The 69,063-nt window shown below is 42.9% G+C and overlaps 4 protein-coding genes, 1 long non-coding RNA gene and 1 pseudogene across 6 annotated transcripts; 3 read left to right on the forward strand and 3 right to left on the reverse strand.

Annotated features, from left to right (window-relative positions):
* The first annotated feature begins 6,624 nt into the window (after positions 1 to 6,624).
* LOC122568302 lies at positions 6,625 to 7,071 on the forward strand. The gene has a single exon (XM_043727905.1). The coding sequence runs from the start codon at positions 6,625 to 6,627 to the stop codon at positions 7,069 to 7,071; it is 447 nt and encodes a 148-aa protein (XP_043583840.1).
* Positions 7,072 to 20,238: 13,167 nt separating this feature from the next.
* Positions 20,239 to 21,431, forward strand: LOC122568407. The gene is made up of 2 exons (XM_043728108.1): positions 20,239 to 20,580; positions 20,985 to 21,431. Exons 1-2 carry the CDS (start codon positions 20,239 to 20,241, stop codon positions 21,429 to 21,431), a joined length of 789 nt encoding a protein of 262 aa, XP_043584043.1.
* Positions 21,432 to 23,612: 2,181 nt separating this feature from the next.
* Positions 23,613 to 25,358, reverse strand: LOC122568408 (annotated as a pseudogene).
* A 643-nt stretch (positions 25,359 to 26,001) lies between these two features.
* LOC122568409 lies at positions 26,002 to 26,625 on the reverse strand. Its single transcript, XM_043728109.1, has one exon. The coding sequence runs from the start codon at positions 26,623 to 26,625 to the stop codon at positions 26,002 to 26,004; it is 624 nt and encodes a 207-aa protein (XP_043584044.1).
* A 15,896-nt stretch (positions 26,626 to 42,521) lies between these two features.
* On the reverse strand, positions 42,522 to 47,943 carry LOC122568126. Of its 2 annotated transcripts, XR_006316986.1 has the most exons (5): positions 47,059 to 47,943; positions 46,558 to 46,724; positions 46,399 to 46,447; positions 45,891 to 46,008; positions 42,522 to 43,584 (listed from the first exon to the last, which is right to left on the reverse strand). It is a non-coding gene; the product is annotated as an uncharacterized LOC122568126 (long non-coding RNA). The 2 variants fall into 2 exon arrangements; XR_006316985.1 differs by having other exon boundaries at positions 46,558 to 47,943.
* A 4,233-nt stretch (positions 47,944 to 52,176) lies between these two features.
* Positions 52,177 to 52,686, forward strand: LOC122568410. The gene has a single exon (XM_043728110.1). It carries the CDS (start codon positions 52,177 to 52,179, stop codon positions 52,684 to 52,686), a length of 510 nt encoding a protein of 169 aa, XP_043584045.1.
* Positions 52,687 to 69,063: the final 16,377 nt, after the last annotated feature.

A 69,063-nucleotide genomic window follows, 5' to 3' on the forward strand; every position in this document is an offset into this window, starting at 1 on the left:
ACAGCATGTGGATGGTTACCCTCAGCGGGGTACCATCTTCGTGTTTGTTAGGTTATATCCTTTGTGAGATCTGCTGGGTGTTTCCTTTTCAGTCTTCTTTCTAAGCTTGTGTTAATCGTTTCCGCAGCCAGCCGGTTCGGGTGTGTTGCTATTCTTTCTCTGTACTTTTCCGCGCATCTGCTAATCTCCTCTTTGACCGTTGGTATTCCCAGGTCCTTCCGAATGTCCTCGTTTCTAACGTACTATGGGGAGTTTACTATTGTTCTAAGAATTTCAACTTGTAATGTCTCTATTTTGTTTATATAGCTCATTGCTGCTGTCCCCCATAGTGGTATTCCGTATGTCCAGACTGATTTTATGATTGTTTTGTATATTTTTAATTTATTTTCTATGCTTAATTAGGATTTTCGACTTGTTAGCCAATGCATTTGTCTCCTTCTTGTCTGTATTTTGTCTATTATTGATTTAAAATGCTGTTTTCATGTGAGTTGTGTATCTATGTGGAGTCCTAGGTATTTGACTTGTCTTGTTTGTGTTATGTGCGTGCCGTTCAGTAAGATGATTGGTGGCATCTGTTTTCGCAATGTGAATGTAATATGGTTGCACTTGTTGGGGTTTGCTTTTATTTGTTTAACTTGCAGCCACTTTTCTATTCTTGTGATGTGTTCTTCTAGTGCTGTGACTGCTGTTTCTGGGTTAGTGTGCCTGACTAGTACAGCTGTGTCGTGCGCGAATGTCAGTATTTTGCTATTGGTAATTGTTGGTATGTTGGCCGGGTATAGTGCGCATAATATTGGTACTAGAACGCTTCCTTGCGGAACCCCTGCCTTGATGTCTTTAACTTCAGAGTATGTGTCATTGATTTTTATTACGAAGGTTCTGCTACTAAAGTAGGATTTTATTAATTGGTATATTTGCTCCGGGAATTGTTTTCTGATTGTTTGTAGCAGGCTTTCGCGGTTTATTTTGTCAAATGCTTTCTCGATGTCCATAAAGAGGGCTGTACAGTCTTGTTTGTTTTCTAATGCTAGTATTATTTCATTAATGAGCCTGTGCATTTGCACCATCGTGGAGTGTTTGTTTCTGAATCCAAATTGGTGATCTGGTATTAATTTTTCCTTCTCTGTTATTGGTTTTAGGCGGACGTACATTATTTCTTCTAATATTTTGGAAAACACAGGAAGTAGCGATATTGATCTGTAAGATGCTATTTGGTGTGGGTCTTTGCCTGGTTTAGGTAGCATTATGATCTGTGCTAGTTTCCATAGTTTAGGATAGCGTTGGATTCTTAGTATTGCATTGTATATTATTGTCATTAGTCGTATCGCTTTTGGAGGAAGGCTTTCAAGATTTTACCATTGATTAGGTCGATTCCTGGTGCTTTATTGTTCTTTGTTTTTTCGATTATGTTTCTAATTTCTTGTGCTGTTGATTTAGGTATCGTGTATTGCTTGCCAGTTATGGTACTGGTGGTTAGCGCATCCTCGTCCGTATGACATTTGAGGTTTCTGTTGTTGATTTATATGGTGTAAATGTGTTGCAAAGGTGGTTGGAAAATTCTTCAGCTTGCTCTTCGTTGCTTCTTGCCCATGTGTTATCTGCCTTTCTGATTGCTGAGACTAGTTTTATTGGCTTCTTTATTTTTTTCGTAGCTTTCCATAGGGAGTAGTTGGAGTTCTCGTGTGCAGAGAGTGTCTCTATGAACTTTGTGAATTCGTTATTTTTGTGCTCTTTTATTTTGTTCTTTATTTCCTTTGCAAATTTGTTTAGGTGTTTTTTGTTTTCTCGTGTTCTATGTTATTGACATTTTGCTTCCGCTTTCCATTTTTAACTGATTTTGTCAAGGATGTTTGTTGGAATTATTTTTGTTTGTCTGTTGTTTGGTTCATGAGTAGTAGTTTCCCATACTGCTTCTTGTATAATTCCTGTCAATGTTGTTACAATTGATTTGTGTCAATTGATTTTACTCTCGATTACTCCTTTAAATATTTGCCATTTGGTGGTTTTATTGCATAGTGTCTCTGGATTGTTATAAAGTATTGGTTTGTTTCTGTATGTAATTATTATGGGTGTATGATCGGAACTAAGCTCTAGACTTGGTGCTATTTTTAGCTTATTTGCGTTTAGTCCCTTTCTAACTGCAAAATCGAGTAGGTCAGGTATTTTCCTCAGGTCTGTCAGGTCAGGATAATATATTGAGGTTATAGTTTCTAACGTATTTTTCCAGGGTTCTACCTCGAGGTGAGGTAATTATTGATCCCCATAGTGTGTGCTTTGAGTTGTAGTCTCCCGCTGCGATATATGTGTCACCTAAGTGTTGAAAGTACTCTTCCCACATTTGTGTTGTAATTTTGTGTCGCGGCGGTACATATACTGTTGACAACTAAAAATGATTGCTGCTAGTTTGTACTGTGACGGTGGTTGCTTGGATATATTCCTTACTAACATGGCTGTGTATGTGGTGTTTCATGTCGTTTCTTATTATCACTGCGGTCCCTCGATGTGCTTTTCCTGAGGGGTGTTTGGTATCATATATAGTGTAGTACGGTATTTTCATGTAGCTTTTTGTAGTGAAGAGTGTTTCTGAAACAAGTAGTATGTCGATATTGTTGTTATACAGGAATGTTTTAGTTTCTAGGGCCCTTTGTTGTAGGCCGTTTGAGTTCCAGGCTGCTATTTTTAGCGTGTCCGTTTTTATTTTTTGCTTAGCATGTCTGTAAGTAGTTGTAGCATGACTGTGATCTGTTGTGTTTGCTCTCTGAGAACTGCATTTTGCTCGCTCATCATTTTTGTTAGCATTTCGGTGTTTTTGATGGATTGCTTGAGCAGTTCCTTGATTTCTGTAGCGTCGTTGTTGCTATTGCTTTGATTTTGGTTGTCTATGGGTTACTGATGGGTTACTTGCGCGTAGCTTCGTCTACCAAAGGTGTTGGTGTTATTGTGGTTAATGTTCGTTACGTGCTGTACATTCGGTGTTGTCACAGTTTCTGTGCTGTCCTGTTGTGTGTGATTGTTATTGTATGTCCTGTTTCGAAGCGAACAGTTTACGTTGCAGTTGTTTTCTGACTATGCTGTCTTTGTAGCTAGCTGGGTGGTTTCGATTGCAATTGTAGCATTTTACATCATTTATTTTTCCCATGTATGGACAGTTCGTTGTTAGGTGCTTTTCTGCGCACTTGACACACGCCGGGTTTCTGTTGCAGTAATTTCTTGTGTGTCCATATTGCTGACACCGTATGCATTGCGGTATGTCTTTTTTATGTCTAAGTGGCTCCGCTTTTACTATTGTGTTTTGAACTTATTTAATTTCAAAAATTTCTTTGTTATTATTTTTAGGTTCAAGTTCTATTGGAAATAGAGGTAATACTTGTTTAGTATCTGGTTATGTTGCTCATTGTTCTCCCCTGGTGTCCGATTTTAGCTAGTTCCTCGCATATGTTGCTTGTATTTGTTTTTGGGTGTAATCCTCTGACTACTGCTTTGTAGCTTTTGTCCGTTTTGAGTTGGTAAGTGTGATACCCGGCGTTTTTCTCTTTTAGTGCTTTTGTCACTTTTCTAAAAGTTTCTGGGGTGTTGGTTTGTACTTTTACCTGGTCCAGTTTTATTTGTTTAATACCGTAGTTTTCTTTTCCTGCCGTGTCGTTCAGTAGTTTAATGGGAGGGTCTACTATATGAGCATCTATGTAGATTGGTGGTGGTTTGGCGATGTGGGTTATTGGTTTTTCGGCTGGATCTGTTTCTTTTTCTTTTGGCAGTGCGCTGAAGGAGTTTCGGAGAGAAATTTCTTGTAGCCATTGTTGCCTTCCTGCTTCTGTAGCTTTCCTAACGTTTGTGCTTGTTGTTATTTTACGTTTTTTATTGGAAGTTACCACCTTCCAGCTTTCATCATGGTGTGATAGTTCATTGTTGATATTATTCTTCTCGTCATTCTTTTGTATTGTTTCCATTTCTATTTCATTTGTAGCTGAGCAATCCTTATCTTCGTTTATTGTTTGATTTAGATTTATTAAATCCGTAGTTTTGTTTATGAAGTATGTTTCTCCTTTGTTTGTTATTTTTATTGGTGGCATTTGCTGTTGCATTTTGTATTTTCGATCGTTTGGCGATGGGCGCTGTCGTTAGTCCTTTGTCTTCCCCACTTGTCTCTGTAGCACTATTTCACACGTCCGTTTAGCTCGGCTGCTCGGGCAGAACTAAATGATTAGATAGTAGACAGAAAGTTTCATGCTATCCTTTCGGTATATTTGCCTTGCGCGACTCTGGTTATCCAGAAAGTTTTTATCACGTTAGACTGTGTCATTGTTGGCCGAAAATTAACAGATGCTCCGTCAAAAATACACAGAGCTCTCTAGGCACTCTTGATTTCATAAAGAACCCGAATGTTTCCTAGAAACAGCATGTTGCTCAAAGTTTAAAGAATGCTTCGCTTTAATTTGAACGAAATTCGACGAAAAGTCTTGCGTTACATCTAGAAAAATTCGATTAAACTTGATTTTAAAAGTCAATTGTTCCTCAAAATGAGGTCAACAAATTTAGGATGAATTGCGAAAATATAATAGATAATGTGTGTTCGGTCAAACAGTAAGTTGGGATTCCTGATTTTTTATTGATCATTCTATGAGACTAAAATTAATATTTCAATTATTAATTTTATATATTTTGCTGGGCCATTCGCCATTTTAGCGAAATGAATAATTTCATAGCTTCGTAAAACAAGAAATTTATCCTAAATATTCTCTGTTCGTCGCTTAACCTTCGGTTGGTATCGTCTGGTCATAGATGATCTACGATAGTTCGAGTTACATTGTTTACTTATTCTATTCTTATATGGATATAAAGATACATCACAATAGGATGATCTTGTCAGAGTAGTTAAATATTTAACAAATGATAGATAACGATCATGTTGCTGAAGGTTAAGTTGCGCAGCTACAATCTTCAATGAATTACTCGAACGATATTTGTTTTACAGTTAACAGGCACAAATTTTGTATCGCGAATATAACTTGATAATTAAGACATGCTTCATTCGAAGCAAATGACAATTCCACTACGTGACAAATTCGTAGAATTATTTTGGGGTCACCAGGCCAAGAGCTGCCCTGCATCCGTGCCCAGGTGCCCGCTATGTGAGTCGCTTGGTGCGTCCGCCACTCACAGAATGGGAGGGGCGGCATGCGTTCTGCCGAAAACTAAAGGGACGAGCCGGATTCGGGAGCCTACTATGGACAGGAGACAGGGTGACAATGCGAGAAATCTATCGCAAGAAGAGGAAAGGATCACGAGTGGAGCAGATGGCCGGGGGGAAGCCATGGATTTGGACTTAGTAAAGTAGATTCATGCGGCTTCTCCAGACCAACTTGGAGCGATCGGAACGAGCACGAGACCTGCTCTTCCGGACGATAAGGGAGAGCGGGGTTGCCCTGGCAGTAATAGCCGAGCCCTATCGCATACTAGACACCCCTAATTGGGTCGCAGACTTGACGGCTTAGTCGCTATGACGTGGACGTCAGCACCGCACACATCCGTCATAGGGATCCTGCTCGAACAGGACAAAGGGTATGCCGCGATCGAGTGGGCTGAGATTGTGCTGGAATATGTCTCCCCGAACAGTGGCTTAGTCGCGTTTGAGGAGCTCCTGGACGGGGTTGGCGATTGCGTGAGACGATACCTTTCATGTAAGGTCCTCGTCCTGGGAGACTTTAATGCTCACTCCTCACAATGGGGGAACACAAGGACAGCTGCTCGTGGCCGGATGCTGTCAGATTGGGCAGCGGGCCTCGGGTTCCTCTTACTTAACAGAGGCTCGACCAGCACATGCGTGGCATGGAGAGGATGTTCCGTCGTCGATATTACATGGGGTACACCCAATAACTTCCGACAGGTCACAGGCTGGAGAGTAGCTGAAGGGGTGGAGACTCTCTCAGACCACCTGTATATATTCATGGAGGTCGGCCCGGAGACAATGCTCGCGAGAGAGGCCCGCGGCATTCGGGGAACGGAACGCACTCGCCCGCCACCAAGATGGCGCCTCAAGGATAGAGACAACGAGATGCTCCAGGCAGCACCATTGCCGCGGCCTGGAACTGAACCGCGCCCGTACAAAGGAGACAAGCGTGGACGAGAAGGCGGATAACCTCCGCCGAGACATGAAAGCGGCATGTGATGCGTCAATGCTGCGCTCCGTGCCTGAGACTAGACAGAACGGGAATGTGTATTGGTGGACCCCGAAGATTGCAGAGCGACTGGCTAGATGCATTCGGGCCCGCAGGCGGTTCCAGAGAGCCCGCCGTCGGCGGCTTTATGACGAGAAAGAGATCTCCCTCTGCTTCGAGGCATATAGAGAGTCGCGACACAGCTTACAGGATCAAGAGTGCTAACGCCCGACCCTGGATGGATCTCGTCCAGTCAGTCGAATCCGACCCGTGGGGGCGGCCGTACAGGATGGTGTTGAATAAACTGCGTCCAAAGACCCCACAACTGACGGCGGATATGGATCCGGCATTGTTGGAAGAGGTCATTTGCACATTGTTCCAGCCACAAGGGGACAGCCCGGGGCAGCCGCGCACTATCTCGACTTGGACAGTGGAGTGGAGAGAGGAACTAGGCGTTGCAGAGGAGGAGATGTTGGATACGACGAAGGAAATGGCCTCCCGCGACGTGGCGCCGGGCCCGGACGAAGTCCCGGGACGGATATGGGCGGAGACAATGGCAGTCATGGCCCCCAGACTACGTCACCTATTTACAAGGTGTCGGAGGGAGGGAGTATACCCTCGGATATGGTGCATGACGAGGCTGGTCCTGCTACGGAAGGAGGGACGACCGACAGACTGGCCGACTGCATATCTTCCGGTGTGCCTACTGAATGAAGTGGGCAAGCTTCTTCGAAACAGTCAGTGCCGCCTGTCTGGAGGCCCACATGTCAAGGCTAGTGCCCGGTTGGCACGAAAGCCAGTACGGCTTCCGGCGGAGCCGCTCGACGGTGGATGCGGTGAACTGGGTACGAGAGATGTCACGGGCCATGGTTTCCTGGGGTGGAGTAGCGCTGGCAGCCTCTTTAAACATAGTTAATGCATTCAACACCATATCCTGTGACAGGATATTGGAGGCCCTTGAATTTTTCGAGGTGCCTCCCTACATCATTCGTGTCATACGAGCCTACCTGAGCGATAGATGGGTCAGCTACACCGGCAAGTATGGAGAAAGGCGGTGGCCCGTTGAGCGAGGGGTTCCGCAGGGTTCGGTTTTGGGTCCGATTCTGTGGATCATCGGATACGACGCAGTGCTTCATTGTCCCATGCCCCCAGACTCAGGCATGGTGTGTTACGCGGTCGATACATTGGTCTTGGCCGGAGGACGCTGGTGGCACGAGACGCTGCGCCACGGAGAGCTTGCCGCCCCTAACGTGATACAGGCTATACGAAGGCTGGGCCTGAAGATGTCCCCAGCCAAGTAGAAGGCCATATGGTTTTATGACTACCGACGTAGGGGGACTCCTCCGCCCGACCTGTGCTTGGACATAAGCGGAGAGGAGGTTGAGATAGGACCCCAGATGAAAACCTGGGCCTCACCATCACCAGTCAATGGACGTTCGGGCCGCACTTTAAGGTTCTCAAAGTGACGACGACAGCCAACAACTCTATGCGAACTGCAGCCGAATATCGGTAGGGCAGAAGTCGGATTGCGCCGACCGTATGAGAGAGTTATCCGTTCTCGGGTACTGCACGGGGCTCCGGTGTGGGCAGAGGATGTGATGAAAAGTCGACGCAATCTACTCTTGCTGAAGAGGCTTCATAGGACGACCGCCATCAGGATCGTAAGGGGATACCGGACGATATCATATGCGTCGACCCTGGCGGCGTCTCCTCCATTCGAGCTTCAGGCTGTAGCGCTCCGACGGAGGTACGATCAACTGCGAGGCCCGTGGTCTGGTGGGGATACGCCCTCTGCCGACCGGTTGGTCCACGACGTCCGGGGGAGGCAAGGCTCGAGACCTGGAATCAGGATGACGTAGGTACTCACCAGGCACGGAGCGTTCGGTAAGTTCCTGTTTAGGATTCGGCGGGAGGTGACTAACACGTGCCAGCACTGCGAGGAAGAGGAAGACACGGTGCAGCACACGCTGGAGTTCTGCCCGGCGTGGGAGGAACCGTGGGAGGCGAAAGTCATGCTCGCAGTAGGAGCGCGCCGCGAGAAACAGGGTGAGAAGGCAACACCCATCGAGAGTGCCGTCGCGCCGAAGAGGGTCTAGTCTCCCCTTCGGACTTGCACGACGGCCCAAGCAGCTTGGCGTTAGGAGGAGTGGTCCCTCCTAACGGCCCAATCAACCAAGGCTTCCGATTATACCAGGGAGAAAAAGAAGGAATATTAATTAATAATGATATAATAATATTAAGAAATATTATATCAGGGAGAAGAAGAAGGAGTGCCCCAGCAGCAATACGAAATAGATGGTCCCGGGGCTCTCCTACCAATCGTCAGGACGATTACCGTGGAGGTTTTAGCCGGTACGAATTTGGCACTACCTCTACCCGGAGGGCACGGGCGTCTATGAAGGTTTTCTCCACGAAAAGAAAGAATTATTTTGGTATTTTCCTGTTTCTTTCTTCTTTTTCTTTTTTGTTGATATTTTGCTATGAAATTGGCAAACCTAGTTTGAGGAAACTTGTCATAATTAGCAGTGTCACTCTAACATTAAAGCGGAACATGTTTTTAAATTTGACGGTTTCGCCAATTATCATGATCAATTCGGTCCGCAAAATCGACATAGAGAATGCCGTTATATAAAAATACCTATCGTCTAGGAGAAGTTGTTGGACAAATTCGCCAAGCTCAATCAACTCGATTCCCGGAAATAGGAAATAGAACTCATTCTGAAATAATAAGAGAAACATCACGCATGAAAATTCCTTGCTTTGGTCAACAAAATGCCCACGTAATATGCAAAAAACTGTTTTCGTTCTATCAGTCAATTTGTATTAATTCAGTTTTGATGTTACGGAAAAAATTAAGCAATGGTTAAATTACATGTTATTACAAATTATGAATGACGAGACGTGACTTTTTATTATGCAACACAGGATAAATTTTGCAATTCTCTTGGCGATTGAAATTTTAGTCGCAACGTACAGACGAAATTATTTCGAAATTACATTCACAATTAACGATGATTACTCGATTAAAAATAATTGGAATGAAATTATCACGATATGACTAAGTTAGGTGAAAAAGATGGAAAGGAAGAGAATAAAAGCAAGAAGGAGAAAAAAAGGACGGGTGCATAGACATAGGAAAAAAGATAACTAGAAGCAGGCATACGCGATTCGTAGAATTAGCGATAGATACGGAGACGAAACTCCGTTTGCTCTTCATTTTCCGGGGTTGAGTGGGTGATATACACAAGCCCGGATGAGTACGTCGGATTTCAGTTATTACCGCCAGAAGAATGTGCATATCGTCGAAATGCATTAAAGGACATTGATCCCCGTAAAGTTTCTTTGTTGTTGAAAAGTTGCACCAACCCTTTTACAGCTGTTAAAAACTCCCTTGAAATTTAGTAATTATAGTAATTATTACGTGATAAAATGCTCGGCCAGACAGTTGCGACGAATTAAGCGCATCTCGGAATTTTCTTTAATGTTGCACGCGCAAACCATGACAGAACTTTAGTCATAATTAGAAACGCTTGCGCGATTTGCTAACGACAATCACCGGTTGTATAATAAGAAATTCTTAATAATACTAAATATTTTATAACTATTACTTCCACATTTATGCTGTTAACTTTCGTCGAGTTACCAATTAATTTTTCATCGATAAAGTAATTTTCATTGCCCGCCTTTTTCCCTATTTTCAAGATTATATACAATATACTGCTTATTATATTGTTATATTATATTACTATTACAATACTATTTCAAAGGCACTATTCGAAATTTTCTCCTCATATTAAAATTGAGTATTTCAATTCGATTAACTCTTTAGTCCGCCGCGTTTCTTGGCTTAACGTACGAACAGTTTTAGTCCTTGGGCGGCTCTTATGCGAAATACACAAAGACGCTACGAGTTAAACTGATTTTCTGGCCTTTTGTAAAGTATTTTGATGTTGCAAATGTCCATCTATTCGAACGCATTTATACGGGTGTTCATGTGCAAGGTATTACCGTGAAAATTCTGTGGCAGCGAACGCAACTAGCAAAGATGAAATATTTGAAGAAATCGTCGTTGCGTTGAAAAGCGTTCTCTTGCTCTGAACCCAGAAAACGAGTGATAATTAAAACTGGAAATTGCGATCACCCGCTCGCGGATTATTAATTAAATAAGCTTTTGCCGGTTTACCAAGCAAACCGATAGGTCTAAAAAGAGGATACTTAGGCGGCTGATATTAATTGGACGTAATTTCTAGTGGTCAATCCCTGCCCAATGGTTAACAATTATTCTAATCATTTCCAAAAATTTCTGAAAACTTGTCCTGTCAACTTTATGTATAGTGTTAAGCAATAGTATGCAATGATACTCAGACTACTAATTATCTATGTAAAACGAAATAGCGCATGCATCTACGTAAGAACAAGCGAAAGGAAAGCCGGGATATCATGAGGCATCTACATCGTCCCCTTTTAGCCGGGTTTTAGCCTCTGGTGTCTGCGAGTAAACTTTAAATATATCGTAGCCCGTTAAAAACGGATGAAATTGTCTCACGCGGCAGCACGTGACTGGATCTACCTCCTTACGATGGCAAATATTATCTATTTAATTTCCTTTCCCAAGCCTTTTAACGCCTTTCCCCAATTCACCAACTTTTACTCTCCTTTTCCTGACTGGAATAAGAGTGAACATTCTCCCAAGTTATTCGAGAGACTCAAAGTTTGTGGCAGGTAATCTTTGAATATTTTACCAAATTATAGGGGAACTGATAAATAAGTTTAAACAATTGTTCTTTGTTATTACCATATTAATTTAATTTCATTATCTCTTAGCTTTCTTTGTTTTTCTTTGTTTTAATAAAATAATTTTCTCTGTGTAATCGATTATTCTTCTTCTTCTACGATATAATAGGTATGAGATCTTCTAGTTCATCTTTTTCATAATCTAAATCTGTGTTACAAATGTCTTATATCGAAAGACGCAACTGTGGTTATTTGCACAAAATTAATATTGCTAATGTCATTTGGGATCGTCCTGCTTGATACACTGTTGATCTCAACAAAAGATTTATACGAACTATATTACGCGAAAGTCGCATTGGAACTAAGAATTATCTGGGTAAACTTTTCATTTATCCATCTACTCGGAAGACTATTTCAAACATACTGGAAAAATCAATAGAATATAGAAGAAAATAAAATGTTTTCCTCCATTATTTTCAATTATGTGCCTATTGATTTTCTCACATGGAATTGCATAGCTTAAAATAAAATCAGGCAGCGTATCATTTTAATAACCGACTAATGAGTCGGTTGAAAAATCTTGCGATATATTTGCATATTTCAGAGCCATGCGAGATTCTTTTTCTTATATAGACTTATATTCTTACCATATAACATAGAAAAGAGTATCTTTCTATCGTAATAGGCAAATTACTATCGTTCGACAATAAATGTTTATTGTAAAGCACGGAATTCGCCTGGTAAATTTTCTAGAAACATCATGAAACGGTTCAGGTGAGTTAATAAAGAGTACGAGCGTTTTTAAACGTTACTAGTTAGTTATAAACAAATTCTCCGAATATTGAAGTGAATGGAATAACTTTCCTCTCGAGAAAATAATAACGACGACCTAGTATCTGCGTGTCTGCTCAAATTTTCTTACCGGTTTACCAACAAAAATCCCAGATGCACCGGAAAAATAAAAAGAAAGCACACGATTCCCATGCTCTTTGCCCGTGTTATATTCCGTTTCATGTGGGGTAAATCCCGGTGGCGCATTTGAATTTTTGTATAAAATACGCAGTCAGACTTGTTATGTTTCTGTCATTGGGTAGGGCCTTAGAAGTTTGCCTAGAACTTTTCATGAAGAGTGCATTTCGATAAGAGAGAAAAGCAAACATCACGATTTTGGTAACGGTAGTCGAAATTAAATGGTAAATTCGTTCAACTATATTTATAGGATTTATTTGTTCAGAAATATTAGAAATTAGGATTTTCAATGATTTCTATCCTATATGTTACGTCGCGTGGGACATCCTGCACTCCATCCCTCGCTACCTGGCAGCCAACGGCCAACCTACAGTCTTCCCGGTTCTCAATAGATCCAAGGACCCACCATAAAGCGTTAACTTTAGCTTCATTGTTTCCACACATATTTGCCAGTCAAACTGCTTGTCTTGAAGAATTTTCTAATTCTATAAGTATTTTCAGTTTATGGCTGGGTCTTGGAAAAGTCCTTGAGTTTATTAGGCGCTCGTAAGAATCACGGAGAAAGCGGACAATCACCAGATGGGAAAAGCTAACACATGTCCATCGGAAAAGGCTGTTTTTCGTCAGGAGCAAAGTCCACCCCCGCTCTACGTTGGTGGGAGACTTCTTCATATCCTGTTCATTAGAGCGAGTCATAACCAATCGGCATCACGGATAATTACCCTCACTTCCTGGACGAAAAGTGCGAACAACGAATCCGCGTTCTTCGGTCAATTGGCACACCCACACCAAGCTTTCCTCCGAGACTCTCGAGCAAGTCGTCACCAACTCCTGTTCAAGTCTTCAAGTTGGCAATAAGTCTTCAATAGTGTTCGGTCGATCTCCAGCGAGTCTTAGTCAGTCGAATACAGTCAGTCAACGCAACGATACGAAAAGAGTCTCAGGTCGTACTCACTCGTCGTTGTCCGTTCAAACATTCATTATTGTATAACACCGAAGTTGTTGGATCGATTAAATACATAGTAACCTGTTAATTGCAGCGTTATTTCAATTTATCACCCTTATTATCCCACAAGAAATAAGGGATCGTACGATTCGTGGCGTCGATTAGTCAATCGTAACGGGAATTTACGACTCTCGTTGGCGCGCTTCTTCGAGATCGCGTCTCCCCGCGAACGTGCTAAAGTTCACTATATGATAAGTTAATAGATGGATTTATTTAGAATGGATCAAACAGGAAACGATGGTTATTTAACGTGAAATAAATACAGTATTGTGCTATAACTAAGACAACTAAATGGATAATTCACAAGTCAGAACTAATAGTTTACAGCTCATAACAACTCGGCGACTCTCTCTAGACTCAACTTTCGACTCCTCACAACTCGACTCTCAGACCTCCGATTAATTCGTCTTTCTCCCTTAAGCATCCCTTTGTCTTTTCTCATATCCCCGCCATGTACGTATTCCGTAACCGTCCGCGATCAAGATTACTTACGCCTCCTTGCGCGTAACTATACGACTCAAGAACCGACGACACATTGTCAGTTGAAGCCCATTGAAATTTCGCGACCCTTTCATCCTATCGATATTTAGGCTTTCTCGCAACATTGTTTATAGTTCTGTTGAGAATTTTGTATCTTTGAAACCGAAATAATGTTATGGGAACACAAAATTTACACTTTTAATTAATGTTTGAATAGTTATACATTTATTTAATGGACGATCTCTATTATATTTATCGATACATATCTGCACGCGTCTCAGCACTTTCTTCTTTACCCGACTGTTAACTGACGACCCTTCCAGATGCTTCTAACGACTGGACAGTTTATATCCATCTGTTTTTGAGACGCTGCGCACACATATACTCCCACACACTAATACTCGCATAGAAGTATTCTTACTGCGCGTTTAACCTAGTCCAGCACAGAAAATTATACATATCTCAACACACCTCCTTAATTTTTAAGAAATCTGTCCACGATACTATATATTTAGAAATAGATGTTAATAGCTTTTGCGCTTTTATAGTCTTCGATATCTTGCTTCGTTTTTAAATATAGGAAACTGTATAATTTATAAAGCTATAAATATAAAACTATTATATTATTTAATAATTGAATGTGGTATAATGAAGACATATTCCAGGTCAAAAAGATTCTCCGACCTTCATTTTTAAATTTTATTTTGCAAGATACGCGAAGAGCGAAAACTTGTTCCAATTGATAATATTTCAACGTTTGTCTCTTTTAGAAACTAATCGCAATTCAACCATTGCGAATATCTTTTATCGATCGCCTTCGATGTTTCACGAGATCATTCGACTGAGCTACCTCTGGGAATTAGTTTCCTCTTTCCGCGAGTTCCAATGGCGATCATGGCATATTATTTTTCCCAACACTTCGGGATATATTTAAATTGGAATTACTTTTCTCGTTACAACCCACGCAACAGAAAATCTCCTTTCCTACCGATTTATTTTTGCTAATTTTCGTGTTGAGGAAAATAGTTTATTTGTGACATGGTCGACGTGCCCCCAACTCTTCGGGTAATCGATTAATACTTCTGCGAATTATTAGTAATTCTTGTGGTTATCTTATGAATCAATACATTTTATTACTTACTGCTTTTCTTATTGTTTTAATGTCATAGATCATCTTTAGTGCGAATGAGAAACTTTTCTCGCTGTATGTTTAATTTTAGTTTCTTAAGTCTGTTAACACTAAAAAGGACTTGAAGTTGTAAGATTTTTATGTCAAACCTCTTGTCCGAAACGATTTCTTCTTATTATGTTTGCATCATAATTCAGAATAAATGTTTTACTCTCTAAATACTTCAATTATTTTGAAATTTTACCTTATTAATCTCTTCACAAAGACTTCCATGGTATGTAGATATGTATGAGAAATTAACAAATGTATGCACACATGTATGTACAAATAAAAAGTATGTCAAAAATGTACTTCAAATAGTTTAACGAAGAGTTTGCAGGAATAACAAAGTTGCGGTCCATTTAATGAGACACCTCAGAGATCGAAACAGTAAGAAGTTTATTATTATTATTATTATTTAATTTGTACTTAACAATTTGTCCAGCTGGACATTCGGTAAAATTTTCTAGCTTAAACAGTGAGAAATGAGTAGAAAACTCGACGAGTTTGACCATCAACCTAATTTTCTCACACATATTCAAGATTACTCGTAACCAATTTAAACACACATATCCAGAAAGTATCCTTCAAAAAGATACTAAGATGGAGTCATAGGGAATTTCAACAATTTTTTACGCCTCGAGGCGTAACAGGTTACAATTAATTCTTGTTTAAAGTATTTCGTTGATGAACTACGCATTTCTATCCTCCTGTAAGGTATTATATCTGCATATATAGAGCTGCTATCACGCGAGAAACAACAAATTTAACGAAAATGTTTTATAGCAAGCTTCTTCGCGTAAAATAATGTACTAATGAAATCAAGTTCCATTTGATCGCCCGGGCCGTGAAAGAAAAAAGAGAAACTTTCACACCGACAAAGAGCGCATCATATCGCATTACGATGAAATGACGACTGCTACTTTCGAACGTTTGTTTCCACACAGTTGTTGTTTACCAGCGTCTTGGTTTGATGAACGTGTTTCTGTGGATTGATATATTAAGTGATGTTAGCGGCACTGCTAAAAATTTCCATGTAGTAGCAATAAGTATGCATTGATGTGTAACGCGACAGCGCGTAAAACAGTGCATGTATTCGAATATCAGTGCATATCAAATGCAACATGGTATACTCCGCTCGGTGAATACGAATTAGGCTGCTACCGTAATAAGAATTCCGTGAACGGTTTCAGATTTTCACGGTAACTCGAGAATAGCTGACGAAGAATTTAATTAATCCGAAAAGGTGCAAAATGCTTGACAAGAGGTTAGAATTTGAAAATGTATGTAAAAAAATGGAAAAGCGAAAATAGTCTTTTCCAAAATTAGTAAGTTTACGGTGTAGAAATCTAAAGGAAACATCAGTTGAACTAGGCCTACGTCTGACAATGAGTAAAATGAGAACTAGTAATGAAAATATGATCTTTACAGCTTTTTTCAGCATACCATCGGTATTTGCATCGGTCAGAAAACTCGATCACATGTGCTTACTAAAGTTATGACATCATAGTATAGAATTTTCTTCCAACCATCCGGACTGCTCTTCTTCTTATTTTAGGAATTGCGGAGAAAGACTGGACTATGAGTGCCGGGATTTGTATCTGGTCTTGATCGTTCGTAACCGACGGCGCTAATGTCACGTCGGAGTTCGAATGTTTTACATGTCACACGCTCAAGAAGGCCAGCCGCCCAGAAACAGTAATCAACTGGACGAAACATCCTGCATGCCACAACTATCGAAGTAATAATTAAACAGTAACGGGATAGCCGCCTCTGATATACATCCAACGATAATCCCTCCAAAGGGACTAAAACCTCAATATAAAAACCCTCCTAAATTAGCGCTCAAGAACTTATTCTGTTGTAACACTTTGAACCGTCACTCTGTTGGATTTATATAATAAAAATTCCATCATCTTATACGAAGTTCAATTTCTTCACCTTACTCGTGAAATGTTCGAACTGCGACCTATCTGTTTCGTGATTTCTTGTGTCTCCGACGTGACAAAATTGGCGATCCTGCCAGCATCCATTCATCGCATCAAGAGGAAACTTGAACGGGAACTCTACGGATTCTACAGCGAAGGACCACGGTCACCTCCTTAATGAAAAGAAGGATCTACAAAGAATCTCGGTAAGCTGGATTTCGTACATTATCGAAACCGTAAATCCGAAATACGTTCTGAATATAGCGTTTCTTCTGAAAATATCATATCTATTAAGATAAATCTGTGGCGACATTTGACAGCACAAATACCGCCACTCGACACTAACAACTAACGGACGACTACTAATATCCCGGACACTCAGTTCACCTCAAATCCAACTGACATGAGTACGGCAAAACAAAACGAATTAATCGTTACTATCCTCGAACAACTTGAAAGTCTAACTCACGAGTTTAGAAACTATAGAGGTAATACGGATCAAAACATTAATATAAAAGAATTCACGGAAACTAGTAATAGAAATCGGACCAAAGAAATACGTGACCTTGCAAAAACTATAGAAATGAAATACGACACTGAAACTGACCAGCTCCACATGAGCACCCATTTAGAAACCGGCGCTGATAACATGACAGACGACGAAACCGACAGACCAAACATTTCATAAAGACAATGAATCAGTCACGTCATGTCTAGACAAAGAAACGACTGCGGCGAAGAACAAGGCCTCCAAGCACGAGAGGCTATACGTACTATTGAGATACTACGGGGTCGAGATGACGTAGGTGTCGAAGATTTAATTCTATCAGTACGCAAAGCAAGAGCCAAGTGCAAGGCAAGTGCGGGAGACTTCCTATTAGATCTTATACTTACTGAAAAGATAACCGATAACGCGAAAAGGAATATAAGATACTTAAAAATTAACTCGTTTGAAGATGAGACTCGCTTAAGACAAAATGTGTCAACTCCAACCATTGTTAGCAATTCCAGAGATAAATTAAAAAATTTAAAACAAGGAATAACAGGAACCATACAATCTTTCAACTCTAAATTCCGACAACAATTCAACGAACTAAATTACGCAGTCCAAAACGAAAACCGCACGACGGTTGAACGACGCGTAGCCATTGACATCGAAGAACGCGAAGCACTAAAAACGTATTTACTCAATTTACGGCACGAAATAGGACAGATAGGAACAGCTAGAGATCCAAAAAAACCTTTTTTTTGCACGTGAAGAAATCCTCATGGACACTCCGCTGCTGCTAACAATTGGCAACAGCAGAGTAGTGTCGGACTCTTACCGACTAAAACTCCACGATGACCATCCTACGCGTATGACAGGAGTGCTCCTGGAAACTCTTATGAATTATCTTTCCGTTGCATCCCCTTCCGCGTCCTCTTGTCGAGCCAGTCCTAAAATTCCTTGACTATTGAATTTGGCGCTAGGGCGGGGCGCATTGCCCCTGGCGCCGTCCCTCCTTCTAATCGCGGTCTGTTGTGACGGCAATGAAGTGGCTCTAGGCCGCCTGACTGCCATCCCCCTCCATCGCGTTATCCTACAAAGGTGGGAATTTCTCTCTCTCTCTCCGTTTCTGCTCGCTCCTTTGCGAACATAACTCGCTCCCAGAAGAGGCGGACAGCCTCGCATTCCTGTGGACCGCTCAGAATCGCTTCTATGATCACGGAGGGGGTCAGCCTCTCGCCAATGACGTGCCGCAGGGTGTAGCGGGACAGCTCCCACGCCGGACTAAACTCCAGCGTATGCTGCGCCATGTCCCTGCCCTCCCCGCAGTGGTAACAGATGTCCGTCTTCTCTCGTCCGATTTTCATTAAGTACTCGCCGAACACGCCATGTCCTGTGAGCACCTGGGTCATCCTGCAGGTGAATAGGAGGTCGTGGCGGCTCCTCCATATCTCCCAATTTGGGAGGGCCGCCTCCGCGCCTCTGTGTTCGCCTACCTCGTTGACCAGCTCGAATCGCCACTGGTCCCACGCGTCCTCCTCGGCGGTCGTCCTCCTGGGTCGTCTGGGACCGTCTGCTCGGCCGAGTCCCCTTCCGGGTCCCGCATTCTTATGCGGGCGTATGTTTTCTTCAGCACTAACGCACGAAGCTCCCACGAGGGAAACGCGGCTAGTACGGTCGCCGACGCGTGGGACACCGCTCGATATCCTCTGAAGATTCTGATGGCAGTTACTCTCTGCAGCCTCCTCAGAAGCAGGAGGCTGCGACGACTCGCCATCAGATCGTTCACCCACACCGGGGCCCCGTATATCACTCGATACCGAACGATGACCTCGTATAATCAGCGCACCGTGAGTACCGCCCCGCTAATATTCGGTAGCAGGCCGCACAAGGCGTTGGCAGCCACCGACATCTTCGGGATCAGGGAGTCGAAATGCGGCTCGAACGTCCACTGGCTGTCGATGACCGGAAATGGAGGTGGCCCCCGGGGTCTCGCCCGCTACGCGTGCCAACAGCACCCCAGGAGCGAGGAGCTCTCGCACACCGCCACCAACATGGCGTTTGAAGCAGCGAGATAGCGACACGCTCCAGGCGGCAGTCATCCTGGCCCTTTGGAGCTGGGAAGCTCCCAAGGCGGGGCGAAGTGTAGATGAGGAGCGAAGGCTCTCCGACAGGACATGAGCGCGGCGTGTAACGCCTCGATGCCGTGCTCTGTACCGGTGGTAGACCCCTGTATTGGTGGACCCCTGAAATCGCGGAGCTTCGCGCCCGCTGCGTTTGCGCTCGCTGAGCGTTGCAGAGGGTAAGCCGCAGACGGATTCGTGACGAAGACGAGATCTCCCGCCGTTATGAAGAGTACAGAGACACTCGATGTACCTTACAGCAGGAGATCAACGTCGCGAGAGCCCGGTCCTGGATGGATCTTGTTGAGGCAGTAGATTCCGACCCGTGGGGCGGCCTTACCGTATCGATATGGGAAAGTTACGCCCCTGGGCCCCTCACTGACCGCCAACATGGATCCCGGAGTTGCTTGCCGATGTCATCGGGACATTGTTCCCACGGCAGGATGACATCGTGAGAGAGTCACGGTCATCCTCCATTCGGTCATCGGAGTGGCCATGACCGAAGGAGAGCTCTCGGTAGCGATGAAGGGGATGATCTCTCGCGATGTGGCAGTGGGTCCGGACGGGATCCCATGCCGGGTTTGGTGGAATCATGAACATCTTGGCTCCCCGTCTGCGGCATCTATACACCACATATCTGTCAACCCTCGGATATGGAGGACAGCTGGGCTGGTCCTACTGCGGAAGGAGTGCCGTCCGTCTGACTCATCATACGCGTATCGGCCGGTGTGCCTTCTGGACGAAGTGGGCAAGCCTTTTGGGAGAATAGTTGCCGCTCGTTTGGAGATCCATATGTCGGAGAGGGTGCCCGGTTGGCACGACAGCCAGTATGGCCTTCAGCGGGGCCGCTCGACCGTGGACGCAGTGAATCGCGTGAGGCCCATGGTGGAGGCCATGTTTTCCCGGACTGGTGTGGCGTTGGCTGCGTCCTTGGACATCACCAACGCGTTCAACGTTATACCATGGAAGCAGATAGTGGGGGCCCTAGAACACTTCGAGGTGCCTCCCTAACTTGTCCGGGTCATCCGGGCCCATCTGGATGACAGGTGGGTCGAGTACACCGGCAGATATGGCGAAGAGGGAAGGCCCGTCGAGCTAGGTGTTCCACAGGGTTCCATTTTGGGCCCTATCCTCTGGATCATCGCTTACGACGCGGTCTTTCGTTGTCCCCTGCCCCCGGGCACAGGCATGGTGTGTTATGCTGACAACACGTTGGTCCAAACTTGGACGTTGGTGGTACGAGATGCTGCGCCTTGCCGAGGTCACGGTGGCGTGTACTATCCAGCCAGTGAGGAGGTGGGCTTGAGCGTATCCTCCGCCAAGTCCGAAGCCATTTCATTTTACGACCCTTGCGGAGAACACCTCCGCCCGGCCTTTGCATGGACATTGCTGGAGAGAATGGAGAGGCTCCGGGTGGGGCTCCAGATGAGATATTTGGGCCTCACCATCGACAGACTGTGGACGTTCGAGCTCGTGGTCCCTAAAGTAGCGGCCGCAGCCAACGTCTTGTGCGGCGGGGCCGGAGTCAGAGTTCGTCGTCTGTACGAAGGAGTTATTCGAACCCGTGTTCTTTACGGTGCCCCAGTGTGGGCGTAAGATCTGATGACGAACCGTCGCAGTCTACTCCTGTTGAGGAGGCTGCACAGGACGCCCGCTATCACGATTGTTAGAGGATATCGAACCATATTCTATTTGTCGGCGTCTGTCCTGGTGGCTTTCCCTCCCTTCGAGCTTCAGGCCTTGGCGTTCCGACGGGTGTATCAGCACCTAAGGGTCTGGGCTCGAGCGGGCCTACTCCCCCTGTCGCCAGACAAGTGACCTCGGACGTCCGTGAAGGGGCGAGGATGGAGACCTGGGAGCGGTGGCTCTCCAATGACCTCGTCGAGGATGCGGTGCGGACTCACCGTGTTGTGAAAGCTGTTCTCCCTAATTAGGAGGCATGGAGGGACCGTGGTGGGCTCCCGCTGACCTTCAGGACGACGCAGGTGCTCACCGGATATGGAGCATTCGGGGAATACCTGCTAAGGATTCGGCGGGTGACGCACACTTGTCATCAGTGTCAGGAAGAGCAGCACACGTGGCAACACACGTTGGAATTCTGTCCAGCGTGGGCAGATCCGTACCGTGTACTGCAGCTCGCCTCTTGTGAGAGTTTGGCCCCCTCGGCGATCGCCCACGCAATGCTGTGGGGGCAACAGAAGTACCTTGCCTTCCGCTCCTTCTACGAGCAAGTGAAGGGTATGTTCGCGAAGGAGTTGGCGGAGAGAGTCAGGAAGCGACAGCGTCACCCGTCCAGAATCCAGCACCGTAGGGGTCGTCACGCGGAAGGAGTTTCTGAACCTCCTCATACTTGCACGACGGCCCCTAGTCCGTGGTGTTAGGAGGCGTAGTCCCTCCTGGCGGTCAAATCGACCGGAAAGGAGTGCTCCGGCAGTAATTCGAAAGAGGCGCCGGAACAATCCTGCCGAACGTCAGGATGGTCACCGTGGGGTTTTGAGTCAGACATTACCCCGTCGCCTTCTAGAGGGCGACGGAGTGTCCGTGACGATTTCCCCACGTAAAAAAAAAGGTATTTAACTTTTCTTGTTTGTGTTATATGCGTGGCATTCAATTGTATATTTGGAGGTTTACGTTTCCTTCGTGTAAATGTAATGTGGTTACATTTACTGGGATTTGCTTTTATTTGTTTATCTTGTAGCCATTTTTCTATTTTTGTGATGTGCTCTCGTAGTAATGTGACTGCTGTTTTTGGATTAGTGTGTCTAACTAGTACGGTTCAGTCGTCGGCGAATGTCAGTATTTTGCTGTTGGTAGGTGTTGGTATGTCGGCCGTTTATAATGTGTATAATATTGGGTCCAAGACGCTTCCTTGCGGTAGTCCTGCCTTGATATCTTTTACTTCAGAATATACATCTTTTATTTTTATTACAAAGGTTCTGTTGCTTGAGTATGATTTGTGTGAGTGGTGGATTTGTTCCGGGATGTGCCTTTTATTGTTTGTAAGAGGCTTTCATGGTTCACTTTATCAAATGTAGGAACGTTATTTTATTAGATTGTAGGTAACAGTATGATAAACACAATATCATTTGCACTCACACAAAATCGAATATAATACCCAGTTTCGCGTGTTCGTTTCTCACTACTTCTACGACACAACAACACAACGATCTACATACGACCACGATAAATTCAACTCTGACAGCTTTTACCATGCTCATTTTTCCCTTAACATACCTTGGTAACGCTCACAACACTCATTGACAACATTAACATATCTTGACAACGCTACACATAGTGATGATTATTCCTTCTCGTCGATAAGATCGCACAAGAGAATAAATTTCCGTCACGATGATGCTGCAGAGGAAAACTATGTGTCGTGTGTCTAAGGACACGAGATCGTCGGATTCGTGAAGCGATGCCTTCGTTCGGAATGTTAGGGAAATTGACGTTGCTGTTAATTGGTCAATCTCCGTGTTGGTGGTTAGAGAAGGATGCTAGCGGTCCTTGAGGGAAAATTGCTAACGGGAAGCGTCGTTCGTGAGAAAAATAGGTTTCCCCTATCTCCCCTCAGTTGGGGCAAAGACTGTTTGTCTGTTTGAAGGACTTTAGTTAACTAAATCTTAAGATTTATAACGGGTTCTCAGGCTAGCTGAATATGTACTGTGGAGATGCATCGACATCTGGTAATTATCTTACCCAGAGAATAGGGTCTGCGTGTGGCGAGCCACGGGACAGAAACCGTTGGAATGTTTACTGTCGAGTGCTGCTACAACTATTTCTCTTCAAGGAGAGCTATACCATTACTCAATACCTTTGTTAGACAAAACGTTCATCCCTAGACCGCGGCTACGTTTGGCGACTGATTGTCACCTTGAGCCCAAGCTCATTATTACAAATCTCGAACAACTACAATCTGAATGACGACAGTTGCTTAATTACGGCTATGGTAGAATCTAGATTAATGTGTTAAGGGATTTTCCCAAAATTCCAAAGGGGAGGCTTCGGTGCCCTTTCACCTCCGACATATATGTACTAAAGTAAGAACATCTTGAATTCTCAATGCACATATAAAGCGATTTTATTGTCAGTATATGCATGAATTTTGAAATTGCATTAAATTCTTTCAATATTTATATATTTTTTAAAAAATGTTTTAATTTGAACTGTAATCTCCTAATAATTTTTCACTAAAATACTTTTTTTTCTAATCACTAGTTTATTAATAAGACGAATAGACGAATAGATACAAAATTACATACACTATGATCAGTATCATTAATATTGAGAAAAGCGTATTTTTAATCAGATATCACAAAATATAACACTTTTCAGTTTTATCACTATCCTTTTTTTACAAACAAAGAAATACAGTGAAGATGTTGTGTCTTGTATTTAGTAATTTAGTAATCTAACTAAAATTTAGTAATCATATTTTATGACTAATGTTAAATAATATTTATGAGAAATTAATACATAACAACACATCCATACATCGAAATATAAGTAAAATTTTTGTTTTTTGATGATATAAAGAGTATCATGAAGTAGAAATTCTGGAATTAGGTATCATCACTATCACTTTTTTGCTGCTCTTGAGGTTCTTCTTCCATTGGGGGAACAGTGTCCATATTTCTATCAAAATAATGAGAATTCAAACCTGGCAACCACTGATGTATGAACCACCAATGCACAAATAATCTACTATGATTACATTCTGCTCTTTCGCATCTACCAAGAAACTGAAAAATGCCAGTGACACCTCCGCTCTGATTTCTAATGCAGGAATTGTCACACGTATGTTGACGTTCTGTTGAACGATTAACTGAACAAACAGAAGAATGCTCAGTGGAAGAATTATGCGAAGAAAACATAGATCTAATGTTTGATGTACTAGGTTTATTATTTAATAATGTACTAGATGTTGACGCATTTGACGTCGAAGCGCCAGGATTTACGTTATTGAATAGATTTCCTCCACCAGTTGTACTTCCAAGAGCTGAAACACAGGGTCTACCAATATGAACTGTAGCGTAAAGTGAATTATTAACTCATGGACTATCTCTACTAATCCAATCAAGATATTTGCTAAATTGCGCAGCAGAGTTAGAATTGGGTAAAACTTTCCCCCTGCAAGAACAATTATTAGGATTTCTACAATGACATTCCGTCCTCGATGATTCAGCAGGTCGACAAGATGTAACAGGCAGTTTTACATAAAAGTATTCACCACAGTAAAAGGGGCATTGACAATTCCTTGGTAACTGATATATGTAATGTCTAGAATTATTTCCAAATGCATCTTGATAACGTAATCTATTATGCAAGTTATGGCAATGATGACACAAATATCTTGTATCTATATGTCTACAAAATGAACACATGCAGATATAACCAAGTGGATAAATGGCACGTCCAGTTGACGCATATGCAATATTTTCTGTCGAAAACAGTTACGACCTAGCCTACCTAATATATTCTGACAAAATTGATTAGATAATCGTGATGAATCTAGATAAAATTGTCTTGGATGATCATACTGATTTCTAGCTTCCATGTCGTTTAAAAAAACTTGGAATATAATGATTTAAAATATGTTATTTATAACAATAAAGATACGTTCTACTACCACAAGAATACCGTTCTTAATAAATTGTCACATTTACTACACTTCGAGTTACCTCTAATATCTTGAATAAGTCGTACGATTGATCAATAAGCTATGAATCATTATACAGATTCAGTTTTTCTTCATCTATCTATCTGAATATTATAACAAATACTTTATATTGAATATTTTATTAAAAAACTGTAAGTTTTTCATAAACGCTTCAAAATTCAAAGTCTATTGATCAATTCCTCTATTCTTTCTCTTTCTCCTCACTAAAATAGATAAATTCTTAATGCAGTTTATGGAGTTTTTTCTTTTTTCTTCTTTTTAAAAGTAAATCGCATTTATCATCTGATATATTTTTTGTAGTAATTTCTGTCTGTACATTTCCTTCTTTTCCTCTACTTCTTTTTCTCCTTTCCATTTTGAGAGACACTCATTTCCCAAAGGGACAGACAGAGAGCAACATCAGAGATAGACAAGTCCATAGAAGAAAGAGTAATTATTTAAAACATTGAAGATTGACGGAGAAAGATGGGTAGCTCAGGACGTTGAAAATCGATTCTCGATATTCAGGTAGATACTGCACGAAACTTGTTATTTATTGTTTATTGTTATTAATTGGTTGCTGTTTATTTAATTATTACTGTTATTAATTGTTGTTAATTATTAATTGTTACTTACTCCTGTATTTCATTTAGGTATTAAATAACACAATGAACTCGATTTTCAGACTTCATAATCGATCCTCTGAATTACCACGTGATTAACGATCTTACATATACAGGGTGGTTGGTAACTGGTGGTACAAGCGGAAAGGGCGTGATTCTACGCGAAAAAAGAAGTCGAAAATATAGAATAAAAATTTTTCGTTTGAGGCTTTGTTTTCGAGAAAATCGACTTTGAATAGTATTGTTCCAAGCTTTTTCTTTGCACGTGGAGAAATCCTCATGGACACTCCGCTGCCGCTAACCGTGGCAGCAGAGTAGTGTCGGACTTCTACCGACTAAAACTCCACGTTGGCCATCCTACGTGTATGACAGGGGGTGCTCCCGGAACCTCGGATGAACTACTTCTGTTGCATCCCCTGCCGCGTTCTCTCTTCGAGCCAGTCCTGAATATTCGTTGACTGTTGAATTTGGCGCTAGGGGGAGCCATCGCCCCTGGCGCCGCCCCTTCTTCTAGTCGCGGTTCGTTGTAGTAGCAGTGAGTAAGGTCTGGGCTGCCTGACTGCCATCCTCCTCCATCGCGTTATCCTACACGGGTGCGAGTTTCTCTTTCTCACCCTTTCTTCTCGATCCTTTGGGAGCATAACTCGCTCGCAGAAGAGGCGGACAGCTTCATATTCCTGTGGCCCGCTCAGCATCGCTGCTATGATCGCTGAGGGCGCCAGCCTCTCGCCTATGACTTGCCGCAGGGTATAGCGGGGCAGATCCAATGCCGGGAAGGCCTCCAGCGTATGCTGCGCCGTGGTGGTCCTTGTCTTGCCCGCAATGGTGACAGATGTCCGCCGTCTCCCGTCCGATTTTCTTCTGGTACTCATCGAACACGCCGTGTCCTGTGAGTATCTGGGTCATTATAAAAGTGAGCGGGAGGCCGCGGCGGCTTCTCCATGTCCCCCAATTTGGGAGAACTGCCGCCGCGGCCCGGAGTTCGCCTGCTGCATTGAACAGCTGGGATCGCCACTGGTCCCAAGCGTCCTCCTCGGCGGTTCCTAGGTCGTCTGGAGCCGCCTGCTCGGCTACTTCCGGGACCCACGGTCTCCTTTGCTCATACCTCTTCTTGAGCACCAACACCCGGAGTTCCCACGGCGGAGAAGCGGCCAGAACGTTCGCCGACGCGTGCGACACTGCTCGGTATCCTCTGACGACTCTGACGGCAATTACCCTGTGCAGCCTCCTGAGAAGCAGGGTGGTGCGGCGTCTCGCCATCAGATCGTCCGCCCATACCGGGGCCCAGTACATCACCCCACGGACCGAACGACGCCCTCGTATAGTCGGCGCACCGCGACTCTCGCCCCGCCAAAGTTCGGCAGCAGGGCGCACAAGGCGTTGGCGGTCGCCGTCGCCCTCGGGATCAGGGAGTCGAAGTGCGGCTCGAACGTCCACTGGCTGTCGATGTCGAGACGCAGGTATCGCATTCGCGATCCCACCCCGACAGTTTCTCCCTCCATGCTTATGCTCACTCCAGGCGGGGGAGCGCCTCGCCTGTTCTTGTCGTAGAACCAGATGGTCTCCGACTTTACAGGGGAGACTCTTAGGCCCAGTCCGCGCACCGCAAATATCGCGCAGGCCGTTGCGACTTCGCCGACGCGCAACGTCTCGTGCCACCCGCAGCCCCCAACCAGGACCAAAGTGTCGTCAGCGTAACACACCAGGGCCGCGCCCGGAGGCATCGGGCAGCGCGGTACCTCGTCGTACGTGATGATCCACAAGATCGTCCCCAACACCGAACCCTGCGGTACGCCGCGCTCGACTGGCCGCCTTTCCTCCCCTTCCCTGCTGGCGTATCATACCCACCTGTCGTTGAGGTAGGCGCGGATCAGCCAAACGACGTAGCTGGGAACGAGGTAGCGAAGTGTTCCAGGGCCGCCACTATCTTGTCCCATGATATGGAGTTGAACGCGTTGACGACGTCCAGAGATACCACCAACGCAACGCCCCTACGGGAAATCATGTCTTCTGTATTTGCCCGCACGCGCCTGATCGCGTGGATCCTTGAGCGCCCTTTCCAGAAACCGTACTGGCTTTCGTGCCAATTCGGCACTTGCCCCGCCATGTGTCGTTACACTCAGACGGCGACGACACTTTCGAGGATCTTACCGACCTCGTCCAACAGGCATATCGGCCGGTACGCCGACGGCGAATTCATCGGTCGGCCCTCTTTATGGAGCAAAACCAGCCTTGCTGTCCGCCATAACCGGGGGTAGACTCCCTCTTTCAAACACATTGTGTAGAGACGCCGAAGTTTGGGTGCCACGATCCCCATCATTCCCCCCTCCCCAGATCCGGCCCGGGATTCCGTCCGGGCCCGGCGCCACGTCGCTGGAAGCCATTCTTCTGGTCGCCTCCCATAGTTCTTCCTCCGTGACTTCCCAGTCGTCCGACCACTCACCCGTCCATGTTGTTTCCTGCAGCTGTTCTGCTTCACTGTCCTCTTGCGGCGGGAAGAGCGTCTCAACGATCTGCTGCAGCAGCTCCGGTTCCATCTCCGTCGTTGCCAGGGGTCCCTTCACGCGAAGTTTCCGCGTCACCGTCTTGTATGGCCTTCCCCATGGGACGGCCTCTATTGCTTCGACCAGTTCCGACTACGCACGGTTCTTCGCGACCTCAATAACTTTCTGCAGCGAGCGCCGTAGCGCGCGGTACGCTTGGTAGCGCCGGGGGACTTCTTCCTCGTCACGTCGTTGCCAGCGGCGGGCCCTCAGATACCGTCTTCGAGCCCAGACGCATCTCGTCCTCAGCTCCGCGATGTCGGGGGTCTACCAATGCACGGCTCTGCTCCGCCCAGTGTCCAGCGTGGTTCGTGGCATGGACGCGTCGCAAATTGCCGTCATGACTCGACGGAGGTTCTCGGCCTATTCCTCCACGCCTGTTTCTGTCTGAGTCATCGGGGCCTCCCAATTCCAGGCAGCCACTCGCTCGAAGTAAGATCTGCGTCCCTTTCCTTGATTTTCCACCTTGGTGGTGAGCGCGCACATTCTCTTCTCCGTAAGTCGCGGCCATTACTGGTGGTCACCGTTTCAGGTCCAGGTATGCCTTTCACCTCCATGAATATGTAGAGGTGGTCCGAGAGTGGTCTCGATCCCCTCGGCTACTCTCCAACCTGAAATTCGTCTGAATATATCAGGGGACGCCCATGTGATGTCAAAGATGGAGCTCCCCCTCCATGTCACGCAGGTGATGGTCGAGCCCCTGTTCACCAGCAGAAGCCCAAGTCCCGCGGCCCAGTCTGACAGCGCGCGGCCGCGCGCGTTGTTCCTGGGGTTTCCCCATTCCGTGGAGTGCGCGTTGAAGCTTCCTAGCACAAGCATCTGCCGGGTAAGGTGCCGTCTGACGCAGTCGCCAACCCCGTCCAGGAACTCCTCGAACGCTGCCCATCCGCTGTTGGGTGATACGTACTCGCTCACCACCACCATTCCTGCCCACTCGACAGCGACGCATCCTTTCCCGCGCTCCAGCGGCACTCCGTGTGTGAGCGCGCCCGGCGTTGATGTCCAGGTGACCGCTACCATTTCGTCTGCATCTCCGGTCCAGTCCGGGGCATCCAGAACTCTGTATGGTTCGGCCACTACTGCTATGGCAACCGCGCTCTCTCGTACTGTTTGGTAGAGCAGGTTTTGTGCTCGTCTCGACCGTCCCAGGTTGGTCGGGAGGATGCGCATTCTCATTCATCTAATGTCATTGCCTCCAATGGCTTCCTCCGTGCCAGCCTCCTTGCTCGCGGGCTTAAGGTCGGTTCCCTGCGGTAACGAACCTTTTCCGCTGCCACTTGCAGCCGTGGATCGGCGGGTGATTCCTCTTGTTTCCTTCTTCGAGGGGCGCAGGCCGGTCCCCCCATCCTATGTACCGATGGTGCCCCGAGCGCCTCACCGAGCAGGCATTTCGGATTCGCTGCTCTGCACGCTCTGGCATGGTGTCCCGGGTCGCCGCACCTGTAACATAGATGCCCCTTGTCCTCCTTGTAGGTGCACATCCTGCTTATCTGCCCAGTGTCTAGGCACCTGTAGCATTGCAAAGGTCTTCGCTCGATGGCTTCAACCTTCGCTATCGACCAACCTATGGCGATCTTGCCAGTCTGTACCAGTTTCCTCACTGCCCCGGCCGGGCCTCGTACCCATACGGATACAAGGCCGTTTCGAGCGAAGCGGATCTCTCCCAGTCGGATGTCCTCTGCCTTGCAGCCGCATTCCTTCGCCAGGGTGTTTCTGATATCTTGCTTGGTGGCCGAGATGTCTACCCAGGTCACTCTTGCTTCCGCAGCTCGGAAGGGTGTCGCCACGCGGACCTTGCTTGAATCCAGGATCTGGGTCAGCCGTGCTGCAAGCGCAGCGGCCTTCTCCCTTTTCTGGTCCTCGGGGACCTCCAGGACGACACCTTCTGTCATTGCTTTGCGCATTCCTTCAGCGCTGATTCCGACCTCAGTCAGCGAGACGCTGTCCTTGGCCGCAGCTAACACCTCCGCATATGATTGGCTCGACCTGTCCTTCAGCGTGATAGCCACCGCTGAGGTTCGCGTTGTAAGTGAGGGGGCAGCTTGTCCCCCCCTCGCGCGTTCTTCGATCCTCCCTCTAAGGCTTTCCTCGGGCTTTTTGCCCTTATCCTGGGAGTTATTTTCGCCGGTTGCTTTCCGGCTGCCTCCTTTTTCTTCTTTTTTCTTCCTGCGACCGTCTGCCATTCCGCGGCGGTCGCTTGTCCTTCCTCGCTCGTTGTTGTGGGTGGTGCTTCAGGCTCCTCGAGGTCTCTTCTCCTTTCCCATTCTCTTCTCAATGGACTGGATGCATTCCTCCATCCGTTGGACCAACGAGGGGCCCAGTTCTTCTATCTTACGTTCGATCGTGTCGAGGCGCGCTGTCTCGCTGCTCTTCTCTATCGTGGAGCGCGAAGCCAGCTCTTTTCGAAGCGCATCGTTTTCTGCCTCCAACGCCGCTATGCGTCCTTTCATTATAGCGAGGGTGCCAGAGGCGGGGTCCGCCCCTCTAACCATCTCCGTTACCCCGAGGGTAATGGATGTCGCCGCTTCTATCAGCGCCTTCACCTGCGTGCCCTTGAGTTTGCGGGCTGTCTCGGCTATCCTGGTTAGTTCGGAGGATTGATGGATCAGTTCCGCTCCTATGTTCGCCGTTGTAGATGTTTTTATCTCTTTGACGCGTTCTGTGGGGAGCTCGGTGGGTCCGCCAGTCTTCCTTTTCTTCGCGCGGGGAGCTTCGACAGCGAGGGTCTCCTCTTCCTTCGTCGTTTCCTCAATCTGCGAGTTCCCCGCATTCGGTGCGGAACATACGAACCCTTCCTTGAGGGCAATCGCTTTCCTCATGCTTCTCGTGCTGACCTGCGTCGGCACGACAGCCAACTCCGCTTCACCCTCTCTTCTCATCATTTCCTCTTTGTCCTTCCTTGTCTTCCTCTCTTCTTTCACCATTGGGTGCGCAAGATGGCCACTTGCACCAGCGCTTGTCATTGCCACCGGTCGCTGTCACTTTCGAATAGCCCGCGCGGCGCACCTTCGGCGCGCGTGCCAATATGGCTGCGTCTGTGTGGTTCCCTGAGTAGCTCGTGCAGCGGCGCTGTTGTCACGCGTCTCAATGTGGCTTCCTCGCAATCATAATCTCACACGAGGTTATATTTCACCTGTCGCGCCTTTCCCGACCGAATTTCTTCGGATTTTATACCCCCTATTGTTCACATGCACTAGCCCTTCACTCTGGTTGCCTTCCTTGTTCGGATTCTCCAGTTTCCTAGAGATTTCGACCACGCTCACGGCTCCGTCCTTTCTCACACTTGTCACTCACTCCCTCTTCATAATATCAGTATTGTTCCAAGCTGGAACAATAGTTTGGCCACCACACTCTCCTGACTTAACTCCGCTTGACTTTTATTCATGAAGCCATATTAAATCAATTGTCTGTTCTGAAGAAATCGAAAGTTGCGAGCAATTGAAAGAAAAGATTATTGTAGCCTTTCATACTTTAAAACAATCGAATACGTTAGAAAGTGTTCATAGATATTTAATTAGAATAGCAGAACTATGTGTACGGCAGAATGCGCAACATTTTCAGCAATTTTTGTATTATTATTATTATTATTTTATTTAGTCCGTGCCTCTCGGCTTTGGACGAACTTTCAGCTTTCTTTACAGCTCTTTATTGCACTACTCGCATTCTTATCTCTAATCTGACACTAATGCTTATGATCTATTTCAACTTATGCCTACGATTTATGCAACTTAAGCCTACACACTATTGCCACTTTGGTCTTTTTGCCTCCTTGCTGTACTATCTTCCTGTCCTTCCACCCCTTCTTGTATTGCCTTTACCCTTCTTTTCTCTATTATCGCTCTCAGGTCCATTAGTCCTTCCCCAGTCCCATTTAATATTTTTTCCATTTCCTTTACTCCTCCTGTTATTTCACATTCTTTTAGTACATGTCTCAGGTCCTCTTCTTCCCATCCACATAATCTGCACCTTCTTTCTTCCTCCTCTTTCCAATGTTCTTTCGCTTTGGTTTCGTTTCCACACCTGAATCTGGCTATGATTCTTCTGTCCTTCCACTTCATCCTCCCTTCCAAGTACTTTGGCATCTCATCTTTGGTTATGTTCCTGTAGTACCTGTTGTACTTGGATTCCCTTATCCTTTTCCTCCTCTCTTCTGTTTCTCTCTTCCTTCTTTCTTCTACAATTTGGTCTCCAGTCCAACTTACTTGCTCCCCTCCTGCTTCCCTTTGTGTCTCTCCGTTTCTCACCTCTTCTAGTTCCTTCTTTCTCTTTCTTGCTCTTTTCCCTTCCTGTCCATTTCCCCAGTTTCTCTCTCTCCCCTTTATACACTCTTTTACCAGCTCCTTTTCCGATTCTAGAGTTCTTTCCTCGTACCTTACTGCTCTTTTTAACGCTTTTACCTTGATTTCCTCTATCTTGCATTCTTCTGTCAGTATGTAGTTTGCTGTTGTCCTGTCTAAACCTAAGATCCATTTTACGTACCCTCTTTTTACCCTATCCAGCGATTCTTCCATNGTTCCAACCCCAAACCTCTGCTCCAAACAGCGCCACGCTCTCTACTAGTGCTTCAAACATCTTCATTCTCCTCTCGTAGTCCTGTTTGAATATTCATTCTCCCATGCTCCATGTTTTCTTCATTGCTATCATCGCTCTCCTTTTCCTGTCCTGTATGTGCCTCTCGTCGCTGCCGTTTTTCTGTAGTATGTACCCTAGGCACCTCATCTCCTCCACTTCTTCTAGTTCTTGCTCTCCCCAATTCCATTTTCTTTGTCTTCTTTTGTTTCTTCTTTTTTCGAATACTACTATTTTCGTCTTTTCTGTGCCTAGCTCCAATTCTGCTTCTTTTAGAAATTTTTTGAATTTCCTTAGCATCTCCTTTAGCTCCTCTTCCCTATCCGCCACCAATACAATATCATCTGCGTACGTCAGTGACCATACCTTTCTTCCTCCTATCGCTATGCCCCCGGCTTGCCCTTTCCTTAGCTCGTCTTCCAGCCCTGCCACGTAGACGTTAAATAATGTCGAGCTCAGCGGGCACCCTTGTCTGACTCCCCTCACTGTCCAGAAGGCTTCTGTGTTACGGTTCTTAACTCTCACCACATTCTTCGTTTCAATGTACAGTTCTTTAATTCTTCTTGTTAGGTTTTCGCTAACCCCCATCTTTTTCATTTTCTCCTCCAGTTTCTCTCTGTTTAGTCTGTCAAACGCCGCTCTTAAGTCCGCAAAACAGGCAAACAACTTCCCTCTTTCTCTACTCAGCTGCTTGTCAATGATGTGACTTATCACGAACACTGCGTCGGTTCCTCCTCTTCCTTTTCTGAATCCAAATTGGCTCTCTTCCAGTTTGGTTTCCACCTCTGCCTTTAGCCGTTCGTCCAGTATCCCTGCATAGATCTTATACGCTGTGTCCATTAGCGTTATTCCTCTGTAGCTCTTCGCTACTCTCTTGTCGCCCTTCTTGTATATCGAACATATTATCCCTTTTTTCCAATCTTCCGGTATCCCTTCTCCCTTCCAGATTTTCCTTACTAACTCCCATAACGCCTCCCCTACTTCCATCGGTGCATACTTCCATACCTCATTTTCTATCCCGTCCTCCCCCGTTGCCTTCGTCTCTTTTAGTTTTCTTATTTGGTATATCACCTCTTCCTTCTCTATGTTATCTTCCCGCTCCTTTCCTATTTCCTCCTCCTCTCCCTGCTCCCCTGTTTTCCTGTCCTCCTTGTGCTCTTTTCCTTCTAGCATCTCCATAAAGTGATTCCTCCACTCTTCTTCGCTTATTTCCTCATCTATGTCCTCTCTTCTTCTTCTATACTTGTTTATGTACTTCCATACCTCTTGCTCTGTTCTAATCTTCCTTATCTTCTCCATTTCCTCCTCTTCGTGTCTTTCCTTTCTTTCTTTGCAGCACAGTTTGAATGCCTTCTTCTCCTTCATTAGTTTTTCTCTGCCGCATTTTCCTCTCCTGAACTTTGCCATCTTCCTTCTCACCTCTCTTTTCCTCTCTTTCCACTCCTTGTCATACCACACTTTCTCTCCCATTCCCCATTTTCTTGTCTTTACTCTCCTCTTTGGTACTGCATTGTTTACCTTGTTCTTGATTTCTGTCCACAGCTCCTCTGTTGTTCTCCCCTCGTAGGTCCAGTCTTTGCATTCCTCCAGGTATTTTTCCCTGCTTTCCCTTGTCCACTCCCTTCTCTCCTTCTCTTCCTCTTCTCTTTCTTCGGTTTTTTGTAGTTCTGGCCCCCCTATTTCTACTTCCAGTGGCATATGGTCCGACTCTGTTCTTTTTCCTACCTTCATGTTAGTTATTTCTTCTGTCGCCTCCTGGTTTCCGATCACATAGTCTATCACCGAGATTCCTCTCTCCCCAATACAGGTCCACTTCTCTCCTTCTTCATCCCTGCCGTTTATTATCGTCCAGCCTCTCTCTTCTAGGTACCTAAGCAGTATTCTTCCCTCCGCGTTTATTTTTTTGTCTTTTGATCGCCTGCTTCTTTCCTTCCCTATGTCCTCGTTTACCTGCCCTCCCTCTTCTCCCGTTCTCGCATTCCAGTCTCCGCCGACGATCATCACTTCCTCTTCTCTCCCGTCTACTCTTTCCTCTATCTCTTTCCATGTTCCTTTTGTGTCTTGATTATATACCACTATTATCCTGAATGTCTTGTCCTTATATGCTATTTTCCTTTCCACCATATTATCACTTATTTTTTTGTATTCCAGCTCTTTCAGTCCCTTTCTTAAACCGGTTATTATTCCCCCTTTTGCTCTTCCTTTCTTCCTTATTCTCCTTGCCGCTCTGCATTTCCATTCGAATTCCTTGGGCAGTCTGTATTTCACTTTTTCCCAGTTGCTTTCCTCTATCCATGTTTCTGTGAGTCCGACTACGTCAAATGTTTTTAAGTACTCCNTCCTTGTCTTTACCTATTAGTCCTGCTACGTTCCAGAAGCACATTTTCATTCCCCCTGCCTTCCCCCCTCATTTTTCTCCTCATTTCACTTTTCTTCCCCTCTCCTTCTTTCCTCCGACAGTCTCTCTTCCTTTTCATTCCATCTGTACCATCTGTCTCCCACTTTTAATTTTCTATAGCCTATCCTTACGTTTCCCCCCTTTTCCCTTCTTACTCTTGCCTCCCTCCTTATCTGTTCCTGTATTTCCCTCTCTTTCTTCGTTAGGTCGTCGTCTATGTATACTCCTTTTGCCAGTTTGCTTTTTCCTTTCATTATTTTTATCTTCTCCTCTCTTGACTTCATCGACGCTACCATTATCGTCGTCCTATCTCCCACCCTTATCGCGTGTGCCTTTTCCACCTCTGTCTCTATTCCCATTTTATCCCTTACAAATTCCTTTACGGCTTCTTCTTTGTCTCCTTCCTTCCATTCCACCCCCTTGATCACTATGTTATTTCTCCTTTTCTCCCTCTCTTCCCTTTCCCGCTCCTCCTCGAGTCTTCTGATCCTGTCTACTAACTCCTTCTTTTCTCTCTCCCACTGCTCTTTTTCTCTTTCTCTCTCTTCTCTCTCTCTCTTACCCTCTCCCTCTCTCTTCTTTCTCTTTCCTCATTCATTTCCCTCTCTCTTCTTTCTCTTTCCTTTTTCATTTCCCTCTCTCTTTTTTCTCTTTCCTCTTTTATTTCCCTTTTTATCTCCTCTTTCATCGCCCTCGCTAACTCCTCCAGCTGTTTTTCGAACACTCCTATTATTTCTTTTATCCTAGCTTCTATTCCTCTTTCCATTTTCTCCGCTTTTTCTGTCGCTCCCTCCCTTCCTTCCCCCCTGGTTGTTTTCTCCTTTTCCGTCCAGCTGTATCTTTCTAATGTGTTTTTGGATTCTTCTTTGTCTCCCGCCTTGCCTGTGTTCCTTGGCCTTCCTCTGACTGTCGCCATCTGTTGTTTCTTTGCCCAACTTTCTGATTTTCTTCTGTCTGCCTAACCTCTTCCTTTTTTTGGATTCTCTTATTTGTAAATCTCCCTTGTTTCTCTTCTTTTCACCTTTCCTTCTTTCCTCCTCGTGTGTTTGCACTTTATCTTTCCTCTCTTCGTGTTACTTCGCGCTTTCCTTTCCTTTTTCCCCTCACACTTCCCTTTTTCTACAGAGCACCCCGTCCACGTGTTACCCTTGCCTCGCACCAAACCGAAAGTCCAGCAATTTTTGTAATAATCAACTTTATGATTACTTCATGTTATTTCATTATGTATTCCTAATCTTCCGTTACGGCAAAAACAAACTTAAACTGCGATAATATCCATTGAGACAATGATCTACAGTGAGATCCGTTATAACGAGACGTGATAAAGTGCACGCGTACCGAGTGAAAATTCAAAGTCAGTTTTCTCGAAAATAAAGCCTCAATCGAAAAATTTTTATTCTATATTTTCTACTTCTTTTTTAGCGTAGAATCACACCTTTTCCGCTTGTACCACCAGTTACCAACTACTCTATATATGAAATTTACATTATTAAACAAGGTCAATTAATGATCTAACAAGCATAGCAATTCCTTCAGTATCTTCGACCTTCGTTCTTGCTCACGTCTTCTTGAACCATTCACGTATCGCTTACGTTGCTTCCTCTTCTTGCGCTAGAAGAGAACACAGGAAAATGGAAGGAGAGAAATAAATACCAATCAAAGAACAAGCAAGGGATAAATTCAGAATGTAAAATTACATGCCCTTACAACTGGATCAGATGCCAAAGTCGTAGACGCCCCCGTGTTCATAATTCAAGAAAACCGGAACGCGTATCAAGAACGAACGAACGCGAAACCTGTTATCGTGGAAAACAAAACCACGCCAATTAATTAAAAGCAAGGCAAAACACTGAAAGCGGCAATCACATGGAAATACTGATCTAAATTCCCGTAACGACAAGCATGAATAATCCAAAAAAAAGCACAAGGACATGCGCATCTCAATTGGTAATATTCACGATTATAACATTTCAAATAATTGGGAACGAAGGAAGTGCGCACAAGAAAAATCTACGAAGAGCGCGGAGTTACCACACCCCAATCGAGAAACCTCATGATGAGCAAAACAAGCAGAACAATGAAAAACGCACTATCATCCACCTCGCACCACTTTGCAGAAGACAGTAAATGAAGCTCACGACAAACACACGAATACTCAGAGGAAGAAGATTTTATTGCAGAATGCAAAAAAGACACGTGGTGCACGATCGAGAATCGGCTGATCAATGAGACAACCGCTAACGCGCACCGCGCTGCACGCGCGACCGCCCCACCATGACTTCCCCACTACGACATTCCGAGCGACAGTCTGGCGACATTTTCTCACGTATTGTCGGTGGGAATCTAAGAGATTAGGACATGGCGTCAACAAGATAACCCGACAGACGAAACATCAGCCAAGATAAGTTGTCACACGTGCCGAAGGTATCTTGTACGTTCCCACTAGTATCGGCATGGAAGGTTCCAGAAGCATCACAAACGTAACAAATTATTAATAAAACTTTTTTGATGGCAGCGGTGGGATACGTTCCACAGAGGATTAAAGTTCTTACGGTTATTGACTAAAATATAAATAGAAAACGTGTCGATCGCACGAGACTCACTGAATGAGGACACGCTCTTGACGTTGTCAGAAAAATTGAAAGCGTGGGATGAAAATTTTCGCGTATTAACCGACATAAACCTAAGACTTGCTAAATTAGAGGAAGACGCGCGTATAAGTAATGTAACAAACGAAACCGAGATACCTGCATCATCGCCGATAACACCACGAGAGACAAGACTGACAGATGGTAACTCCCAACCGATTATGTTAAAAGACGCGATCGAGTCGGTACCAGTGTTCGACGGACACCGATCGTCTGTATTCAAGTTTTTAACCCTTAGAGTGCTATGGACGCATATATGCGTCTGGCGAAAGCCATCGGCGTGGACTAAGGACGCATATATATGCGTTTGTCAATTTTTCCGAGCACCTACGCAGAAATAATACTATTATGTTTGTGTGAGATAAATATAAATGCATTTCAATGTTAATGCCGCGTTCGAAGAAACTGTCTTTTTCTTAATACTTTGCATTTACCATTTGTCCAATTTGGACATTTGGTAGAATTGAAACTGTCTTTGAGAGAATATTGGTCTACGAACGAACTGTTAAAAAGCAATATTTTCCGCAAAATAATAGCACGAGATCGATACATGGTATTATTACAAATTGTTATGTCGCGCAAAACATCTGCGCTCCATCCCGCGCTGCTTGACCGCCGATGGCCTACGCGCCGTCTTTCCGGCCCTCAATAAACCCAATGACCCCCGTAAAACGTTAACGTTTTAACGTCATTGTTCCGACATATGTTTTCAATTTACATGTATGCCTTGAAGGAATTCCTAATCCCAGAAATATTTTCGGTCTATAACGGCTTTAGAAAGGCCCTTGGGTTTATTATGAGCTATTAAGAATTATGGAGAAAGCAGGTAGTGACTTAACGGAAAAAGCGGAGAACTATTTAATGGAAAATCCGGGTTTTTCCCTAAAACAAGGACATCAACTAGCAACATTGGTAGGAGGTTTCAACCCCTCTCTTCATACATTAACATTGACTTGAACCAATCGACATCGCAGATCGTTGCCCTCACTCTACTAACGAAAAGTGTGAGCAACGAATCAGTTTTCTTCGTCCAAAAAACCACACCCACACCAAGCTTTCCTCCATAATTGCATGAGCGCGAAAAGTCAGTCTGTTAAATAGCTATTTCGGTTGACCTCACGAGGGCCTAACTCTTACGAAAGAACATTCATTATTCATCAATCAGAGTATCGTATCTCTAACTATCGTCTGCGTTACTTATACTACAAATCACGCTGTATCTCGTCAGTGTATTAAGTGTTAGAAATATACCAATTTATAACCCTGTTAATCGCAGTGTTATACCCCAACAATCACCCCTATTATCCTAAACGAAATAAGGGGATCGATCTATTTGTGGTGTCGATTCTTGCAATCGTAACGGGAATTTACGACTCCCGTTGACGCGTATTCTCGCGACCGGGCCTCCCCGCGATAGGTCGAAAATACACAAATGTGGCACTTTAACGATAATAATACAGTAAGTGACGATCCTTTGGCAAAAATACGACCAGTAATCGATAAATTAAAGATTTCCTTTTCGCAGTCATTTGCACATTATGAAAATCTATGCGTCGACGAAAATCTTTTGCTGTACAAGGGCAGATGTTATTTTAAACAGTTTATACCATCCAAGAGAAGTAGGTTCGGCATTAAATTATTTCTCCTTAGTGACTGTAAAACTAATTATGTATTGGACTTCATAATTTACACTGGACAAAAAACAAACATTAGTAGAGGTAACACAGCCATTGGAATCTCTAGAGATGTTGCGATGACGCTGCTTCAGCCATATCTTAGAAAGGGCCATACACTAATTACGGATAATTGGTACACGAGTCCACGTTTATATACCTTATTACACGAAAACAAAACCAACGCATTTGGAACCGTTCGTCAAAATAGGAGAGATATGCCCTACATGGAAGAAAAGTTGAAAAGTGGAGAAATGTGCTACCGATCGACTGGCATTTTATTGGCAATAAAATGGCATGAAAACAAAGGAGGTTTGGATGTTGTCTTCTGCACATGCAGCTGCATTGATTGAATATGAGAAAAGGGATTATCGCACAGGATTACATAAGAAGAAAGCATCATGTATTGCCGACTATAATTCCAACATGGGTGCTGTAGATAGAGTTGATATGATTTTGAGTACACATAATTCCCTAAGGAAAACTATAAAGTGGTACAAAAAATTATTTTTCCACTTGTTAGATTTAACTATATATAATGCATATATTTTATATCAAAAATCTACTGCTTCGAAACAAAAATTTAGTGAATTTCATTTATCGTTGATAAGAGACATTTTACGAAAATATTTCCAACGTAGAAGCATGGCAGGAGGAGGAAAGAGAAAGTCTGAGGATTTACCGTTTCGTTTGATTGATAGGCATTTTGCATCAAAATGCCCTAATCGTGCCGACACAACACAATTATCAAGAAGAAAATGTGTTGTTTGTGTGAAAAATAAGAGGGGGAACGACACGCGATACGAATGCAGAAAATGCAATGTCGGATTATGTATCGATAATTGTTTTGAAATTTTTCACGCACAAGTGAATAATTAACTTGAGTTATATTCACTAAATTTAGTTTTCTAGTTTATTGTTTTCTAGTTTACTACTAAAATTCTAGTTTATTGTAAATTTCAATGTTTATAATAAATAATTAATACTAAAAAATAACGCTCTTGAATCATTTAATCTCGTGCAAAAGAATTCCATAACTTATTACGATTTGCGCTTTGAATAGTCAATCAACAGAGTTCAGTATAGCGAAAAAGTATTTAGTCAACAGCGATCGTCAGCGCTGGCCGCGCGCCATCCATACGGACCGCATTCAGCACTCTAAGGGTTAAGGGCGTGCGAGCGAGCACGAAATATGGTCCCAAGGCGTCAAGAATCTATTTTTTTACCGACGCCGTCTTATTGTCAGTCTATTGTCGCGTCTTTTACAATCAAGTGTTTAACATTGTATAATTAAAGTCATCAGGAGTCTAATTTTTAGAGTTACCATTTGTACATCAAGAGCCTCAGTTGGTAAAATTATTAATGAATAAGCTTCGCGGACACGCGTTTCTCGCCGTAGAAGACAGTGAGGTGGTAAGTTTAAACGACTTCGGGAACAAATTAAAGAAGTTCGGCCCAGGAAAAACCGTTAACGAATATAAAGATGAATTAGCAACGGTTTTTCAACGACCGGGAGAAGATATATTAGATTATATGGGCCGCGTCAGAAATCTCAGGCTAGCAATAATGAATGGGGAAAGATGCGAGTATGGCATCATATCCCAAGGTGTTCAAGATACGATAGATTGGGACACAAGGGAGGCTTTCGTTAAGGGGCTGCCAAACGAGGTGTATTTGCGAGTAAAAGTAGCAGGATACCAATTCTTAGATGATGCGTACCGCGAAGCTGTGAGAGCAACACAGGAATTAAAACGAGCAAGCGAACAATTACAACTGAAACAGCGCTCTTCCCCTGAACAATAACAACAACATTGGCAACAACCGCCAGGATCGAAGATTTGTACCGCCAACGCAGAATCGTCCAAACGCTCTGGGACAAAATCCTATAATATGTAATTATTACAAAAAACCTAGGTACTTAGTAAAAGATTATTACAAATTCAAAGCCAGAGTAGACGCTAGGGTAATAGTACCCTATGCGTTGAGGCAGGGAAATCAGCCAAATCCTTCGAGAGGAAAGGGCGAACCTCGAAAGAGCAACGCTGTGAATCGCCCAAGAGTACAAGCGGCAACGAGAAGGCCGGCGCCTATGTCAGTAAGCAAAACGCGGGCAACGATTTCCGCAAGACTGACGCCACAACCTACAAACACTACAGTAAAGCCATCGTGCAGTCGTGCACAGGAACAATCGGAAAACATGGAAAGTCAACAACTAGAAAAAAAAGTCTCCCCAGACTTAAAAACCAAGATAAGTTTATTACTAGACTCCGGATCGGAAATCAATATTATTAAGAAACCTGCTTTACTCGATTCAGCAATCATCAACGAGAAAGAATCAATTAAAATTCGACGAATTACGGCAACGAGCCTGGTCACCCTAGGGCAGAGAGGTTGCGGGCCATCCAGTTATTTTTCATGTAGTTGATGACTCACTGCTGATCGATCAAGAATCAGAATCTTAGGATCCGAATTTTTCGCAGGATGTAAAGCTCGTCTGGATTATGAGCGAAAGCGCATTAAGTGGGGAAACATTTATATTCCCTTCGATACAAGAGAAAAGATAATCGTACCGAAACGGAGTTCGGTACCATGTTCAATAAACATTGCAAATCCGGAGATAAACGAGGGATTTATCCCAAAAATGGAGCCAATTAAGGGAGTCTATTTTGGTAATGCAGTTGTGAGGAACCATAAGGGACGAGGTTATATCAAAATAATAAATATCACATCGAGAAATTACGAATTTACCACACTTACAATAGTAATTAAAGAATTTGAAAATCTCACCTCGCACCCTAGCATGACGTGTAATGCGATTTCAAAATCTAAAGGAACTAGGTTTGACAAAATAATTGAATTATCACGACTCGAACACTTGAACAAAGAGAAAAGAAAAAACGTCGAAGAATTAATTCGGAAAAATCAAGATAGATTTCATATTCCAGGAGACACGCTGGAAAGAACTGAAATTCTGGAGCATCGAATAATTACAACGGATGATACCAATCAGTATTAAACAATATCGTTACCCACCTGCCCATCGAGAAGAGATAGATCTTCAAATTAAAAAATTACTGGACACTGATGTCATAGAACCATCGACATCTCCATACAATTCTCTATTATGGATTGTCCCGAAGAAACCAGATTCGCAAGGAAACAAACGTTGGAAATTAGTTATTGATTATAGGAAGCTTAATGATAAAACGATCGGCGATACTTATCTGCTCCCCAACATCACAGAAATATTGGATCAATTAGGAAGTGCGAAATATTTTTTCACACTTCCTAATTTTTTTCAACAATTTGAAAACAGTGTAGAGGACTTTTCGTAAGGTTTAAAGAACGAAATTGGGCGTTATTGAAACCGTCGAATATATTTAAAATAATAAATTAATGTACAACCGTATACGGAGTCGTTAGTACAAAATATAAATCGCCAAATAAAATCGCGGAATAAATACTCGTTAATGCTCGTCGCGTAGCTCGATAAATACTCGGAGACACTTTAGATACTCGGTGTGATATGATACACTGTGTAATACACTCTCCCGCTCGCGATCGCGTCCGTTTATTTATACTGGTCGGGGGGAAGTCGGAATATTTGAATTCGTCTTCATTCAACGGTTGCATGTAGCGGCGACATTGTTTTGCCCGGAGTTCGTTTATCGTTACATTTCTGTGTCAAGGCTGAGTCAATGTCCTGAGGCAAAACAACAGCATGAGATGCTCTCGACTCGTGTTACGCCCAACCAGCGCACAAGGCACCCAGTACCTTGCTACCTGGATTAGTTAAGCCTGGCAGGGGCTGTCGCTCATCTCAGGTCGAACGGGTCGCTTTTTAAGCCCTACCGTCTCCCGGGACGGTTCCCGAGCAGGTGGGACGTTGCTCACCCGCCGAAGGCCATTCGGTGGAGCCAATACCCGTTAAATCAACCCTCTCGCCAGCATCTTGGCTATCAACCACTGCCACCACGAGTCCAAACCCATAATTGGCCGATCTGAGGGGTCGCTATTACCTCCGGGCTTACACTCGACCCCCATGGTACCATCCTTAGTCATTGGTGGGACTATCGTGTGGATGTACGGCCAAGTCACTGCCGGCCGGCGACCTGCTAACCGTGCTCGGCGGTTTCAGAGGCGACTTACGTAAGCGAGGGTCTGAAAGTACAAAGTACCCGGGAACTCATTCCGACGGTCCCATCCTTGGCATCAGGATCGTGGGTGCGCAGTAGCGTGGGTAGTAACCCAAGGCCACGTAGAGAGAGCGTAACCGTATTTAAACGCATTACACTCCTGGCGACCTTCCCTGCGGTGTACACAGAGGTCTCACGTAAACAGGACGCTTGTCCCGACGGTCCTCCCTGGCTTCGGGAACGTGGGTTTGCCAGCCCCCATAGACTCACATAAGCAAGTCCTCCCTGCGGGATAACAGACGCATTAGAATACGCAATAGGCGGAGTACTGAGTCAAGGACCAATCGGAAAAGACCTACGGATTGCATACGCCTCCAGATTACTAAACCTCGCCGAACAAAACTACTCCCACCATAAAAAAAGAATGTCTGGAAATCGTCTACTGCGCGATGCAGTAAATTTACTATAGTAACTGACCACAAACCGTTAGTATGGATGAATTCCATCAAGGATCCTACGTCGAGAATTTGGAAATGGAAACTGAAATTATCAGACTTTCGAGTTCGATATTCAATGCAAAGAAGGACAAACAAATGCAAACGCAGATGCATTGTCTAGAAATCCCCCAGAGGTGTGCCTGCCAATCAGGAAACAAGAAGAAGATTCGCCAGATCGATATCCACATCTGACAAGATTTCAATTGGATACCTAAACCACGCGAATTGTCGCAATACGATAGACCGGGAAAGCAAGGAAAAACTTCTACTCGAAAGCATCTCACCATAGAAGAAACTCCCGTAAAATATTTTGACCAAACAGCCGAAGTCGATGTAAACACAGGCGAGGAAGTAGCCGATCGGGAAATAGAAGACATCGAAACAAAAAGTGAGGAAGAGCTTTCTACGGTGGACTCTGAACAAACTGGGCAACGAGGAGAAGAAGCGAGACCTACAGTACTTGCGGAACTAAAAATTTCGGAAACGCGAGACTCAGTTTACGAGAGTGAATGATCATAAGGTGATATTCGTCGATATACAGGGCGCTCCGATAGATAAAGGAGCCTTAGAAATGAAGGAAGCAGGGAAACTAGCGCATTATGAAGATTTGATGTTGAAAGAGCAAGGTTGAATCAAGACTCCGGAAAATACATTGTATCACTATCCGTAAAGGAGGACCGAAATATTCCTATGTAGAAAATTTACTACATTCGTTGAGATCTTTATTGGACGTAGCAAACGAAAAACAATTAACGTCCTTTAATATTACCAAAGGAAATTTGGAAGAGATACCCTGGCGACACACAATCAGGAAATTGAAGGAAGTATTTATGGGAAAAACCATAACTATCACCATCTGCACTGGGGAAGTAATCACACCAGCAGTTGAAATGCGAAATAATATAATACGAGAGAAACACGAATCATCCGTAGCGCGACACAAAGGAGTAACAAAGACCTATCAAAGAATACGACAACATTATTACTGAGAAAACATGAAGAAGGAAATTCAAGAATATGTAAGAACCTGTAGAGAATGCCAGTTAAAGAAACTAACAAGAATAAAGACGAAGCAACCGATGATGATCACAGATACACCAGGTAAAGTTTTCGACAAAATTAGTATGGATATCATCAGTCCATTGCCAAAGACACAAAAGGGAAATGAATATATATTAACTAGCCAAGATTTATTGTCAAAGTATTCGGTAGGGATTCCGATGGAAGGGATCTCTTCAGCTGAGATAGCGGACGTTTTCGCAAAACGATTTATTTGCCGATTTGGGTCACCGAGAGACATTCTTACTGATCAGAGAGCGAACTTTACATCTTCGCTAATGAAGAAAATGGCGAAGAGATTTCGCATTAAACAATACACCACGTCGGCGTACCACCCACAAAGCAATGGTTAAATCGAAATATCTCACCATGTATTAACCGAATATCTCAAGTTATACATCGAAAATTCCAAAAACTGGGATGAATGGGTGGAATTAGCCATGTTTTCTTATAACACCTCTGTACACGAAGAAACGAAATTCTCCCCGCACAAATTAATCTTTGGGTACTTCACCAGAAAACCCACTGGTGAAGTGATAATCGAAGAGGATATGGAACCAACATATGCGGAATATCTCAGATACCTGTTCAATAAAATCAACACCATGCAGCAAATGGCAAGAGAAAATTTGATGAAATCCAAGTTAAAGTCAAAAGAATATTACGACAGACGAATCAAAAATTTTGCAAAATTTCAAAATAGAAGATCTGGTATATCTATTAAAGGAACCTAGCAAAGGAAAATTTTCTGATCAATATACAGTGTTAGAAATTTTGCAGATCAAAACGCCAAGATTGAAGTGAAGGGGGCTTCGTGAACAGTACACTTAAATAAATTAAAACTAGCACACAACCGAAATAGATAATAGCCAAAAGATTTCAGAAAGCAACGTAGTACGGTAGTATATAGTATAACGCTGCTTGTCGAATAATGAAGATAGCGGAAACCTAAAAGAAAAAAAATTCCAACCACTATGTAAATATAAAATGCGTTAATTCAATAAAATAAACAAAGATATTGGAAGAGAAAAGTACCTTATAAATCAATGAGTCTTGTACACAATTAATTATCGTAGAAAGAAATGTATATGCAGGAATTCCGCGGGGATTGGTTATGGATCCATTTTTGCAGAACATAGTATACGACGGTCAACTGAAACAAATGGATAGATTAACCTCAACTGCCTTAATATAAAAAAAAGGGAAGAGAAAAAAATATTAAATATTTATAACAATATTAAAGTTAAACTAGAAGAAGCGATGATAATGGTCAATAATTGATGTTCAACAACAGACTTACAGTTTCTCAATGAAAAAAAAACTGAGACCACCTTACTTACAGGTACAAGAATACCAAAGGTAATAAATATTAAGATTGACAATTATAACCTGAGAAAATAAAATAAAAAAAAAAAGAAAGTTATAAAATACTTTGGAATAGAAATTGATAATAGTAAGAAATTCACTACTCACATTGAAAAGGTATACACAAAAGCCGACACAGTTATGAGAAGCTTATTACCAAATTTAAGTGAATACGTACGGAGTATTGAAGCAGATACTACTGGAACGATTAAGAAGGCAACAGGAAACTGAAAAACCAAGAAAAGTTAGTGACATTGTAACAAAATAACTCAACGTTGACGCAGCAGTCTTCACAAATAAGAAAAAGGACAGATTGTTTTACTATGCGGATACTTACGAAATATGGTATTTTTTTTTTTATATTTACAGATCTAAGGTAAATAAAGGTAGTCATAATAAGTGTTGACAATGTAACGAAGATTCAGATGATGCCAAACATGCACTGTGTAACATGTCCTGCATGAGCAACGCAGCATATAGACTTGGAGAATAAAGTCGGAGAACCTATAAGCAATAATAATATAGTGAACAAAGTTTTAACTAATAAGATATGGACTAGCTTCAAACTGTATTATGAAGTAACAACCAATTAATGAGAAAAATAAAAATGGCCAATAAGTATAGAAAGAGGTTAGAAATCAATCAAGATAGGTTAACCGAATATCAACAACATAAACGACTGGAATAAGAAGATAATATATTACATTAACCCATATAATATTATTATACTAAATTTAATATACAGAAATTAATATTATAATATACAATAGTAGTTGCTAACACAATACACTATAAACATATTAAATTAAACAAATTAAATGGCAATTTTAATACTCACAGATGTAGGATAAATAAAAGTACTCATAATAAGTGCTGAAAGTATAACAAAGAACCAGACAATGCAAAACATGCACTGTATAAATGTTTCAAGCAAGCGACGTAGTGTGAAAAAAAAATAGATCCGGAGAACCTATAAACAATAATAATTCAATAAACAAGTTCTACCTAATAATATATAGATTAGCTCCAAAAATTATACCATACAAATATGAAATAACAACAAATCACAAGTACTAAGTAATGACAAACTAATAAGAAGGAAATAGAAACAGCCAATAGATATAAAAATAAGTTAGAAATTATTCAAGACAGATTAACTGAGTGTCAACGACAAGCGTGTTTAGAATAACAGATTATTATATTGTATTAAGTTATTATAATATTATTATATTAAATCTGGTATAAACAAATAAGGTTATATTACACAATAGTGACCGGTGATACAATACACTATGCACATATTTAATTAAACCAATTAAATACAAGTTATATAAATATAAACCACTCATAACCAAGCAGTGAAACAGTGCTATTAATAATTTATAGATTTCAACAGCAATACAATCCACAAGCTATTATATTAAAATAACACACAGTATATATACACATTATAACAAACACAAAAACAATATTATTGCCATTTGAATTTTCAATTGCACCAAAATAGAATTAGAAACAAATAACAGATAAATGATTATTTTGGTACTAAATAAAATACAATGCACTTGCTATTAAAATTAAACCAACACAATGTAAGCATACACATTATAATGAACACAAAAACAATATTATTGTCCTTTCAATTTTCAATTGCACTAAAACAGAGTTAGAATAAGTAACAGATAAATAATTATTTCAGTATCGAATAAAAAATTATAAAACACGTCACCTTACTCTTATTGGAGACATTCACAAGCGGCCATTTTGGAAGTAATGCTGATCAACACGTGCATGTAGTAACTTTTATACGTTGCAAAATAAATTATATTTTCGATGAAGAAATAAATATTTAATAACATGATAATAAAACAAATGGAAGATTGTAACAAGGAAAAAATGAATAATAATTAATACAATATAATACATCATTATTATATGGTAACAGGAATATTAAAAATTAATAGAAATCAGCCATGAAAAACAAACCATGAATTAAAACTTTGCAACTAATTATAATTAACTATTAAACCATTAACTACTTATGGTTGATGAACTAAGGAAAAATAATAAATAATAATTAATGCAATATAATACATTATTACATAGTAACAAAAATATTAAAAATTAATAGAGATCAAATCAATTAATAGAGAAAATCGTCCTTCTCCTCTAGCGTTCTTTTCTTTTTTTCTCTAATCTCACCGCGCCTATGCTCCGCAAGAACTAAGTGACCTTAGTCACATAGGCTTTCTTCGATATAAACTAACAACTGAAGGGCAGACGACACTGTTTTTATGATTTGATCAATCTCTAATTAGGCCTTTTTTTCACGATACTACAGTATGTTCGTAAATTCGTAGAGAATTGTCATGCTTGTCAAGTTTCGAAGGCTGGTTCAGGTAAAATACAAGAATTACATCCTATACCTAAACTAGTATACTTTGGTATACAATTCACTTGGACATAACGGGAAAGCTAAGCGGTAAAAGTGACTCGAAAGAATATGTCATTGTTTTGGTCGACGCCTTTACTAAATTCCTATACTTGTATCATACTCGTAAAATAGATTCCTCTAATATCATTAAAGCGCTTAAGTCCGCTATATTTTTATTCGGCAGTGCCTGCCGGATAATAGCGGATCAAGGAAGATGTTTTACGGGCAAAGAATTCCAAGATTTTTGTCAAGATAAGCATATTAAACTCCACTTAATAGCAACCGGTGCTAGTAGGGCCAATGGACAAGTAGAGTATATTATGGACACGCTGAAAAATATGTTTACAACAATAGAAACGACTGGGCGGTCATGGCTAGACGTGATTGGGAAAATACAATTGGCTTTGAATTGCACCACCAACCGCGTGACTATATCGAGTCCATTGGAACTATTAATCGGTACGACAGCAAGACCGTACGACTTGTTGCTACCCGATAATATCTGTTACGTCGCGTGGGGCATCTGCACGCCATCCCTCGCTACCTGGCAGCCAACGGCCAACCTACAGTCTTCCCGATTCTCAATAGACCCACGGACTCACCATAAGACGTTAACTTTCAGCTTCATTGTTTCCACACATGTTTGCCAGTCAAATTGCATGTCTGGAGAATTTTCTAATTCTAGAAGTATTTTCAGTTTATGGCTGGGTCTTGGAAAAGTCCTTGAGTTTATTAGGCGCTAGTAAGAATCACGGAGAAAGCGGACAGTCACCAGATGGGAAAAGCTAACACATGTCCATCGGAAAAGGCTGTTTTTCGTCAGGAGCAAAGTCCACCCCCGCTCTAGGTGGGAGACTTCTTCATATCCTGTTCATTAGAGTGGCTCATAACCAATCGGCATCGCGGATCGTCACCCTCACTTTCTGGACGAAAAGTGTGAACAACGAATCCGCGTTCTTCGGTCAAAGGGCACACCAACACCAAGCTTTCCTCCGAGACACCACAAGGGCAGTTCTGCACTCTCGAGCAAGTGCTCAAGCAGTCATCAACAAGCAACTCTCGATCAAGTCGTCACCAACTCTCGATAAACTTTCGATCAAGTCTTCAAGTCGTCAATAAGTGTTCGGTCGATCTCCCGCGAATAAAGTCTGTCGACATCATCATACGAAACCACACGCAAAGAGTCTTAGGTCGTACTACTCGTCGTTGTACGGTCAAACATTCACTATTGAATAACACCGAAATTGTTGGATCGATTAAATATATAGTAACCTGTTAATCGCAGCGTTATTTCAATTAATCACCCTTATTATCCCACAAGAATTAAGGGATCGTACGATTCGTGGCGTCGATTAGTCAATCGTAACGGGAATTTACGACTCTCGTTGGCGCGCTTCTTCGAAATCGCGTCTCCTCGCGAACGTGCGAAAATTCAATATCGAAGAAAGAGAAATAGATATCTCCGATGTGAGACGATAGGCCATAAGAGATATAGAAATTAGTGCTAAATACGATAAAGATAGATTTGACAAAACTAAAGCTAAAGTGGTTAGATTTAATCTCGGTGATTTTGTATTACGCAAAAATGAGGAAAGAAACCAAACTAAGTTAGATCTGTAGGAGGTTTATGTGTATAGAGGATAGTTAGTACGTGAGGTTTAATGACGAGATTGCTTAAACTTTCGCACATTCGCGGGGAGACGCGATCTAGGAGAAGTGCGCCAAAGGGAGTCGTAAATTCCCGTTACGATTGACTAATCGACGCCACGAATCGTACGATTCCTTATTTCTTGTGGGATAATAAGGGTGATTAATTAAATATAACTCTGCGATCAGCAGGTTATTATATATATTTAAACGATCCAACAACTTCGGTGTTATACAATAATGAATGTTTGAACGGACAACGACGAGTGAGTACGACCTGAGACTCTTTTCGTGTTGTTGCGTATGATGATGTATTTTGTCGACTGACTGTATTCGACTTGTGACTTCTTGAAGTTTCTTGAACTGTCCTTTGGCTCGAGATGATATAGACTGACTGATTTGCTCTTATGGTGTCTCGGAGGAAAGCTTGGTGTGGGTGTAACCTTTAACCGAAAAACGCGGATTCGATATTCACACTTTTCGTCAGGGAAATGAGGGTAAACGACTTATGTTCGTTTTTCCCATTCGATGACTGTCCGCTTTCTCCGTGATTTTTAAGAGCGCCTAATAAAGCCAAGGACTTTTCCAACACCTAGCCATAAACCGAAAGCACTTATAGGATTAGCAAATTCTTCAAGACAAGCAGTTTGACTGGCAAACATGTGTGAAAACAATGAAGTTAAAAGTTAACGTTTTATGGTGGGTCCTTGGGTCTATTGAGGATCGGGAAGACTGTAGGTTGGCCGTTGGCTACCACGCTGGGCACCGGGCGAAGCAGAGCCGTGTATTGGTGGACCCCCGACATCGCGGAGCTGAGGGCGAGATGCGTCTGGGCCCGAAAACGGTACCTGAGGGCCCGCCGCTGGCGACGACGCGACAAGGAGGACGTCTCCCGGCGCTACCAAGCGTACCGCGTGCTACGGTGCTCGCTACAAAAGGATATTATGGTTGCGAAGAACCGTGCCTGGTCGGAACTGGTCGAAGCAGTAAAGTCCGACCCATGGGGAAGGCCATACAGAACGGTGACGCGAAAACTTCGCGCGAAGGGACCTTTGGCAACGATGGAGACGAAACTGGCGCTGCTGCTGCAGATCGTTGGGACACTCTTCCCGCCGCAAGAGGACAGTGCGGCAGAACAGCTGCGGGACACAACCTGGACCGGGGAGTGGACAGATGACTGGGAAGTCACGGAGAAAGAACTGTGGGAGGCGACCAGAAGAATGGCCTCTCGCGATGTGGTGCCGGGCCCGGACGGAATCCCGGGCCGGATCTGGGGGAAATAATGGGGATCATGGCTCCCAAACTTGGGCGCCTCTACACAAAATGTCTGAAAGAGGGAGTCTACTCCCAGGCATGGCGGACAGCAAGGCTGGTTTTGCTCCATAAAGAGGGCCGACCGATGAATTCGCCGTCGGCGTACCGGCCGATATGCCTGTTGGACGAGGTCGGTAAGCTCCTCGAGAGAGTCGTCTCCGCCCGACCGGAACGACACATGTCGGGGCGAGTGCCGAGCTTGCATGAAAGCCAGTACGGCTTCCGGAAGGGGCGCTCAACGATCGACGCGATCAGGCGCGTGCGGGCAAATACAGAAGACATGATTTCCGGTGGGGGCGTTGCGTTGGTGGTATCTCTGGACATCGTCAACGCGTTCAACTCCATATCATGGGACAAGATAGTGGCGGCCCTGGAACATTTCGCTACCTCGTTCCCAGCTACCTCGTTTGGCTGATCCGCGCCTACCCCGACGACAGGTGAGTATGATACGCCAGCAGGGAAGGGGAGGAAAGGCGGCCAGTCGAGGGCGGCGTACCGCAGGGTTCGGTGTTGGGGACGATCTTGTGGATCATCGCGTACGACGAGGTACCGCGCTGCCCGATGCCTCCGGGCGCGGCCATGGTGTGTTACGCTGACGACACTTTGGTCCTGCTCGGAGGTCGCGGGTGGCACGAAACGTTGCACATCGGCGAAGTCGCAACGGCCTGCGCGATACGTGCGGTACGCGGACTGAGCCTAAGGGTCTCCCCTGTGAAGTCGGAGGCCATCTGGTTCTACGACAAGAAAAGGCGTGGGGCTCCTTCGCCCGGACTGAGCGTAAGCATGGAGGGAGAAACTGTCCGGGTGGGATCGCGAATGCGATACCTGGGTCTTGACATCGACAGCCAGTGGACGTTCGAGCCGCACTTCGACTCCCTGATCCCGAGGGCGACGGCGGCTGTCAACGCCTTGTGCGGCCTACTGCTGAACATCGTCGGGGCGGGAGTCGCGGTGCGCCGACTATACGAGGGCGTCGTTCAGTACCGGGTGATGTACGGGGCCCCTACTATGGGCGGACGATCTGATGGCGAGTCGCCGCAGCATCCTGCTTCTCTCATGCTTGCCATCTGAGTCGTCAGAGAATACCGAACAGTGTCGCACGCGTCGGCGACCGTACTGGCCGCGTCTCCGCCGTGGGAGCTCCGGGCGTTGGTGCTCAAGAAGAGGTACGAGCAAAGGAGACCGTGGGACCCGAGAGGGGATAATGATGATCCTGTTCGCGATCGCGTCCATTTATACTGGTCGGGGGGAGATCGGAAAATTTGAATTCGTCTTCGTTCGACGGTTGCATGTAGCGGCGACATTGTTTTGCTCGGAGTTTATTTATTCTTACATTACATGTATCCTAACGATCTTTATACTCCGAGGCAAAACAACAACATGATTTGAATTGACCTCTAACTCATGTGCCGCTACAGATCCAAAATTTAAAGGTCCATTTGTAATAGCAGAGATTTTGGAAGGAGATAGGTATATTTTAAAAGAATTCGGCTCGAGACGTTGGAGGGTGTTTTGGGAGTTATTTAGTATGTATCCGTGGATTGTGTGTGCGTAGCTAACTAAAAAGCAATGATTTAAGGCATTGTATAGTGACAGAGACAGAGGAAATGGAATACTTTGACTGTGAAAGGCATATAAACTGATTAAAAATATTGCGGTTGGATCGACAGTTACACATAAGAATGGTGTTATAATGGTAAAAGTGCATATTGGGGGTCATAGTAAACGAACGATTCTGATTACCATGACAATGGAATACAGTGGACATAAGGATTTAATGTTTTAATTATGTGTAAATTCTGAAATTTTAAAAGGAGGTTGGTTGAGGTTAGAATGAGCCCGTGTATGAAAGGATATGATGTTATTTATTGGGCTCGGTGACGAATGTACTCGAATTGTGTGGGTGCAGCTAATTAAATGCAGTGATTTAGACATTGTACAGTGACAGAGGCTGTGGAAATGGAAACATATTGACTGCGAAGACATATAAACTGGTATAAATATAACGGTTCGAAGGGCAGTTACACATAAGAATAGTGTAAGAATGGTAAAAGCTCATATTGGGGAACTAAGAAATGATTAATTATGACTAACATGCAGATGGGATAGTGTAGACATAGGTTTAAATGATTTGAAGAAGCTGGAAATTGAATATTGAAAGGATGTGGTTCGAGGTTAGAACAGGCTTATTATATAAAGATAGGATGGTATTTGGAGGGTTTTTGGTGAAAAACAAGTGCGAGGACAGCAAATAATTTATCAGATTGTTTATTAGGCTGTTAATAATGCTGATATAATGGAGTAAATTGAGTTGAAGGGGCATAATAGATTAAAGAGGCAGTGTAAACGGTGTTTTGGATGCAAGCTGAGTTTATAGGTGAAAAGTATATATAAATATTGTGGATTAGATATCATTTTCAGACTGTGGAGGAATAGAATGGTGTTACTATTTATATTGTTATTTGTATTATTATTATTTATCATTATTTATTATTATAAATATATATGAAATATATTGGTAACGTTCAGTTTTGTCACCATGTAAGGAAGATAGTTTATTGAAAGTATGAAATAAACTTACCCGATATGAGAAAGTTGTAATATTAGCATATGCATTATAGATGGTTAAACTTGGTTTTAATTAAGTCTGGTGTTAATTATGATATATAATGTTTAAGGAAGAATAAAGTGAAGTACAGCGTGTGATAGGTTATATGGGAGTTATTATATTATAATAAAATTACTGTCAATGTTATTATAGTTACCTGCATAATATATTATTGATTAGAGTAAGTTTTAAGTTATTATTTAGTTACTATTGCAAATAAGTTTAGGTGTAAGTCTAAGTTTAAATTTAAGTTTAAGCTTAAGATAATATTATTGGAGTAAGGTTGTTGTAATGGGAGACTGACAAAATTGGTTACAATATTGTATCAGTTTATGAGTGTGCATGATCATCTGAGCCTAAGTCAAGAACTTTAGTGGGAGATTATGAATACGATAGCTGGTAGTTCGATCTGCCCTTAAGAGCAGTTGTGGTTGAGAAGCTGTGACAACAGTGTGCATAAGGCACGTTAAGTTTTAATTTGAGATTAGTGATACTACTGGAGTAAGAAGGTTGTAACGGGGCTGATAAAAATGAGATAACAATAATTACTTACATATGAGATTGTTGGAATAGTTAATTTAGTTAAGGGATCGCCTTTGTGGAAGATATTAAATCCGCTAGCTGGTATGGCATGTGGAGTGTTGGGAGAAAGCGTAAAGCAAAGTGTATTATAAATATTGGACTGCATATGAAGATTAGTGTGGGTATTATTCCCATACTAATTAAGAGGATGCATAAAACGGGAGCAAATAACTGCGGTGTTTACTGATGTGATAGGTTGCGTGTAATATAGAGTCATTAGCTATTAGTTTTTAAGTTAGTTAAGCTACTAGTATTAGGAAAGGCTGTTGATTTAATATAAGGCGTATGGATTATGAATAAGAATAAGAATTAGCAGTAAGCACTATTGTAATATGAAATGTTAAGTTTATTACCTTTAATAAATGTATATGCTACAGTAAATGAGAAACTGTGATATGCAAAGGAACAATGTAACTTAGCGTTGAGCTGATGCCTGGGAAGTTATTTTTGGTAGTATACTGATCGGCGCTTTGGTGTTTACTCCCTAAAACAAACGTTTTTATAAACATTATGAATGTTGCTATGGCAGTGAACCAAATGTTAGACAAATAAAATTGTATTAGGAAGTCAAATGGTGTAGAAAATATAATGGAGATATCCTTACCCTGGATGGATACTTTAAATGGATGGATCTCATCCATATAAATAGAGGTATCTATTATATAAGCGGATGAATAAGAAGATTTGTGTAGTTTTTATAGGGAATAACTTAAAGTTATTAGATGATTTTATATATTGGACAAAGGAGGAGATATTATGACGATTTTATAGGGAATGACTCAAAATTATGTGATGATTTTATATTATTGGACGAAGGAGGAGATGCTATGAAGATTTTATAGGGAATAACTTGTAATTATGTGATGATTTTAGATGACAGGACTTGAGGTTTTTATGTTATATGTTACTTACGATAAATATATGGACTGGAGAGTAGGGTGGGTATTTATTTCCATTTTCATTGAGTGGATGCGTAGAAGGGATGCAAGTAATTAATGGGTGTTGGCCCTGATAGGCCAGTGGAATATGGAATATAGGGACATTAGTACTAAGGCGGCTAAGATATTTGTATGAAGGAATTAGGTTAAATTATTATAAGGTGCATAGAATATGGAATAAGATCTGTATTAAGCAATATTGAAATAGAGTATGTAATTGGTTTACCTTTCATAAATGATATGCATCAGTAAATATTAATTTTAAGGTACAAGGACGCATGGTAATTATCAGTTCAGTTGGTTGTGCATTTTGAAATTATTTCAGTAGCGGACTGGTCATCGTTGCATTGATGTTTCCTTTCTAAAACATATATTATTGTTGAGGCATTGTCAACTACGTTATTTCTAACTATGGAAACGATTAGTAGGTTACATCGGTATACAAGCTAATGGTTAGAGTACTGCATAACGTAGGAGATGGTATATAAATGATGAATAGCTTGTTTTGATAAGTGGTTGTATGATAGGAAGAAAAGAATACGCACCTTTTATTGGGTACGAGTTGCCAATTTAGTTGAGGAACGTCAATAGTAACTGACTATTGTGATTAACTATAGCGATACAGCCATATAATAAATATAGTGGTTGTGTAATCGTCCAGAATCGTTAGTTAGGTGATAACAGTGTCCTATTCTAGTATAAGAATAAGAGATTAAGTTGACTTAGATTTTAGATGTAAATATATAACATATAGGGAAGGTTAAGGCTGATAATAATATTAAAATGGGGCTTGATTGGGGGCGTATGTATTAGATAAACGTGCGATATTTACCGTTTAGATGCTTAAGTGCCGTGTATAAGAGAGGCGTATACCCATGGTAAAGACGATCTAGCGTGGTTATGGCGGCGTGATGCTAACGAAGAGAGAAACATTTTTAAGAAATATATATGTGAATCAAGAATGTGAAGAGTAGTATGACTGGGTCGTAGTAATTATATAAGAGGATGTGGGTAGATACTCAGAAATAATATAAGCAAAAGTGTATAATACGTGCAGCAAGAGGTGAATGTGTAGTGCTACAACGTGCACGAGGTAATCCATATGCAGCGGGTAGACGATCTTTTGTGGCAATAACCATAAACGCTGGAACGGACGTAATCGTGAGTACTGTTTTATGAATGTGATTGTTTGAATTATTTGACGCGAGTTAGTTCCCGGACGCCGCCATCTTGTCTGCGGCGTGTCGATAGAATCATGAGATAGGGACATACAAGAGTCGCGACTCATAACGGTAATTTTAATTATCAATAAGTATATAGTATATAGAGCCGAGCACAACTAGTATAAATAAAATATAAATAAATTTTCAGTATAAAGTGGTGAACAATTGAATAAATTAAATAGATTAGAGAATTAATTATCAAGTTGGAAAGAAATGTGAGAATAATAATTGTTGGGCGCACACACTATTTAACTCGCGTAAGGGCATACGTAAGCGTAAATACATGTGAATTGTACGTATGAAGCAAGAGCGTAAGAACGCACGTAAAAATACGTATTAAATTAAATAATATATTAATGAACAATGAGATGAGCAATAAGCTATGTGATAAATAATTTAAATAACATATAATATTGCGGACATTAGAGTTGGATTTCTTATGACGACGTTGGCTTTGTTTCGGGACTATGATTATCTCACGTTCGGATGGTGAATTGACAGATTTTATGACGACCAGCTATGTATATGGACTACGATAAACATTATTAAAATTATGGACAAAGTCAATAAAGAAAAAAAATTACGACATAGGGGGTTTCGGAGCCCCCAGGCACTGTCGATGGTTCGAGTGGCGTACCAGGCTCGACCCGACGGTTATCCAGTGACTGGGCAAACGACGAGAGGAGGGTGGGTCCCGGGGCTCCCTCTCGATCGGTACATACGACCGGGGATATTAGCTGCGAAGATAGGGACGTAGACGTTGGCGGAGGTAGCGCAAAGAGCAAGAGAGCGAGTAAAGAAGATGCGAAAGGTTCTCCACGTTCTCTGAGGAAGACCGCGAAGCTCCTTGAGTTCAGTAATGATATTAGGAAGGTGGTGGAGAGGAAGGATACCGGCAGCCTCAAAGTTAGTGGTGGAAGAGTCCAGCCGAGAGTCGTTTCGGTCGCCGCCGTCAAGGATGGGTTCCTGGTAGCAGGCCCGGTAGTAGGGGGGGGGCAGTGTTTCCGAAGGCGAGGTTTCAGTATCGGTTCAGTAACTGTTGCGGTACTCCGATCGCTAGTAGAATTAGGGAATCGAGGGAACCACTCATCAGAGCAGCACAGGAGACTCAAAGGAGTTCCGCGGGAGTGGAGCGGAACATGGAGGACTGCGTTCTGGTCAGGTCCACGGAATGGGAAGAAATGATAGAGCTGATGAAAGGCGCCTATGAGGACTTGAAAAATGCAGTATGGAAGCTACACCTCATCTCCAAAAGGGATCCGAAGATGCGCCGCGGCAAATGGCAAAACGGACGATGTCTGGGGGAAATTGATGACGACTCTGGGTAAGAAGGGGCGGCAAGAGAAAAGCAAGAGACAGGCGGAGAGACCCGAGGAGGTCGAAGTCTCTACTCAAACTTTCGCTCTGATGGAAGAGGTGGGAAGAAGGAAAGGGTACGGAGGAAAGGTGGTGTTCTCCGAGATAAATAATAAAAGAAAAACGGTGTCTCCGCTCGAAGATAAGAAGGCGGAGGCGATGAAGAGCGTCAAGAGAGGCGATACCATGTATGCGGAGGTATGCAGCGAAAGGAAGAGGGGTGATGTGGACCCCAGAGACGTGGCAATCTTCGAGTGCGGAGGCGAGTGGACCGTTCGGATGAGTAGAAAAGAGAAAAGACGGGTCAGGGAGAGGAGGAGCAACGAGGATGGCAGACCGCCACCACCTGGCGAAGGTCGAGGGAAAAGGCTGCCGAGAACTCGTAACAGACCTGAGGCCCTCTTGGTGATAGTCCGGGAGGACGAGGAATGGCTTCAGGCCTACAGGGGGCTCATGGGAGCAAAGGAGGCGCTGTGCGAGAGCACAGGAGTTAGGAGAACTAGGAGCGGAGACATTCTAGTGGAGTTTAAAGGGGGAGTTAAGAGGAGCGCGGTGGCCCTCAAGATAAAATAGGTAACAGGTGACAAGGTCATCGTTTCCCCTCTCCAGAGTAGGGTATTCCTGGAGATTAGGGATATCGACCTGCTGGAAAGTAGGGAGGACCTCAAGCAGAATATAGCCAGTGAGTTGAAGATCAGGATACCAATGAGGTCGTCGTTTAAGCCTTAAAGGCGGCACGCAGACAGAGATTGCCGTGGTACCGGCTGCGTACGTCACTGGCAAGGAGGGGAACCTGAAAGTAAGAACCGGTCTTACGATAATCACGAAACAGGTTCTCCCCAATGTGATTAGATCTATACATGCCATGAAATCGGGCATATGGCCAGTAAATGTAATATAAGTCCCGGCAAGGAGCGTTGCCGTAAATGTGGCTCCATGGATCATACGATCGCGAAATGCAATAATGCTCCGGTGTGCACTTTGTGCAGTAAGAGGTTGAAGTTACGGACCAACCATGTTATGGGGTAGTTAGCGTACCCTACTTATAGGAAAATGTGTAAAAAAGGGGCAGGCAGAGGACAGGTGCCCTGAAGGCACTGCAGGTCAATTTAAATAGGAGCAAGATAGCGCAGGATATGATGGAGTTTGCCTGGGAGCGTCGGGTCGATGTGGTGATTATTTCCGAACCCAATCGACAGCTTCTATCTGGGCAACCAGATTCAACGGCCTCCACCCCAATGAGGATACGTTATCGCTGCAGGGGACTTAAATGCCAAATCCAAGGCGTGGGGTGGCAAAAAGACCGATAGAAGGGGAAAGATGCTGTCCGAGGTTCTGGAGAGCAGTCACCTGGATCCTATTAGGATAGGTACGGGTACTACGTTTCGGAGAGGCACCAGGAATAGCATTTTGGACGTTGTGAGCGTCAGCGATAAAGTACATAAGAGGCATAACCTTTCCGTGGTTCTCGAGGAGTACAGCGCCTCCGACCACAGGTATATTCTTCACAAGTTTAAAGGCTTGGGTAGGCCTGTAAGAAGAGTTTGTTTTAAGTTTGCGACGAAGGATATCGTGCCGAAAAATTTTATAAGAACTTCTGACGACAAGAGGACTAATTTATTGGGAGTGCGGACGGGTGTGACGACGAATCAGGAAGATTTTCTTCAGAGGATCATCGAAGAAACATGCGAGGAGTCGTTAAAAAAATTCTTTCCCCTAAGGGGAGTAAGAACCCAAATTACTGGTAGAACGATGAGGTTGTGGGACTCCGGGGAGAGACCTTTAAGAATAGAAGGAGATCGCAAATAGCTAGAAGGAGAAACGAGGAGTGCGCCGAGCAGAAGAGAGCCGATTACAAGAAGAGCAATAAAGAGCTTAGGCTAGCTATCTTCTCGAGTAAGAGGCTGGCCTGGAAGGAATTTACTGCCACCCTTGATCGTGATCCGTGGGTCTTGTAATATAAAAAGGCAAGCTTATATAGGCAGACTTAGAAGGGCTAAGCCGTGTGCAAGCCTTGGAAGGGAACAGGCAGCGAACATAATCGGCAATCTCTTCTTAACAGAGGACACTGGTGTTACGAGGTACGGCGTTACCGAAGAAATCGGTGGTGGGACCCCTGGAGCTGGGGACACGATCCATATGGGGGACTTAGGAGAAGCGGTTGACCGCCTGAACATAAAGAAGGCCGTCGGCATAGACGGGATCCCGAGGATAGTTTGTAAGCTTATCTACGAACACAGAGCGCAGAATCTGCTGGCCATGGTCAACGCCATTTACGAGATTGGCAGAATACCGGCCAAATGGAAAGTGGCCCGGCTGATTTTGCTGAATAAACCAGGGAGGGATCCCAGACTCTCCTCGTCGCACAGACCCATCAGCATTCTACCGGCGATGAGTAAGGTCTGGGAGTATACATTTAAGGCGGAAATCGAGAAGGAATTGGGTATGGACCCGCGTGGTTCCTGCAGGAAAAAGAGATTGGTCTGCGTCATGATGTGTATCGACGTGAAGAATGCTTTCAACACCTTGCGATGGGAGGAAATCATGGCGGAGGCGAGACGCAGGAGATTCTCGTACAGGTTCACGTGGGTTATCGCGAACTACTTGAAGAATCGCTACGTAGTTTTCGAGAGCCAGAGTGGCATGATTAGAAGGGAGATCTTCGCTGGAGTTCCACAGGGCTCAGTTGTGGGCCCGTTGTTGTGGAACTTAGTGTACGACGGCCTGTTGGCCAGATTTGACAATCAGATTAATGTGAGAGCGATCGCATTCGCGGACGACCTTGATATTGTCACAGGTGAAACCCATTATGCGATAAGATTGTCACATGTGAAATTTAAACAATGAAGCGATCAGAATCCAAGTGTCTTGTCACGAGCGATCACCTGGGTGGCATCCGATCACTTTACCCGTTTCCAGAGATATATGACCAACGTCTTCTCCCAATAAATAAACCAACCAATAAACTACATAAATACTCCTAAAATCATCCGAGTCAGTCTGAATAAGCATATCGTTGCGAATCGCAAAGCGTCTATCATATAACAATTGTAAAAGAATTGTGTTGAAGTAAAGAACTCGACCTTCTGTTTGGAGATCGACATTTTCTTTAACTCGCTTATTAATTATTACGTGACATTTTTGGCGATCCTACCAGGTTCCATTCGCTTCAGTGAAAACAAAATCACGATTTCGGCGTACGCCCATCATTGAAGATTGAAGGATCAACGGACCATTGCAAATCTTTGCTACTACGAAGCCCTGCAGCAACTTTCAACGTACCACTACGGTGAAACTATTTTAACTAGACTAGAGGACTACGGTCAGCGCAGAGCAAGCCTACGAATAAGATTCGGAATCTAGAACCAACCAGAGAGGAAACATCCCGGAGACTCCTCAACGGCCATAGTTACTACGGTAAGCTGGACATTTGAATTCATTTGTGCATTACCTTGCGAAAAAACCGAGTTTCTCGAGTGTTTCGAGTTCAAATAGCAACGATAGTTCAGACCCAGTAAACTCGATTAGAATCATGTCCGCATCGCGAAAAGACAAGGTTGAAACTATTAATACTGCCTCTACAACCGGAGCCACGGATAATTCAACTCGTGCCAAACTCGATGCGATACAAAAACAAAACGAGATTTTCACTAAACAAATTGAACTTCTTACGCGACGTATAGAAGAAACACAACGGATAGCCGACAGGAGATGTACAGCAGAGATAGGACTACTAAGGAAAAATATCTCTAAAATAAAAATAGGACACGACGCTACTGCAGAACTAGGCTCCCTTATTACAATGGACGAATCTATTACCGCAAGAGACAGAACTCTCCCGCCATCCGCCCCGATTCGACCAAAAACAGACAACCATCCCTCCTATGAAGACCGTTTACCGCAATTCGCTTCTCCAAGCTTACGAGCCAGGGACGCGATAACATGTATACCACAATTAAACGGCGAAGATGATATCGGAATGGAAGAGTTCATACGCAAAGTACATGAAATACGAGCCATGTGTAGTGAACAACTACTTTTACTCAAAATAATCAAGATCGAGAAAATTACGGGTAAAGCCGCAATGGCCATCCATAATATACCGATAAACGAATATGGACAGCTGTACGATGCCCTATGACGAAACGTAGTCATCCAAGTCTCCGTTAGGGAACTGTTACGACCGTTCGCGGAGAGACGCGATCGCGAGGAAAGCGCGTCAACGGGAGGCGTAAATTCTCGCTACGATTCAGAAAATCGACGCCGCGAATTAGTCGTTCCTCTGTGTCGGTTAAGATGACAGAGGTGGTTAATTGAGATTAACACTGAATTAACAGAGTTAATAAAAAATGATATATTTGAGAATATATATATAAACAACAGTATAATGGAGCGCCACAAATTATTTAAAATGCAATTAGTTTGATATGATGATTCGACTCGACTTTACAATGTGTTTTGTATTTGATAGATTAAACGACTTGTGTTTCATTGGAGACTTTTAGTGCATTTCGTTTGGATCCTCGATCGATATTGATTGCCCTTCGATGGGCCCTTTGTGTACCATGGGAGGCGATCCCCACCATGCTCGGTCACGCCACCGATCACGCCACTGATCACGCCATGATCACGCGTGTCACCTTATGTGTGTGTTTAAAATAACGAAACGAATCGACGTTTCTAGAACTCGCTCTATTTGATGTTGACCGCTACATTGTATATGTGTCGGGCTGCTTGAGACGGTTCGCTCGGGATACTGCGATGCCACGAACGACGGTTGGGAATAACGGCCTATGGAAAGCCTGGCGTAATAGGCACAACAAGACCAGCTAAGCGAAACAAGACAGCGCTACGACGAAAATCTCAGAGCTTTATCATCATTCCGCCGAGCGTTCAATAAACTACAATATAGTATAACAAACAAATACTCTGATGAAATTATTAGATGAGCAATGAACGATAGAATTCTAAGAGACTCCGTAACTGATTTCATTCGAGGCCTGAAAACTGAAATAGGACAAGTATTGCTCGCCAATCCACCGTACAATATCGTCGAAGCCGTAAAGAAAACTACCGACATTGAGCGATACTTCAGAGAAGATCGAAGTCGACGACCAAAAACAATGGAACGATCACGATTCCCCAAGCAGCGACGACCAACGACCGATAATCCCAATTCAACCATTAGAAAATCAACTTCAACACCTAATCTAATGCCAAGAAACTTCTGGCAAGCTGAACGAATGCCTCTTGTTCAAAGAACTCAACTGAAGTGTTACAAATGCAATCAAATCGGACATATCTCCAGTCAATGCAGAAATTTTCAAATATCCAGCCAACATCCGAGGCCACCAGCAGTCCACAATCTCGAGATGCGCAAGGAGGAAATAGAGGAACCAATAGACCAGATCTACGAATCAACGCCACAATAGGAAGATTACCCACAGTGCTTCTACAATTCAACGGACGACAACATAAATCCCTCGTTGACAGAGGAACAGAAATTAATATACTCAAGCGAAGATGCATATTACAACCAAGAACAGTAAAAGAACAAAAATTCCCGATGGGACACTCCAGATTTAATACTAACGAACACACCTTTATAAAATTATTCGATAAAACTTTAGAATTCTTTGTAGTAGATGATAATTTTCCAATTATAGAGAAAGGCGTACTCGGTTTGCCAGCCCCATCTAAATACAAGTTTGAACTCTCGAATCAACAATTAAAACTTGACTATAATATTCTCTTATTGCAACAGGAAAACAACGTACCTCCAAAAAAAGCAGTGTAAAAAACAGTCTACTTGGAAGGAAAACCGACAACAATATGCTTTATCAATGGTGGTGAGTGCTCAGCCAAAATAACCAATCTTATTGAAAATTCAAATGCATACGATCAAGTCTCCACATTTAAAGATTTAGTCAGACTCTCGCATATAGAAAAAACCCTCCGTGAATCAATTGAAAAGATATTGCTGTTTTACCTCGACGTATTCAATTTAGAGACTGACTTTTTACCATGCACTAATCTTGATAAGCACACAATAACATTAAAAAAGAATAAAGTCATTAACCCAAATTCCTACCGACCACCCGAATGCCACAAAGAAGAAATTAAACGACAAATGGACGAAATGTTACAAAAAAACATCATAGAGCTAACTGACCAGGACGCATATCCATTACCTGACATAGACGACACACTATCCTAACTAGGCAACGCAAAATTCTTCTTAGTCCTCGATTTATCCTCCGGATTTCACCAATTCCCAATGGACATAAACTCTAAGAAATACACAGCGTTCTCTACACCACAAGGGCACTACCATTACGATAGAATGCCATTCGGTTTAAAAAATGCACCTGCAACGTTCCAACGCATGATAGATACCGTGCTAAGAGAACTCATAAATAAACATGGTTTTGTATATTTAGACAACATTATAATATTCGGACAATCGACTGAAGAGCACAATAGTAACCTCGCAATAGTATTGCAACGCTTACGTGAAATCGGGCTCAAATTACAGCCAGACAAATGCGAATTCCTCAAACCAGAACTAGAATATCTCGGATATATAGTAACCGCTGAAGGTGTAAAGCTAAATCCCAAAAAATTAGAAACCGTTAGCAATTTGAAACAGCCACGTAATTCCACAGACATCAAATCATTCTTAGGACTAGCAGGGTATTGCCGCAAATTCATTAGAAACTTTTCCAAAATCGCAAAACCATTGACTGAACTTACAAAGAAAGAGACACCATTTCATTGGACAGATAAAACCCAGGAAGAATTCCAGACATTAAAAGACAAACTCTGTTCATCAACAGTACTAAAATTCCCGGACTTTGCAAAACAATTCACATTAACAACCGACGCCAGTAACGAAGGTGTAGGCGCTATCCTATCACAGGATGGACATCCATGCTGTTATATCTCACGAATTCTGAACCCACCGGAACGAAATTATTCTAAAACCGAAAAAGAACTTTTAGCAATCGTATGGGCCGTGAAACGCCTCCGACAATATCTGCTAGGCCGGAAATTTCTTATTCGAACCGACCACCAAGCGCTAAAATGGCTACAGAACTGCAAAGACCTCTCATCACGCCTGATGAGATGGCGACTAAAATTAGAGGAATACAAATACAACATAGAATATACGAAGGGAAAAGATAATACTGCAACTGATGCACTATCTAGAATACATGTTCTGACTAGACGAAGCGAAAATTTAGACATGGAACTCGATAAAAAGTATCACGATTGGGAAAAATCTACCGACACGTTACCCAAAATTCTCAAAATGACTCCGAACAGTAAATCTTTCTATCAATTATCCAAAACGGAACTAGGAAAGTATGACAGAGTCAAATGTTTAACTAAATTAAACGAAATTATTCATATAAATGAGAAGATAGGTATAGGCGACGACAGTTTCACAGAGACCGAGAAGAACGCGATCAAACGAATTTTATTATTTCTGAACGACATCGTGAAAGAATTAAATTTTGTATGGGAACCAATCCAAACACATAGCGACGAAGAAGTAGATAAATTATTAAGAGAAAATCACAATTTAGTAGGACACCCTGGAATACTAAAAGCATACGACCGTATCCGTGAACGGCACAGAGTATCAGATCTGATGAAACGCATGCAACAACACATAGAATCGTGCGACACATGTCAAACATCTAAAACTACACGTATCAGACCGCGCGAAGAATCTTGTATCACTGAGACGCCCCTCGAACCAAACGATAAAATTGCTATGGACTTATTAGGCCCATTGAAAAAGACAAAGAAAGGCAATCAGTACATTCTATCCATACATGACGAACTGACTAAATACTTGATACTTGCGCCACTAAAAATTCAACAAACGGAAACGATTTAGAACGCACTCTTGAATTATTACATTTATATCTTTTCCGTCCCCCCCCCCCCCAAAAAAGAAATACTAACCAACCACAGACGAAATTTTATATCTAGTTTAATGCAACAGTACGAAGACGCGTTTGAAATCAAACATAACAAAACGACATCCTTCCACCCACAGAGTAACGGATCTTTAGAACGAACACACGCAATAGTAACCGACATGTTAAAATTGATACAGCGAAATTCAAATGAAGAATGGGACTATCAACTTAACTTTGTATGTCTTGCATACAATACGATGATACATGACTCCACTGGTTACACGTCATTCGAACTCAAATTCGGACACCAATCCAATCTCCCCTCCACAATATCCAAGAATCCCCAACGCACATGCGCAGATGAGGTCACGTTCCGTAAAAGATTTTGGGACTCTAGACTCCAACACGCTCGCGAAACATTAATCAAAAGCAAACAGCGCTATCAGCGCGATCAAAAACGTAAAATTATAAAACCTCAATCAGTTTTCAAAGAAGGAGATTCCGTTTTAGTACATAATGATCATAAACGACATAAACTCGATGTGGAATGGTTAGGGCCATACACGATTGATAAAGTATGCACTCCATACTACTTGATCCAAGACAAAAAGATACACGGTAATCGTTTAAAACCTTACTTTCCAGGTTGATACTCCTCTTAGCCGGAATAGTATCTGCGCAAATAAATATTACACCATTAGAAGAAAACTCTATTTATAGAAAACATAAGAAAAGGATATTTGTATAGCGATACCGCCAATATCATTATAAGATTAGACACTAGCGACATATACGAGCAAATCAGCACGATAGAGCTATATAAATCAACAATAAACTCACGCGCAACCAGCAAAGAATACGCTGAGGAATTAGACGGATTACAAAATCGTATCATAAACCTGAAACAATTCGCAAAGCACTTGAAAGCTTTAACACATACCCGAATCAAACGGGATTTACTCAACATCATAGGTTCCGTATCGGAAAGTCTGTTCGGAACTCTTGACAATGACGATCTTACACTCATAAACGAGAATATGGACAAACTATTTGATAACAACAATAAAATAAAGACTATAGTAACTAATGAAACAACACTTATTAGGGAAATTGTAAACTCGGGAAACCTAAACCACCTAAAGAAGGCATATATCGATGTATTAAAACAACAACCGCTGGCAATTATCGATAGGTTTATGCTTAAAATGATCATGAAACTTGACATCGCGATACAAACTTTACATTTTCAGTTAGACGAGATACTTAACGTCATAATATTAGGAAAGCAGGGAATAATTAGCCCACAAATACTCGACCCCGATGAATTTATAGAAAATTTATGAATTTATTGCTCCAAAGCAATAGGTGTACAACACCGCGATCTCGGCTAAAACCGAACATTTTCAGTTTATATTCGATATCAGTGATCTTGAAATCTTCACAATAGATGAAAAAATATTCTTCAAAATTATAGTACCTTTAGTCTATAACACGGAATGGAATATATTACAGGTATATCCTATCCCGAGTAAGAGAAATGGAGTATTTTTGGCTCCAGCAGTCGTACATCAGATTTATTTAACTTCAGGACTTTCATTTATAAACACTGATATCCAATATATCGACAAACTCTGTAAGAATCGAGCCGGAACCACTATATGCAAACAAACAACACCAATCCATAATAGAAACTCGAGAACCGACTGTCACAGTGAAATGATAAACTTCAAACCTCGCATCGAACATTGCCAAGTAACTGTACTCAAGATTGAAGGCATTAGCTTTATACCGCTCAGAACAAGCAACAGCTACATTGCAATATCGGCAGACCCAATAGAAATACAGACACAATTTGCCAAATGAAACATACCTCACAAAAACTTGACAAGGCCTCCATCATAAGAGCCAACACTTTCTGCGATATATTGTATAAAGATGAAGACATGCGTATAGGCGAAACAAAAACCGAAGTAAAATATGAAATCAAAATTAAAACCCTAGCACTCAAAACAAACGATAGCTACATTCATCTGTTAGACAAACTCGAACGAGCACCAAAGGTAATGGATAATTTACGAGGCTATAAAACCACGATTGATAAAATAAGCGACGAAATAGAAACTCTACTCTTAATTTTGAACATAGAATCAAATATATACGGTATTGGGGACTAACCACGCTACAGATATTAGGGTACATAGTATTGGGCATGTTAGGTATATACGGATTAAACAAGAGAGGAGTATTCAAATGCATAAAAAATGTATACCGAACAGTCTATGTATCAATTTATTTTGCTGCCGAAATAAAACTGTAATCAATAGCCACAACGCGACATCTCCACCAGCACCAAGCGCCCCAACCGCAACACACAACATCTCCAATCCGATCAACACATACCACCTCGAGGAAGAAGAAGAAGCAGCTGTGATCTTTAAGCCACGCCATGTCCGATTTTACAAAAGTCTTCTGAAGAAAACTTGAGGGACAAGTTCAATCTAAGAAGGAAGGAATGTCACAGGTGAAACCCAACTAATTACGCGATAAGATTTTCACAGGTGAAATTTAACCAATTATGTGATCAGATTCCAAGTGTCTTGTCACGAGCGACCACTGTTACGTATTTATTTGTTTGGTTTTTTGTTAATTTGAACGAAAAGAATAACGAACGATAGTAGTTGAAATATAAATTTAAACTTCCGATTAATACGGTAGTTGCTGCCACCAGAAATAGTCTAAGAACTATTTCGAAGATAAAATTTTCTTTTATTTTAATTTTTACTTAGTATTAAAAGAATTGCTGTGCTACA

Source organism: Bombus pyrosoma, linkage group LG6 (genome assembly GCF_014825855.1).
Source record: "Bombus pyrosoma isolate SC7728 linkage group LG6, ASM1482585v1, whole genome shotgun sequence".
Classification (NCBI taxonomy): domain Eukaryota; kingdom Metazoa; phylum Arthropoda; class Insecta; order Hymenoptera; family Apidae; genus Bombus; species Bombus pyrosoma.

What these genes read in the sequence shown, in the direction of transcription:
- LOC122568302 (XM_043727905.1), top strand. Translation starts at nt 6,625, where the DNA reads ATGTTGGATACGACGAAGGAAATGGCCTCCCGCGACGTGGCGCCGGGC.
- LOC122568409 (XM_043728109.1), bottom strand. Translation starts at nt 26,625, where the DNA reads ATGTACTGGGCCCCGGTATGGGCGGACGATCTGATGGCGAGACGCCGC.
- LOC122568410 (XM_043728110.1), top strand. Translation starts at nt 52,177, where the DNA reads ATGCCTCCGGGCGCGGCCATGGTGTGTTACGCTGACGACACTTTGGTC.
- LOC122568407 (XM_043728108.1), top strand. Translation starts at nt 20,239, where the DNA reads ATGGTGTGTTATGCTGACAACACGTTGGTCCAAACTTGGACGTTGGTG. An exon ending in GCGGCGGGGCCGGAGTCAGA is followed by an intron (nt 20,581 to 20,984) that starts GTTCGTCGTCTG and finishes CTCCCTAATTAG; the next exon opens with GAGGCATGGAGGGACCGTGG.